The sequence below is a fragment of the Apteryx rowi genome, unplaced genomic scaffold, assembly GCF_003343035.1.
Source record: "Apteryx rowi isolate R43461 unplaced genomic scaffold, aptRow1 scaffold_156, whole genome shotgun sequence".
In the NCBI taxonomy this organism is placed as follows: domain Eukaryota; kingdom Metazoa; phylum Chordata; class Aves; order Apterygiformes; family Apterygidae; genus Apteryx; species Apteryx rowi.
Window position 1 is genome coordinate 1,070,075 of NW_020447819.1, and position 72,089 is coordinate 1,142,163.

At 37.9% G+C, this 72,089-nt stretch overlaps 2 protein-coding genes across 13 annotated transcripts in view; both read right to left on the reverse strand.

Moving 5' to 3' along the window:
• Positions 1–14,976: 14,976 nt before the first annotated feature.
• ICE2 (interactor of little elongation complex ELL subunit 2) lies at positions 14,977–42,948 on the reverse strand. 11 transcript variants are annotated; one of them, XM_026059320.1, is made up of 15 exons: positions 42,738–42,944; positions 41,692–41,796; positions 38,728–38,995; positions 37,451–37,570; positions 35,361–35,495; positions 34,879–34,995; positions 33,270–33,429; positions 31,631–31,815; positions 30,213–31,164; positions 27,258–27,436; positions 25,202–25,331; positions 20,827–20,911; positions 20,674–20,724; positions 19,264–19,522; positions 14,977–16,862 (listed from the first exon to the last, which is right to left on the reverse strand). In XM_026059320.1, exons 1-15 carry the CDS (start codon positions 42,764–42,766, stop codon positions 16,695–16,697), a joined length of 2,943 nt encoding a protein of 980 aa, XP_025915105.1. In that variant the 5' UTR covers positions 42,767–42,944; the 3' UTR covers positions 14,977–16,694. The 11 variants fall into 11 exon arrangements, 7 of the variants coding, with proteins under 7 accessions (XP_025915105.1, XP_025915108.1, XP_025915106.1 ...); XM_026059323.1 differs by lacking the exon at positions 42,738–42,944 and adding an exon at positions 42,370–42,451 and having other exon boundaries at positions 38,728–38,991; XM_026059325.1 differs by lacking the exon at positions 14,977–16,862 and adding an exon at positions 16,878–17,194 and having other exon boundaries at positions 42,738–42,947.
• A 6,069-nt stretch (positions 42,949–49,017) lies between these two features.
• Positions 49,018–72,089, reverse strand: part of RORA (RAR related orphan receptor A) — a 238,314-nt gene continuing 215,242 nt past the window's right edge. Inside the window, exons 6-13 of one of the 2 annotated variants that reach the window (XM_026059343.1) lie at positions 66,871–67,012; positions 64,978–65,184; positions 61,778–61,899; positions 59,565–59,697; positions 58,787–58,894; positions 57,124–57,234; positions 55,563–55,675; positions 49,018–54,174 (exon numbers count right to left, since the gene is read on the reverse strand). In XM_026059343.1, coding sequence (XP_025915128.1) covers positions 54,010–54,174; positions 55,563–55,675; positions 57,124–57,234; positions 58,787–58,894; positions 59,565–59,697; positions 61,778–61,899; positions 64,978–65,184; positions 66,871–67,012 — 1,101 coding nt within the window. In that variant the 3' untranslated portion in view covers positions 49,018–54,009. Of the gene's footprint in view, positions 54,175–55,562; positions 55,676–57,123; positions 57,235–58,786; positions 58,895–59,564; positions 59,698–61,777; positions 61,900–64,788; positions 65,185–66,870; positions 67,013–72,089 lie in introns of both variants that reach the window. The other variant, XM_026059342.1, reaches the window with a different exon arrangement.

Below are 72,089 nucleotides of genomic sequence, written 5' to 3' on the forward strand. Positions count from 1 at the left end.
GTCTGTTACTAGCTACTTAATTAAACAGTTAATTTCCCCCCGCTTTTCAGGTTTCTTAGAAAAATCACTGAAGGCCTGAAAAGGTGATTACAGATCAAAAATACTTACAGTCCAAGAAGCAACAGCCATTCTGTGTTGCAACATTCATTAGGGGGTTTAAGTAGGGATAAGCATCTGAAAGAAGCCAGACAGCCAGCTTGCCTACTAATGGATGCACAGTCCCTCAGGGATGATTTCTTCCCCTCTTCTCTTTCCAAGCATTCTCAAAGCAAAGCAGTGGAAAAGCTGAATATGCTGAGCTTAAAAAAAAAAAAAAAAAAGTTTTCACATATGTAACGTATTTCTAAGATGCAGGATGTATGCTGCATTGTGCATTGTTGTATAAAATCTACTGAGCCATATGTTAATGAGTTCATTCAATCTCAGAGATGAGCACATTCACTCTTGCAACTGAAGGTCCATTTACCTTTCAATACTTTACTGTAGTCTGTTGCAATGACACTATAATCCATTTCCTTAGAAAACTGTTCTAATAATACTTCTTAAAATATGAAATAGTGTAGCTCATACACCATCTTTGATTGTAGTTAACTAGATCTTAATATGAACAGTTTGCAAAAGCTTTGATACCAAGTGAATTATTGTTATATCTACATTAACTACAGCATAAAAAGATTTTCCAGCAATTCCAACAACTCCCAGAAAGGGAATCAAGATGTTGTCTCTAATACCTGACTTAACTATCAATTATCCAGTCTCAGAATCACACATGCACCTCAGTGAAGGGGTATCTAGTCTTCAGTTTAAAACGGACAGACATGGATTCAACTGCCTCTCTGAAGTTAAAGCAGGGACTGTTGAAGTGATTAAATAAAAAGAAAAAAAAAGAGAGAGTGACAATAAAAAAAAAGAGCAACTGTTATTCATAGTCATGAAAACATGAAAAAATATATTAAGTATATTAAATATATTGAATATGATGAATTCCCTCAATTGGTCTCTGCTTATGTAGGCCAACTGACATCAAAGGCACTCATACCAGTGGGGGAATCTGAGTGGCATGAACAGCAGAAAACACATTAATGCTTCTGGCAAAACAACCAGCCACGTCCTAATACCAAGGCCTGGTGTTCCTGCCCATGGAAATACTACACATTCTTCATATTGTTGAGAAAAAAACACTCTGCAACACCCACGAGCTGAAGAAGGCAGCAGCCAGACTGTGCAAATAGGAAAGACTACTGCTATCTGCCAGAGAGGAAATTAATTCAATAGGAGAACAGCAGCCAAGTGCCTGAATCACTTTTAAAAATGAGACTTTTAAGTCACATGGATTATTTCTGAAGATGTAACCAAAGCTTCGAGGGTTTGTACAGCACCAATCACAAGGGGTTCTGGTCCATGACCACCACTCCCGAGCATTGCATCAGAGTAACTACCATTAGCAAGAGGCTGCGACCCAGCCTGCGGTTATCACAAGCCCAGGGTGTTTCTGTGCCTGCCTCATAGCTGAGTTCCTGAAAGAAACATGCTGCAACTGGCTTGCAGGCAAGGCAGTGCCCGGAAAGGTTTGCAGTTAGCTCCCACATTACTTAGTCCCCCACAACCTCTTAAAAATATCTGCATAGAAGGCCATATTTCAAATAACCTGCAACTACTTCAGTTGCAATTATCTGTGATCTCTCGCTTGCAGCATGCTGACCACAGACATCGGCGAGAGAGCACTTTTGTCAAATGGAGCTCCCCAGAGTCCTGAGGATGGGAAAACAGATGCATTTGTACTAATTTCTCATTCCTCCTTTCCGGCAGCTTACTGTGAACGTGGTTCATAGCACACTCTTCAGTGTGTGCCTGTAGGTCCATTTACTCCATCTCCTCAGACCTCAGTGACCTTACCATTGCTGAATCTCCCATTGTTTTGTTACTGCTTAATATTGTTTGATATTATTTTTTTCTTTGTTTACTTTCAATGTAATATACCTACACTCTCCCACCTCACCAACACCTTTACTTGTTCTTCTCATTATCGTCTTATTGTGTTACACTACTAGAAACTTGATGTGTTTAACTAGAGCATTTAATTTAAGTTCTCCCTCTGACCCAAGCTTTTTCTCTGTAATTACATTAATGGAAATGGGCTCACTGGCTCTCAAAAGATCTTTACTCTCTCTCACTTTGGTCCCTGATTGTTTGGCTCCTTCATCTACACAGATCTTGCTTATGCTCTTTCAGGATGCCTGCTACAAAGAATCAAAGACAGGTTAAAACTGTAGTTATGAAGGTCACAATTCTGTCAATGTTTATTGCCTGCCTACTTAAACTTTTTTCTTCAATGATCCCCCCCCCCCAAAAAAAAAAAAAAAGAGAGACAGAGAGAGATCAGGACAAAGGACTTTCTGGTTTAGGTGTGGCTGAGCCCGTATGTACAACGTTGCCTCACTGAGTGTATTATGTTGCAAAAGGATAATATAAATTCCATTTTGCTTAACATATGATCAGGCAGGCCTCTGGGTATTATTTTTGCACCTTGGTTATTTGGTCTAATTTGGAAACTCCAATGATACAAATAAAGCTACTGCAGTAGCCCCCACGTAGAATGAAAGTCATGATAGATCTGCAGAGCAGGAGAATCGATGGATCAGAAGGTGGAGCTGAGTCCAAGCTATCTTGGGGCAGACCTAAAACATTAGATCTGGAAAGGCAGAAACAAAAAATGTCCCGCAGAAGTGCAGTGGAACAGTATGTGGATCTGTTACTAGCAATTGAAATGATCACAGGTTACAAACAAAGTTAATAATATGTAGCTAACCAGGTTCCCAGGATAGTAAGCTGGCAAGGTTATGTCTACAGCTAGCGCAAAAAGTACTCCTGAAAAATACTGCTCACTAGATTGCATTAGTAAAACCCTGTAAACATTCAAAGTGTTTAACTTCTTTTTTTGGAAATGCAACATTTTTCATTAACATCTGTTACAAATTACCTGCAGTTTTGCAGAACTGTAATTCTGCTGTATATTTTTGAATACACATTGCATACCAAAGCCATCTTTTGTCTAACAAAGTACCAGAGAACCAGACCTCTTGATAAGTGCTCCACCTAACAAGCTAATCCCTGGGATCAATTCCATTCTCTGCAATTTAATTCCTACACATACATAAACATTCCTGTACACACATTATTCAACACTCAAAATTTCATTTATTTGAAACAAACCCTTTTAAAGAGCTAGACTTATCTCTGGAATGATCTTGTATATTAGAGATATTGCATATATTTTGTTATATGTGTATTTTACAAATGAAGCATTATAGTAAGTAAGTAGTGTAGGTGGTATGCAGTTTGTGCCACAGAAGTTCTCGCTGGGCACAGGGGCAGGTGGTGTGCTTAGAAAGAGGAAATCTGGATTGTAAGCCTTGCAGAGCTACGGTTTGCTGGGTGATCTCAGCCAAATCACTGCCTTCTCACCAGTTCATAACTTTTATATTTTGACTGTTAACTCTTCAGAGCAAAGCCTAAGTATTGTATCTGCTAATGAAAATGCATACATACATGCAAAAGTATACATTTTAGCAGCCACTTTAACTGAAGAAGAGGTGACAGGTTTTATGGCCTACAGTTAGCCTCCCATGCAGAATCTCAAAGTGCTTTGTACATTGCATTCGGACCTGACAGCAAAAACTTTTCATGGGTAGTAACACATCTACTTCTCTCCCATACCAAGGTTGTATCTTGCTTGTGACTTCCAAAAGTCTCCTTTTACCTTCCAACACCCTTTTATCACTGGACTTGTCTTCAGCTACTTTTCTATTTTGTATATTTGCAAATTCACTTCTGTCTGCTGCTCATTAACCCTTCTCTGAGACTTCCTCATGTGTTTGACCATAACATAGCTTGAACTCTGATTTCCTTCCAATGACTTTCCCTATCATTACACCATTGTTATCCTCAGATCTCACAACTTCAGTGGATCACCCTAAGTCTATGGGCAACAGGGAGCTAGCCTAGATCAAGACCAAGACGTCTGGGTGATAATGGATCTGATTCAAGAAAAGGGAGCAGCAAAGCAGAATACCAGCTGAAACTACAATTAAGAGAATTCAGTCAGAAAGGAACTCATTTACATACGCACACAAGCTAATGATAAAAAAGCCTACTTTTATATATGTATGTATGTATGTATGTATACACACACACAGCCTAGTTAAAGTCACCACCAATAGCCAAAGAACACATCAAGGTTGAATGACCACAGTGAAATCTCATTGTGCTGGTTGTCCACTGTTAACAGAAGACAATGTGAAATCACCTACACTCCAGTCAAGATGTTCAAAAGGAAGGAAGATCCTTCATTACTCTCACTTAGCTGACGCAAATAACAAGTGTTCTTGAAGACAGGCCAGCAACTTCAGCAGGTACCCTGTGACCAAATCCAGGCTATCGCATTTTCCTGCCAGCCAATAGCCAAGCCAGCAGATGTATGCATACTCATGTGGCAAAGAGAGAGCCAGTGAGCGATATGCATCATGAACAAATGATAACCAAGCAATTCAGACACTCTTCTGTTTTTTAGTACATATATAACAGCTCTGGCACACATTTATCAGAAATATTTATAGCATCCGGAAATACTAAAGCTCAGTTTGTTTTCTAAACTAAAATGCTAATCACTAGCATTTTGGAGTTTCAGTGCGCAGCAGGGAAGTAATAATCTAGTGTCTGACTATGAGAGGTTGCCTAGATACGTACACAAACAGAAGTGAAACACACTTGCCAAGTTCCTTGCACTGGTATTGGCAGCATGAATAAGCTCAGCATCTTTGCAGTGAATGGAACAGCCACAGGATGTACAAACAAACAGTCACTTTGTGTGTAACCATGTTTCAGTGAATTTGCTTAATTCCAAGGGGATTTCCTCATGCCCTGCTCGATAGCCGATTGCCTTTTTATCCTAAGATCATGCAATCTATGATACCACAATGGCTGTAAAGTGTAGCTCAGACATCACTTCTAATTCAACCTCACTGTCTACTCTCATCTTATTATGAGTAACTTCAATCACCATTTAGTCTGCTCAGGGGCCAGAGAGTTGCAATTCCATCTGAAACTAGATACCAACCTGCCTTTGGTGCTACGTACATTAATAGGTTAAAAAGACACATCTCCCAAAACTGCTATGATGAGCTCAGTTTTCCCAGCAGTATCAGCATAATGCTGGTAGTATATACACAGACTACCAGTATATTACAGCATGAAGAGAGATTTTGAACACATTTAGATGACACTACTTAAAATGATCATAGCTGCCAGCTCTACAATAGCATTCCCCAGACTGCCAACACACTGGAAAACACTGTAGGAAATATTACTGGTGCACACAGAGTCCCTGACATCATCGGGAACAGAACAGCAGGAATAACCACTACAGAGCTTGGTCTCTCTTGCCAAAGGGATGGAACCAGCTATAAAAAAAAGGAAGCTGCCAAAAATCCTCAGGGGAGTTTTTCCTAGGAATAGGGTTAAAAGGTTTCATTTAAAAATCAGGTCTGCTCTGTTCTATTGTCTCCCATTATTCTGTGCTTTTTCCACTTCGGTGACTCACAACACAAACAGCCCCATGTTTTGGATAAACTTCTGGCCTCTGCCAAAATGTAGGGGAGGCTGTCACACCTTAAATAAGTTGCCAAGAACGTAGGGAATAATTTTGAAAGTCTCAAGGAGTCTAATTAGGCACCATCTTAAAACAAATTCTAAACAATCCTTAAACAGTTTATTCCTATGCCAAAATTGTAGCCTGGTAACTGCGTTCTGCAAGTAATTGCTCCTTTTTAGTTAGCAACATGTAACCTTTGAAATGGACCATGGAAATTAATTAAAAAATAAAATCACTTGCCAATTAAAGTTCACTGACAAAAATCTGCATATTATTACTACAGCAGTATGGAACACATCTGTAAGTCTCAGTTAAAATTAACAATTCTTTGAAATAGCAGAAAAGTTGGGGGGGTTAAATATATCAACTCTGTTTTAGTACAGAATAGCACAGAACACTTAGGATTTTGAGCCAGTTCTTACATGATCTGAACTTCATTATCTAATTAGGGCCAGCTTTGACTGCATTAGCTGAGGAACAAATGGTGTCTTGCGACACAAAGGAATGTCACAAATTCAAATATGGTAGCTTTCTTGATTAAATCTGACTATGTATGCTGACGTCTTTTTTGTTCTTTCAAGTAGCATCTTATAACTTTGGATCAAATTTAAGGCAAATTAAGTTGATTAAAAGAAAAAAAAAAAGATGTTGATTCAGTGAGAGGGAAGGGCAGTTGTGAAGAGATTCACTTCTGCTAGGCAGGCTAAGACTTGCTTTTCCAGGCAGAAGCACAGGTTTGAATTCTAAAACCAGAGACTTCTGCCTTTAAAGGATCAGAAAAACGTATCAGTAGCCTGTAGTTTTAGTGTGAAGGAGTGCACGTAATGCTTAACATTTTCATTAATATTTGCTTTCACGTAAGCCTCCAATAAGCACTTCTAGAGGAGCTGGACAATTTCTTACTGCTGTGTCCTGCATACTAGTGGCTAGTGCTCCCAAAGGGACCAGCTCTATAACCTTAAGGAAATGAAGGGAAAGGCTGTAGTGACAGCAAAACTAAAGATGGTTTTTAAACAGGTCTTCAACACTAAGGTTTACTTTCCTGATACTACTACCATCCAGGAAGTCATTAACACATCAATAACCATCAACCCTCAGTCTGTATAGAACAACTGAGTTTAAAGCAGCAGAGAAAAGGTCGGCAAGACTTGCTAACCAATCTACAAGACATGGAGAGACAGACAGCTGTCTTCCTTCCTGTGGAGTTGGAGGCTGCACCAAAGAAAGCCTTCAGGATAGTTTTTACAAGAATAGGAAAGATAGAAGTTCAAGGTATAGTCTGATGTGTGCACACAGAGTAACATGAAACCACAAGAAATTCATTTGGTATTTAAAAGCCAAAGAATTTTGTACAATATTTTGTCTTCTCAATCTGTCTATTTGGGCTCAAGGGAACCTTCTACAATTGCAAGATAATGCATCCTTTTGATAAATATGATGAGATACCATGCAACATTCTTATCTTCACTGGAGAAGGCAGGAGACAAACTTGCTTATTCATACACCCGCATATAAATCTATTGCTTGTTATTAAAAAAAAAAAAAAAAAAAAAAAAAAAAACAATGACAGGTCTATTGACCTATTAGTTTCTTTTCCCCCATGGCCACTGATATCATCAGTGCAATATGCTCTCCAGATTTCTTGACCTAAATACACTGGCCTTTGGATTAAACAAGTCAGTCTGATCAAACTTATGGAGCATTCTGATTAGGTTATCCACAAAGATGCCAAAGAACTTCAATTATGATATGAGCACTTCCTAATTTTTGACTACAAAATCCCCTCAAAGTACCATCTATAGCTATCCAGCAATTATACTTCTGTTTTATTTTATTTCATTACTCAGATATTAACAGAGAACACCCAGATATTTACAGTAAACTACTGTGCTCCTTTTGTGAGCCAAGGGAACCGAACTGCACAACTGCAGTACTGGATGCATTACCTACGCAGTTCTGAAATGGGTTTTGACTATTCAGGTAATTTTTAATTGTTTAATTAATTTAATTACCAGGCTATACAGTCTGCTTGGTGGAGAGGGTAAGAATGTGATACTGACAACTTCTTTCTTCACTCTTTTAATGCTTGAATTTGACTGGACTTGTAAAACATTTACTAAAGTGCTCTGTCTGCTAGGCAGTATATCCCAGAAAAGACAGGCTGAAAGTGACTGGGTTCAGTAGAAATTATTTTTGCTTTCTTCCTGTTTTTTTTACTCTGAAATGCTTGTGCAAAGATTTGGTAGGTGGAGGTTTGCAAGTAGTGACACATCAATTACAGGAGGACTGGCACAGAGCTGTTCACTCAGCTATGGGATGAACAAGTCTCAAAGTCCACATTAAGATAAGAGCCATGACTTCATGAACAGACTTGAATTATTTTTCAACTTGCATCAACACTCTAAATGCAATTTTCAGTGATGAACTTCTAAACAAACATTCTCACTTTATTCTGTAGATGTTTTTAAATGGTTTCTGAAAAAAATACTGTAGAAGCATTTATCATAGAGTAAATTTGGCTACATTCCCTATTAACATGGATATTTACAAATTTGTTTTATCCACAGAAAATCCTCATGTCCTTCCCTCTATATTAAATATACCAGAAGGGAGAATTAACATGGGAGGCACTACCGGATCTCAGTGAGTTCAACTATGCTGCATCATTCCTTTAAAAACATGGCATGGATACACTGAAGACAGTAGTGGCAGTGGTAGCAGCAAACTTCAGGTGAGGCAAGATTAACAGAGACAAGACTTCTTTAGATGTATTTGGGAAAACAGACAAGTTCTCAGTTATACAGGTGTTTCTTTAAGTCAGAAAGTAAAGGTAGAAACAGCAAGCTAAATACAAATTGGAAAAAACTGCTCCCAACAACTGGATCTGTTCCGAGATGTTCTTGGATACTTGCTTGGGTAAAAGCTTGTCTATTTTTCTCATTTTTTTCAGCTGATCATCTAAAGATACCTGTATATAGAACTCTGCATAAACTCTGGGAGGAACAAAGAAGCAGGGACTATAGGATCACAAAAGATCTTCATAAGGAAATGCCCAAACTCTCAGACTGTGGCTGTGCAGAGGATGGGCAGTTATACTACTGTGACCTCCTTATCAACATTATTAGTGCATTTTGGTTGAATAACCATGTTGCCAATGCATTCCTATTCATGACCGTACTAGTGTGCACCAGCTAAAGTTAGATAACAATCAATCTTCATCCAGCCTTACTTTCTTATTTTTGATGTTGTTTTGTTGGGGAATTCACCAGCTTCTTTTCCACCTAGACATCCAAATCTTTCTATTCTCATGGTGCTCACACAGGCAGTTGCTACCAAAGGACTGACTGCATTAACACAGCAGTATCAGTATCACTAGCTGCGCAAGTCTCTGTTGTTTTTCTGAAGGTACTGGTTCCTAAAACCCAGCAATTATGTGAGAATTTAGGATTCCTTGAAAAACATGGTGGTCGGGAATGGAAGGGGAGTGTATAGCTCTCAGCTTAGAGTTAAACTGAGTAATAACCCAAGTCATCTGACTTTTAGTATTAAAAGGCTTGAAACATCCTTGAAACACTCAAAAGGCTCTCAAAAGTATGTCAAGGTTTATTAAAACTCATAATTATTTAGGTTTTTTTGAGTTAGAGTCATTATCTTTGTGTAAACAATACTGACTGTCTGGGGTGGTAGAGCTTGCTCTACTTCCTTCTTCATGAATTATATTCATTTGGCAGCAATTAAGAAATGAGAAGCACTGATGGTGTACACGCTTATTTTTGAGGCACAGGCAGGTAACATCATCCTAGCCATTCACACCACTTTACAACAGAAAATCTTATGCATATGTGGAAAACTGTTTAGATAAGTACCCCTGAATAAGTTTTAGTGAAACCAAGATGCATTCACACATCTTTTGAAAAAGTTGCTTTGAATGTATCCATGTAACTATGATGCGGACACCCTAAAGCTAAAGGAAGCTGGCTTGTTTGATCGGATTGTATTGCTTTGCTCAACAATATTAGTATGCTTTTCCTTTTGGCTCTTCTGAACAAGGATACTGCCCAATAGAAAATTAAACAAATGGTCATCCTCTGTTAGGGCAGTCGTAAGAAACGTACACTCTAAAAACATGCTGTGAATAAACAGAACTATGTGACTGCTATATTTTGTTTAAGGAACCAGGGAATGTGCTGCCAGGTTTGGTAATAGCCCCATCTTTCCTCTACAAATTACATTATTTCTCCCCTCCCCCCCTTTTTTTTTTAAACTCCCCCAATTTGGGAGTTAAAAATTGCAATGTACTTTGAATATCTTTTGACATCTTTTCATCATGAACAATAAAAAGAAAGATTAAATTTTCTTTGAATTACCTTTACTGTTATACTTCATACAAAACTACCATGATGCCTTGAGAAACAATGGAGCTTTCATGTCCTTTTTTTGCTCACTGGGTAAGCGTACTACGCCACAGAAGAGCTAAGCATCAATACTGACAAACACCCTGCAGCCTCCACTAAGACTGATACTGTTTAGTATTTATTACACTAAATTATTCTACAAACCACTTAGAAATTGGCAACTTATTGTTGCAGTTTTGTAAGGATTAAAAAGAAAAACAAACAAAAAAACCACTGCAAGGTATAGGGCAATGGTGTCTTGGCAGTCTTATGGCTAGGGACAAGTTTGCCTTGAAGACTTAGTTGTAAGTTAGAGTAGCCTTGAGATTATCTAGGATCCCCAGAAGGCTGAGATCAGCTTTTTGTCAATGACAATCCTTCATCTGCAAAGTAGGTAGGGTATAATTCAAATGTTCTCTGCCTAAATAGATTGTCACCTGGCCACCAAAACTTGTTCTGCAGCATTGCAAAGGAAATTTAAGTTGGGATATATAATATAGCAGTGCATATTTGAAAACATTTTTATCAAATATTTTTGGCATAGAGAAATGGAATTTGAACTTGCTAACAAAATTTAAGAATCTCTGCAGATAAATATAGCTTAACAGCAACTAAAAAACCCAGCAAACATGCTTTTAGCATAGAAAATTTGAAGACACATGAAGCAATGGTAGCACTTCTGGGAAGGACTGTGCCCTTCCTTTTAGGAAAGGCTGTACTTAGTTTAAGAAAGAGGGAGCTTAGTTATGCGTAGTTATAGTTAGTTATAACACAATAGTTTTAAGTATTTGAGAAAGTTATATATCCAGTCAAGCTTAGATAGGGCTAGAGATCAAAAAATGGTCTAATTTATTCTGCTATTAGAACTAAAGGCAACTTAAATGGAGACCAGCATTAAGCATTCTGAAAGACCAAGTCTGAAGTGATTTTTATCTTCTTTTGGAGATTAGCTGTGATTTAAAACACAGGGCAAAGCAAATAAGAAGCAAAAGTAGTACCTCTTCAAATGGTTCAATGTTTGCTATTAAACTTCACTGCATGGGGCTGATAGAGTCACTTGCTGTTAGTTGGTAGCTTCCACGTGCCAACACAGGAATAGATGTTTGGTCACATAGTACCAGTTCTTCTCTGTACTTCCAGCTGCTAGGCTACATTACAAGACAGTGAAAAAAACATAATAAATATTTTCCTAACTTTTTTTTTTTTAATAAACAATGTTTATTGTATCCCTAGAATGTTTTGCAGTCAAAAAGAGAAGGTGAGGAGGTCTAGCCAGTCACACATAGGAATGAAAGCTGTTTGTAAGTGATCCATTAATACTTAGCACAAATAATTTTGAAAACCACTTATTACAGCAGAAATAAAGAGAGGAAGTTAGATTTCACAACCAACACGCCACTGCAGTTACTCATGCTAAGATAAGGAACTGATAAAGTTTCATGCTTTTGGATTTATGTCAACCAATAACGTTAAATGCCAGGTAAAAATTCCCCTTAGCTGCTTCTGGGGAAAATTTTTCTGAATATAAGCAAAAAACCCCCAAAAAACAAAAAAACCCTTCAGCATGAGAACAATTAGACATTGGAATATTCAGGATTTGGCTTGACAAGGCCCTGAATAACCTCCTCTAAGGCCCTGCTTTCAACGGAAGGTCGGACCAGATGATCTCCAGAGATCTCTTCCAGCCCAGACTTCTCTGCAATTCTATACAATGATTCCATAAAAGAAGACAAGACCTGAAGCTTTTAACTAATCACAAGATCCTTCCCAAAACAATCAAAGGACAAATATTTCACCTATTACTCTATTTCAAGCAATAAGCTTGATAACAGTGTGGCCATTTTTTTGTTTCCTTATACTTCAGCAAGGATAAATTCCGCTTGTCCAAAATGAAACGTACAGAGCTTTGAGACAGTCCTTGAAAAGACTGCAAATCAAATGACATTTCTGAAACTCAGCTATTTTAAACATCTAAAGAATCCAGTGGTCACAGCATTTATGAGAAGTGCTAGGATGGAAGCACACCACTGTTCTTCACTTTATTAGATACCCTGATTGCAACAGTTGTTCTATTTCCCTTACATTAACACCGGACTAGAAAAATATGCTCTGAAAATCTAACAGATAACTGCATACAGAGATCATTTTGAAATCAGTTTGATCAATTTTACAGCAGTTAGGACTTCCAGCTCAGAGACAGGACAGCATGCACTTCCCCCTTCATATCCAGATAAATCTGCATAAAGAAAAAAAATCTAATCAGGAAAAAATATACCTAGAAGGGTTCATAGACTGGAAAAGCAACATCTAACTACATAGTCCAAGTACTTACGTATATATATATACAGATTGTTATAATACAGATTGACAAAAAGTAGTAGTTACATTTAAACACAAACGAGTCATATAAATAGCAACATAAATGCACACAATTCATCCCAAACACAAAGCTGAAGATTGAAATTACAGAACAGGATTGTGGGAACTGCAAAAACTTCTTCCTGGTTTCAATGGATTGAGGCCATAAATGTCATTAGTATTGGTTAGCTGTAGAGCAACAGTTATCTGGGAAGCAAGATACTCACTCTTCTTCAGCTGTATTTCCCAGTTTTGCACAAGCTTTATCATCTGGGCTACATGTAGGAATTTATATTTTGGTGGTATCACAACAGAATCAGACTTTTCAGTATTTCTTCCTCCAGGTAACTGTCACCGTGGAAACAATCTATACAGAACTGGTGACTCAGCAACTGGTATCCAGTAAATTTTCTGGTTTTATTGAAAAATTTCTACCAATTATTTTGTTTTGCCATTTCTCTAAACAGACTGGTCTGAACTAGTGAAATAAGAACCTAAATTTGAAAGCAGAAATATATACAGATGTTCAGTCACCACAATTGGCACTTTTCTTGGGCTAGCTTTAATAATTTTGTGCAAAATTTTCTAAAACTAGAACAGTAGTATTATTTCAGAGACCTCTATTGTGCAATCCTTCACAGGATTATGAATTTATGAACTGACAATAAGGCTATTTCAAAGTTCAAACATTGTTTGAAATAAACATGTTACTCCTCTTCCCTCCTCCTCTCTTTCCAAACTCCTCTTAGATGCAAATACAGATGGAGGATACTTTGGTTCAACAGTTGCCCCAAACTGATGAGGGGCCATCAGCATTCAATAACATGTTCTGCTTCAGAACCATTTCACTGAGTGGAATTTCGCTGATACTGTTGTTAGAGAAAATAATTATATAATTTGTTTTTCAATATAGACACCACATTGAATCACAAAGCTGCTTTTTAGGCAAAGTAACAAACATTAGATTTTACTCTATGATGCCTCATAATCCTCCATTTTTATTTCACCAATTATAGGATGTTGAAAAGCAAGTCAATCTTTTGGGGAAAGGGGATATGCAGCCACAAGATTATCAAGGGCATATTGTCTTAATGCTGCATCAGGCTCCTACCTAAAAGGAGGAGTTTTGCTCTTCATATGGCATTAGAACTTGCACTGCTCTTCCCGCAGAATCTCGTGCGACAAGACCTTACACCAGGATTTGGCAGACTATGAAGACAAATTATACTAAGAATTTTTTCCCCCGCTACTACTGCTGTTCAGACACAGGGAAAGGCTGTGAGCTAGGAGGAGGTACCAGCCCTCAGCAGAAGCAAACTGTTTCTGTATCTGAAGGGAGGGTGTCAAGAGGATGGAACCAGACTCTTTTCAGTGGTGCCCAGTGACAGGACGCGAGGCAACGGGCACAAACTGAAACTCAGACTCTTCCATCTGAACATGAGGAAAAACTTCTTCACTGTGAGGGTGACAGAGCACTGGAAGAGGTTGCCCAGAGAGGTTGTGGAGTCTCCTTCTCTGGAGATATTCAAAACGCGCCGGGACGCAATCCTGTGCAACGTGCTCTAGGTGACCCTGCTTGAGCAGGGGGGTTGGACTAGATGATCTCCAGAGGTCTCTTCCAACCTCAGCGATTCTGTGATTGTTTACTTTCCCTGTCCATGCAGATCTGGAATGCATCCATGAGCATACTAAGACACAATCCCCCCTACTGTTACAACCAACACTGACCCAAGCGACATTGTCCTGTGCCAGTATTTCGAATCACTCCTCTTGGGCAACATCCCCAAGATCCTTTTTGGCATCTTCAAAGTCAGGGAGAACAGCAATTTCCTCTTGTGCATTAGAAAGCTTCTTATGCCATACCTAGCTTGTAAATGAATTGTGTATGTGTATGAACTTCTTGAATGTAAGCGCTGTATAGCCATGACAAAATGAACAAACCACAGTTCTCAGTAGCGTGTATTCCACAAACCTAATGACAGATTCAAAAAACTGTGACATATGAACAAAACCAGAGGCTTTGGAACAGCTAATCCTCCCTAGAGCACATTATGACAGTCCCAGATAATCCAGAAGAGAACAAATCAAATAAAAACAGCAAATGGAAAACCCATCTCATGTATTGTATACAAATCCCAGATTCCCAATCCTAAATAAATAGATAATAAAATACAGTTTTAATGTCATTATTATACTGTTAAAAGATAGAAATAAGTCTTTTAGGCACCTAGATATAAGGGCAAATAGCACATACCTTTCTAACATGTGAAACTGCATCTAGAGATTGAATTCCATATTTGTCTGGCTACAGTTTTTATATATACACACTGAAAACTCTGCTTTGAATCCCCACATGCAGAAATGACTCACAGCTAAAATATTCCTATTATGGGAACTCAGTAGAAGGATTTAGAATTTTTCATCAGGAATACTTATAATTTACATCAGCTCTAAGCTAATCCAGCCCATTGTTAACATATCACCACAACTAAAAGAAGCGGAGGCTAAAAAATTAACAGAGTGAATGAATGGATCTAACAGTGGGGAAAAAAAGAAAAAAAAAAACAGGAAATGTTTTATATTTCACAGAGAATAGTTTTTAATGTACATTCATTGCTTAAGCCTAAAGAACTTGTCCTCAGAATTTTATAAAACATATAACTCAGTAAACAAATTAAATATTTCATTTATATTTCTGTAATACTAAAATGTGTCATGTCAAGACCAGAGGAGTAGAACTCTGATCAGATGTGTAGACTTTTAAACTTATTTAGTCCAAATAAAAGACGTGGAAGAAAGTCTTTGTTAAGGCGCTTGTTCTTCATGTTAGCAGTTTAAGCATACATATGAACAGCTCACCAGAATATCATCCAAACCAAAATTGGTTCAGACATTCAAAACCGGTTGTGTGGTTTACAACGGGAAACAGAAAATAATTTATTGGGTTCATTCTTGAAGCTTTCAAGAATACAAGAGCCCCTCTAAAAACAATACCCAAGGAAGTTACAGGCAGAAATCCAGAAAACACAAAACAAAACCTATGATAGAGAATATAATTTTGCAGCCTTAATTTCAAGTATTGTTTCTGCTGAAATTTACTATCTGATAAAACACTGGAAGTATGTACTGTAAAACAGCTGTAACGCACAGAACTCTTCCCTAACAAGCGATTCATGTTAAGTTACAAATGTGTCATGGATTACGATGCATTCTGTCAGTAACATTCATAAAAATTTTAATTCTTCTACACAACTGCTATTCACTAGGAAGCAATATGCCATCATGCTGCTTGGCCTTTTGCAGGACCTAAGTATTCTCTTCTCCTAACTTCATTCTGTCAGTTTGGCTCCAAATTTCAAGTGAACTGCTGAAGCACAGCTTAGGTAGATTGGGTTTTTGGAATGATGACTAAGGCCTTGACCCTATCATTTGTTCCTTCACGCAAACTTTGAGTAAGCACACTGCTATGCAGTCTGATATGAGGTTTAGGTTCTAGTCATTTAGTAATGCAGTAAATAATGTCTGCAATATTCAGTTTTGAAGATATGTCAGAATCCAATCAATTTTTGGAAACTGTTTTTCCAAAGTATAAAAATAATTTAAAACTGTTTCATACTTTGCTGTATTCCTAAGTTTCCTAGTGAAAATTTATGGCACATACTTTTCAAATATGCACAGCTTTTGTTCCCCAAACCTCATTTGCTACATCATCCTAAAAATAAACAGCTTTTTGTAAGTGATATGACTTCCTTAAAAAAAAAAAAAAAAAGGCAGAACACTGTGTTAAAATGATAAACTAATTAACTCCAAGTTATTCACTTTACGTACATTACCTATGACACAAAATTTCATTTAAAAATCTATCAGAATGCAAATCTGTAGTAACCCTGGAAGAAGAATTAAAAAAGCTGAAAAGGTGTTTTTCTTATTGTACTGATAGCAGATATTGCTGTCAACCACTGCTTTATTTTTCAAGATGAAGTTTTTCTATGAGACCTGCAGAAGGTACTACTGTCCCCTAACCTCAGCTGCAGACACCTGCCTTTTTTTCCCTCTACAGCTAAATTAGAGATTTGCACTTGAAATGCATCTACCAAGGTAAGAAAGAGTTAAAGGTTTGTAGAATGTTTCAGTCTTCCTAAACATGGTTTTGTAGCTCTCTTCTCTGCCAGGTTGTTCTGGCTCCTTTGATGCTGCAAGAAAGTCCCAGATATTTTGTTTTGTCTTGTCCTTCTCCAGTCCATATTTACCTCAGCAAGGCTTAACTATTCCTACTTCACTTGAGTTTTCTTTTATGTCATTTTCGACTTTTTCATCTTCATTCTTTGTTTGCAGTAGTTCTTCGGTTTCTTTGCAGCCACACCTCCATTTCCAGCAGGCTTGGCTGGATTGCCTTTTGTTTCCATGGCTACTGGCCGTCCCTCGCTGGGTGTGTCCAGCTGTGCTTTTGCCCCAGCCATCTAGACACATATTAGTAGAGAATAAAAAAGAACTAGAATTAAAAATCTTAAATCTGTATTAAGCATAAATATACACAACTACCTTCAGAAAACTGCCTTCTAGTTCTTGTCGATCAAGCCAGACTCGGAGGCTAGGTCTGGACCGCCTGACAGGCACATGTGGTCCTCCCGTCCCGTCACCCGGGGATCTGACCGCTCCCGCTCCTTTCTCGCCCACAGGCCTGGATTTCCTTCCGGCAGAAACCAAACTGCACAAGGGAAGTAGGAACTGATGTGCACCTCAATTGTGCCCTCGTATGAAGTCAGGATGCAGCCAAAACATACAACCAGGCCTAAAAAGCATTTCATAGTCCACTAAATGAGGCAGTTAGCATGCAGCTTTTACATAAATCAATAAATCTACACTGAAGAAAAAATAATGCTTGAAAATTTTCTTAAACATGTCATACTACCTGTTCAAAACATTAGAGCTAGGAGTGTGACCTTAAGGAAGTTTTCAAAGCATGATATGCATCATTTATTCACCAGCTTCAATTACAAAGCACGTTGGGATCCTAAAAATTTTTCTACAGGACTTCTATCAAAAGTTTCTTTAGATGCAGACAATTAATTTTGCTTCTCATACTAAATTCTACACTGTTAAAAAAAAAAAAAAAAAAAAAGACACCCAACAACAAAAAACAGATCTTAGTGACCTAGGATATATGCATGTTTACTTAACCTAATAAGGTCTGGAATGAAGCTCATGTTCAAACATTTAAAACGATGCACTTCTTTAGATTAAACTGCTCTTGTGAAGAAATGCAGAATACACATGCTCTGTGAGGTTGCTCATTTTCAGTAAAAAGGCACAAGATGGCCACACACAATTGTATGTTTACGCCTGAGACACAAAAATTGTATTTTCCTAAATTAAAGTACTCCCATACCTCCAGATACAAACTAACATACTGCTCTTGTTTTAGAAACAGTACTATATACAAATTGTTATGATTGTCTTATTGTGTAAGGAACAGCATAGCAATGAGAATTCAATTTTCTGTATGTCAGGGAAGCCATCTGAACTGCAGTGAAAGCTTCCTCGAGAGTGAAAGAGTTCAGCGCAGAGCCAGGTGATTAATGGCAATTAACATACTTTAGAGGGCCAAAAGGAAAGCCTATTTTTGGTGCAGAGAATCACTGTTATTCCTAAATGAGCTTTACATAAAATTACAAACAAGGCCAGACTCGAGATACTCCACTATCTGCTGAAATCAGATATCAGTTTGTTTGTTTTTTTTTTTTAAAAGAGTACTTTCTTCTGACTTTCTGTCTTGTTCTATGATTATCCCACACCTAATAATGCAAAAGCTCTGACATTTTTTTTTCTTGGGGCTGATTTGCTCACCACCTCTCCCCCGCATGGGTTCTCTGATAAAAGTACTATGATTCAATGCTCACTGCAGCCCTTCTCAGAGCAGCACCCTCTCCCTCTACCTACTTATTTTCACAAAACCATTTAGATTTTAATATCTTTGAGGCCTCCAAGACATGTCAGTTTTGGCTGAAATAGCCCAATAAGTTCAAGATTTTGAGATCTGGGGGTAAGAGGGAAAAGGGGCAGAACTGGGACTGAAAAACAGGAAACCAGGCTAAAAGGTCCTTCCTGAAATTGTTTGAGAAAAAGGTAAATGAACAAAAAAATACTACCATAGAGACAAAATTAGGAGAAAATCCTTGTAAATGCAAGTATTATCTCTGTGCAGCTGTACTGCAAACCCATATATTACACAGCTTTTAATAAACCCATTCACCACCTTCTTTTGCTGTCCAAAAGTATTATTAGTCCACATAAATTTAAGATGCAAAACTCCATTTTGAAAGAATTTTGCCACCAAATGGGAAAAAAGTGTATTTCTAAAAAAACACGTCATGTACACTAGAGAACTGGAGTAAGAGCTCAATATAGTTACTCATGGAATAGACAGTGAAAATAAGATTCAGCTTACCTAGTTTCTACCTGTCTACCACTGAGTTAATCATCTAGACTCCTTCTGTAGTCATTAGAGAGAAAACAAAAAGTCTACAGCATGAGTCATATAATCTGCTTAAGAGGCCCATCCTGGTGTGGAGATGGATCTCTATAAAACACACCTTTTCTCTCTGTTAATAATAAACAGAGTCCAGCACAACAAGCTTAAATGTTGTCTTCCTACTGTAAACATTTAGGTCTAGGTGAGAGAAATCCTTTTTCCTGAAACTCTTTTTAAGTAGGCCTTCCTATTCCTGCAGCAGACCCAGTACTCTAAAGAGTCTTTCTTACCCACAAAGGCGACAGACAAATACAGTAGCTATACCCAATGGCCTGAACTAGATTATTTCGAAACAATTAACCTGATCTTCCACCACGCATGCTACTGACCTTCTGTTTCCGCACGGCCTCTTGGGGTGCGGGTGGAAAGGTGCATGGGACTCTCCCATGGCTCATGTGATAGGGTAAAGGGAGGCCGGGATCTAGAGGCACCCAGGGGACTGACAGACTGGCAGGTACAGCAGGCAGATCGCAGTGAGCCTTATGCAAGTTATAGGATGCTCTGGTCGCCTTGTCAAGAGAACTCTTATAGATTGCAACTGATGAATCTCCTGCAGCATGAGTCAATAAATAGGAGCCCTCCTGCAAACTGAAGTGATATAGATCAAAATTTAAGTCTTAAAATACTCCTTAAGTTGTTTTGTTTCATCTGACCATTTGATTAGGATAGTTATTAATTTCTTAATGGCAAGGAAACCATCTTTATATATTTACACATCAGTCCCCATTTCATAAAAAGACTACAGTCAAAAATGCATGAATTAAAGTGTATTGATAAATACATACTAATTTATGTATTTATAGTGTATATATTTACAATGTACTAATTTATCACCAACGTATGGCTTGTCATCATCAGTTATTTGTGCTCCAGTTCAACAAAACATTTAAGCAAGTCCTGAAAACTACCCATAAGCAGCAAAATATAGAATTCTTTACCTAATCAATGCCTGAGGACACCTAATGCACATATGCATATCAACACAAAGAACAGAAGTGCTTTAATCCATACAAGATTAAGCAGGTTTTCAGAAACATAAATTTCAACCAACTCCCCATATAAAAAAATCTTAGTCACAAATCATAAAGCTACAGAGATTAAAAAGCACAAGAAAATTTATGTAATGCAAAATAACATGCTTCACATACAGTGCAAGAAACTTGCTTCACAAAAAATTACACACACACGAGGTGACATGACAAGGCTACTTGCAGTCTGAAAGCCGCTAAATAAAGAGAAGGAAGCAGCAAGAGAAAGGCTGCAACTTTTTTTATACATATATATACACACAGACACAGACACACACACACATATATAAAAACCCTGCTGTAATAAGCTAAGCAGAAGGGAACAAACAAAAGTCAGTATCATTGCTACATACTAAGCAAAAGACTATCAAAAACCAAAAGGACAAGTTTTAAATGTTAGCCTACGTATGTAATAGTACAACTCACTCCTTGAACTGTTTAATCAGTTCCAAGGTATCAAGTCTCATCTCTTGAGGAAGATGTTCATAAAAATCAAGTTCTTTTTCTTTTGCATCTTTTATTCAAAACCTGTAATCCTAAGTGCATTTTTACATGCTACTGCATTACGCTATGCTAGACCTGAAAGAATCTGTAAAACTTTTAGGGTACCTGAAGCAACAACAATCAGAGTAGACAACCGTTCTACAGAAGAAATAGGACCACCTGGGTAACGCTGCAAATAGATACAATGAACAATAATGGAGTACTTACTCAGACACTTTCTTTAAGATGTGATGAAGTATATTTAATGAATTTGCAGGCCTGTAAGTAGGAAAAAAACCCACAAATATTACAAAAGCAGTAACTTGCAAGGCTTGTTACGGTCTCAAATTCATTGTTAAAAAGCTATTGAAAAATACTCACTTAATCAGTCCAAGTTTTTCTCTTAAAATTTCTGGAGATATCTTTTCTAGCATAATAAGCTTTGATGTAAAAGCATCAATACGTCCTGAAAAAAATATTCAATTAATACATTAAAAAATAAAAGAGAACAAATAAATACTAAGAGCATCATTTAATATTTGTAGACATAATGCAATTGAAAGAAATAAAAATTTTGCTCATTTACAGATTAGTACAGTGAAAAGTATTTGCGAATGGTGCAAAATAACTGACATGTAGTTACTTTATTTATCAGGATGACTAGTTTCTTTTAGGCACTGTATATTTGTTACTCTTCTTAATATCAGTATTTTGTGCAAGACTAACTGGCTACGTTCAACATTTTGCATTGCTGTCTATATGAAAAAAACTTGAAGTCATTATAAACCCCCCCCCCCCAAACTGCTTGTACTCTCCATTCCCTGTCAACCTCTTCTCAAATAACAATCTTCTCCATTTCTAAATTCATGGACAGCATAGCAGCAAAACTCTATGAACTACTCGAATCTATTTTGCATTATTGTATCTTATACTCATTGACTGATAAAAAACACTTCTCATTCAGTAAGTTATGCATACAGTAAGTACTTCTTTCCAACCAGTTTTTAAATCTTCTTTATTTAAAAGCCAATATTATTCTATTCAGGTGAAAGTAAACTAGTTTTTTGTAATAGGTTTCACTTAGGCACTTAATGCAAATAAAGAAATAATGGTTGGGGTAAAATGTTCCCATTTTAAATCAGCAAAGCATATCACAACTTTATTTACTACTTAAGCATGATTGCCTTCTTCTGGAAACACGTCACAGAGTTTATTTCCTTTGCAGATGCAGGATTTCTTACTTGAGCAGCAAGGGGTCTCAAAGCAGCAACTGAGCAACATGCTTTACCAGCAACAGAAGGAGAGCGCTCTTAAGTTTGTTTCATGATAACATCTCTGCTTTTGTGCACGCTCTCAGTTCATTCTTTGAGAACATGAAAATCACAAATTTGCCGTAATAGCACACTTTGCAATTTATGAAGGAGGCCACAGTCACACATCCGTTTTCCTTCTCATCTGGTGAGCTGGCAGCACTGCTGAGTCACTGGGCCGAGCTCCGAGATTCTTCCCTCGGCCACACACATCTGTGCAGCGCCGAACCACAACGCGGGACAGTTACGGGGCACGGACCAAGGTCCAAAGAACTTTCCACCCACTCTTACTTGGCAATGCAAGAGATTGTTATCATCAGGATTTGAGGTTCTTTCAAGATCAAAGACCTCCCAAGCAATTTAACAGTGACACTTACTGCGCTCTCAAAACTTCAATTTAAAAGGCTTCCCTTAAAACCCATACAGTCTCAGAACAGTCTGAATGATGATGTAAGTTGTCAAGGTACTGCATTATTAGTGGTAAGATCACAGTTTTGACATGGTTGTTTCATACCTTCACACTCATACTATGGGGTAAATTTAAGAAAGTCTGTTGCTCTACTGTTACTGACTTAAACATTTAATTTATTACACGACATAATATTTCACTCAAAATAATTTAAATTATAGCATGCTCTAAGAGGATGACTAGCACAAATCTGCCTTTCTGCTTACACCAAAAGCATGATGGCAGTAGCCTTTTTACTTTCAGGTATTAGAGTAATGAATTGAAAAGCACAAATTAAAGAATGAGATATTCACCCTATTTTGTCTGTAATACATACAAACATTCTCACCATCAGGGAATTGTCAGTTGCACTTCAGGAAAAGGCTCTCTGTTGTAAAGACCTCTCTAACTAAATGGACACTAACACTATATTTTTCAAAGCTACCCAGAAACAAACTGGAAGGCAGAATTTCACAGCTACCTTTTAATATTTCTCAAGGATAGCACAAAGAATCCTAAAGTATGATATGGCAACAGTTTCCCCAAAAAGATTGTGATAAATGACCAATTTTGTGGAAGAACATTTATATACTCGCATCTGTTTTTTTTTTTTTTTTTTTAAATCTTTTTCTACTAGAAACCAGTGGTACCAAAAATCACCAATTTGTCTACTTAAATAAACCACATACTCTGCCAGTATCGAAGGCTGGTTACGTGCTGCGAGTCCTCCTCCCTATCTGTAACAGACACTTTATAACAGTGATAGGAGGAGGCCCACCCTCGTGCTGGGAGTGCCGATTTACCGTGCAGGACAGCGAGAACGTACAGTAATCCCCTGCTTCCCAGGAGCACACAAAGGAAAACCCTTATGCACCTCAGGGCTTGCTGCAGGAAAAAGTGCATCCAAGAGCTGACAACCGTCACAGGAACAACCAGAATTTCTCAGTCTCGCTGACATTTTTCCCCCGAGCACAGCACACGAACAAAGAGAGCCCAGTGGAGGGCAGCTCAGGGAAGCCTGCCCGCCTGGGGCTCTGCACCGTTTCATGGCCAGGACGTGTCCGCACGCTCCGGGAGACGGGGGAACCTCTCTACCGGAAGGGGTGAGGGTGGTGACTGTTAATGCCAGAGCAACTCCTGCCGCCCACAACCTGCTTTCTCCTATACTCTCGAGCCTCTATAAAAGGGGCGTTGGCTGGATGAGCTGTCCTCAAGCTTCTGCACTCAAGCCATATGTTAAGTATCCTGCTGCTGATGGAAGATTAGACAGAAGTGCATTCTTTTAGATTGTTACTTTATAAGCAGATTAGCCCTCTCTCTACAGTTTCACTATTTCCCCACACTGCTTGTGACTCTGCAAATGCTAATAATGAGCAAGGTTTTCTAGAAGAGTTAAGCTGCAGTGAAATTCAGCCTTTCTTCTACCCGTTCTAAAATTCTATTCCTTCCATATAAATATACTGCTTAAATAAAGTATATTAATATACAATTGCAAAATCGTGTGCATAATTATTTTAACTGTGCAAAGATTTTTTAGAGGGGAAAAAACAGCAAACTTTACTTTTAAGTTACATTTATACTTTCATGCTTTAAATTTGGACAGTAGACAAAAAGGTAGATGCAATCAACAAAACCAGTGTTCCAAACGTATCAGATTTCACATAAACCTTATATTTTTAAGGTAGGAAAACTCTGTAAGTAAAAATTAGAATAGAAATAACTCAGCATTTCTAAAACAGTATTTTCATGTGAGCTGCTAAGAAATAAGAGAAAATACTTAGAAGAGTAAAAATGGTAATTCAGTGCATAACTGGAAAGGTTAGGCAACCACAGGCCGCAACTGCTGCCATAACAACCATAAAAACAAGACAAATCTTTCTACAACAGGAAAGTGAGACAGTTCCAACCGTAGAACATTCATCTACTGTACAAACAGGATTGCCCTCACTCTGTACCAAGCGCCAAATACATTTTAAATGCATTTTGACTAACCACTTTAACTGCTGCAAATTTTGGCTTTTAAAATCTTGCTAACTACCAGATTATTGATATCAAACAGGTCTTTAAAAAAGTCTCTTAGAATAATCTGGCCACATTCTTTATATGTATGATTTCAATTTCTTTGCTATGTAAACAGAACAAGTGTACTCATGGACTTAAGCTTCTGTAGTTCTGGACTTTTTAAAAAGTCATTGTACAAACATCAGTACAGAAATTTTAATGGAAATTTGTTAGTGAAATTCTCCATATACTGCTAGCATGCTTGGGCTTGTGTCTTGCTTCTGGACAAAATAGCATTTACAATAAGATACCTTTCTGTTAACATTTCCATGCTTTTTATCCCTGCTTTATTGACTTTTTATTTTCTGTGCTCTGATTTACAGCTGTCTTCTCTTTCACCCAATATTTGTACTTTCCTGCTTCATTCCTACTGAATGCAAAACCACTTCCCATTCATAGATTCCATTTCATTCTCTCGTTTCCATCTGCTGCATGATACAGGACAAAGGCTACCAAGGCCATGTCTTTGACAGGGATGTTCCAAGTCATATCATATATTAGAAAATAATATTTCATGGATCAGTTAGATATGGAAACTGGAGAACCTGGAAAATGCATGGTTATTGAAGATCATCCTGTGCTCAGAGCTCTTGAGGAATATTACAGCTATCAAAATCAAAGATACTTCAAGTTCTAAAGATTGCTTCTGGGCATCAGTGATGCTATTTCATGCTAAAGCATCTAGTAGCAGTTATTTTCAAGAACTGCATTTATTTGCTTTTCAAAGACAAATATATCTGTAAGCTTGAATTTAGTTCTTCGAAGTTAGCAATCTTAGACACAGTACAAACTTAAGAGAAAAGTGAAAAACAAGTTTAGAAAACTAAAAGAAATAAGGATGACATATGGAATACACCTGTAATAAGTATCTCTCTTCTGTTATTCTCCGAGTATTCATATATACGTATTTTTTAAACAAAAATTGACACATGCTTACCAATATAAAATGAGCATTCAGAATGCAACATGCTCTCTGTCCACAGTTGACATACTTCACTTTCTGTAAGAGCTTCAACACCATAATAGGCTTGATATTCTAGTTTTGGCAATAGGAATAGTGGAATAGGCTATAAAAGTGAAAAAACAAGTGAAATGACCACTCAATGTCCAAGAATAAATACCACACTGGAATTACATTTTGTAATTCATAATCATCATGATCTTCCACTACAGCTAAAGCAGCACAGACTTTTCACAGATCATGTACAATGGTCACTTTATATGAAATCTATAAGATGAATTTAAGACTACACAGACTCTATATAAGGGAGGACAAAAGAGAAAAAAATGTATGTGTGTATACAGATGTGTGTGTATTTTTTTATACATATATATATATATGTGTGTGTGTGTGCGTGCGCCTCAGCAAACTTTTACATATAATAAAATTTTAAAGCTAAAGTAATTTCTCCATAAGAATACATTATTTTGAAGTTCACATTTCTATGCTCTACTGCCCTCTTCAGGAATTTTGGAAGAAACAGGTAGTATATTTTGAGTTACTTATTACTTTAGTGGCATCCTGCCATGTATGCTCAACGTCAGAATTTCAAATCAGAACTTAATATTTGGAATCTCATTTGAAATCAGAAATTAACATTTGTAACAGACAAAAACTTAAGACTCTTCTCACTGAAAGTCTGGAGTTCAACTTTCATCAGGTATTTTTAAAAATAAACAAACAACAGCGTTCCATTTCTGCCTGTCCATAAAAGCATAGGCCAGTGGGAACGACAAAACGCAAACAGGATTTCTCTTGCACCTCTACAGGTCTTCATTCTCTCTCATTTTCTTTTTAATCTACATGTCAGTCTTTCCTAGAAAAGCTATTCTCCTGCTAGTAAAAAAGAACAGTTATTGTTTTACTTTTGCATAGCACTTTAAAAGTTAGAAGTGGTATGCAAATATTAAAATCTTACAACACCACTGGAGGTATTATCTTAACAAATATAGCTTTTAATACCACCTCCCCCATCAGTGCTGAGAAAGACATCAAATAAATCAGAAATATTGAAAAGCAACATAGAAGTGTGATTTACGAAACAAACTAAGTAGCTATTCACAGGCATTTATAAGCAATGGATCAGTATTAAAGTGAGGATATTTCTTCAAAATAAAGTTCTGAGCAGGAAATCTTAGCAAACAATCAAAGAGTTATAAAGATACATTTCTATTTTAATAAAGAAGAAATACTTCACAAAGTGTATGCATGCCTACCACAATTCTGATTTTTTGGGGGAAGGAGATACCAAACCAGATTTGTCAAATCATTCAGAAGACTCCTGACAAAATAAATGAATTCTTCAGGATTCCAGAATAAGCTTTCCTTCTCCAGACATAATGAGGAATAGCTCAATTTCATTTAAAGCTTTTTATTCCTTAAGACAAATAATTTCTGAGGATGTATTCCATACAGTCTCCTAAAGCGGGACGAAGGGGACCTATTACCCTCTTTGAAATGTATCCTCTGCAGTTCATTCTATCCTATATCCCTCTGCTTATCTAAGTATAATATCAAGGTTCAGTTCTGCTTTGAAGTACTTACAGGCATGAAGAATCTCAAAGCCTTAGGCCGCAAACCTAATTACTGCATTAAGTTTTAGGAATAGTTCAAATTGGCATTAGTATAATTACCCATGCTTATTATTGTAATGTGGTCGTTGTAAGAAATGCGGAATCACACCTGCTTATCCGTTCTAATCAAGTGGGGCTAAAGAAATCACAAGTTATTCTTGCCTCCCTTCCTGCAGCAAATATTTACTTAAGAAGGTGTACACTGAAATGTTACAATTCAAATGCATTAATTATCTGAGGGACAATACAAATGGTATGAAGGACTGGAAATGCATTATGCCCCCTCTTTAATTCCAGAGATACTCAGTACACCTTAAATGATGACAGTTTGTTAAAGGAACAAGTTCCAGTTGAGCACACCAGTTAAAAATAAATAAAAGAATAAATAGATAGATAAAGGCTGACAGCAAGATCTGTACCTTTTGGGCTGTTTTCTTTTTATGAGATCGTGGCCTTGTCTTTACTTTTTGCACATTGCAACGCACAAGTAACAACAGATCATCCAAACTGAATAGCTTATATACGAGGTTGCCATCCTGAGGTGCTGTATACTCTGAAGGGTCTTCAACAAGCATTTCAAGTTCATTCGGCAGCTTTCCTATAGAAAATACATAAAACAGAAAATTAAAAATTTGTAGTGCTCACCATAAAACTAACTAGCTTTTTTTTCCTGTTGAAGTAGAGAGAACTTCTTAAAAAAGCAATTTGTTTGATAAGGGTTTAGCGGGGGGAAAAGCCCTATCCTATTAGGCACAAGGTCACTTGTTATGTATTTCAAACTAAATTAAAATGGAAAATGTCCACTCTAAGATTATATTATTAAATATTCCCACATATTTTATCTTAATCATTATATTTCTGCATATGCAAATGGAGCTGTGGGACTCCATGCCTGTACAGAGTTCAAAGGCTGGAGTTTAAGTCACAGTGAGGTTATGCTCAGCACAAAGGAAACAAAAATTCTATTTACAATGAATGTCTCCTGAGAGCTACAATCCCATTAATAGATGCCTAAATGGCTCAGCTCTGCATTCCAAGCTGAATTTGCTTCAATACTAGCACATTCAAAGGAAACACTTCACTCTAGATCTCGAAATGCAACTTTCAGGTGGGTAAACAAACATCCCTGCATCCTACAGATGTACTTTAATGAAGCATTTTAAAAATATATAATGAATACACACCAACCTATTTAACTTTTTGTATTAATAATTTATCCTATTCTGCTTTTTTGTCCTGTAGGTATGCGGAAATGTGTGCCAAAACTACAACTACAAATAGATATTGCTGTAGTGCTATGAATAAAATTAAGTACATTTTAACATGAACCTTAGAGCTTATGAACATCTCTGAATAAATATATATACCCTGTATGAGAGATTATCATCCAAATGACTGAAAATAATTTTCTATTAGTAAAATTTTTAACTTAATTCTGGCTTTCTGCCAAAAAAATGCTTTTTTTTATTAACTTGCTATGCAACTTTCACTCTGTTGAACAATTTATGCTTACTATTCTTTCACACAGTTACACTTTAGCTTCTCAGCAATATTGGTTTCACCACCTCTATCAAAAAAACACAATTATCAATTGTCAAATGCTTGAATTCCACACTCTGGCTTTCTAAAAGGAGGAGAATATCACAACTCAATCCCTCAAATTGAGGGGGGGAGGAGACAAGTATATTTTAATGACTGTTAAAATTCAATTAAAATCAACTTAAAGGTAGGTAAAGATAAGACAATTTCAGCTGAAACAGAGCAAGCTGTATTAAATGAAATTTTTACAATTATCTTTTACATTTCCATCTCTGCTAACAGCACATTTCCCTACACTTTACTCTCCTTTGCCCCAGCCACCACAACACAAACACTAATTTAAAGGATCATCCTGTCCCTTCCTCTTTCTGATGACCTAACCACACACAACAACCAGATCAGACAGGTTCACTGGCTCTATGCTCCTAAAAACCACGAGCAGAAAAGGAAATGGAAAGACAAGCCTGTGTCCTTACCGGGAGGCAGGAATGCCTCAGAGCCCCCTGCAGCCCCGCTGCTGCTCCTCTGCAGCGCGCAGGGGCTCCTCACCCCCCGCCCCCCCCCAGCTGCAGCTAGTTCTCACACCACAGCAGGGATGCAGCCAAGGCTTACACTACGCCTCTACATTGAAATGATGTGTTGTTTAAAAGCCTATAGAGTGGCCACCTTTTTCTTAAATCAGAAAAACCCAAACTTCAATCTCCAATTATCTCCATTACAGACAGATTAATTCCTATGTGATCGAATGGACAGCTGGTCAGAACATCCCAGTGAGACATGTTTGCCACCAGAAAACAGAGATTCACTTGAATTAAAAGCTTGCGAAAAGAGAATCTGTGCTGACGCAACCTGCCTGGTTTCCTGCGGGCTTACCCGAGACGACACAGGCTTTGTACGTTCAGCTGCGCAGAGCCCAGAAGCAACTCGGGCATGCGGGCAGGTCTCAAACTTCATGACCCCTAGGATATTCAAGGCTTAGTTCTGGGTGGAGATCTGGGTATAGCACGGGTTCAATTTCCAGCTAAACGCTGGAAAACTTGGAGAGGTGACTTGTAGGGTGTCCTCCTCAGCCTGCTGCAACCGCTTGCTGGGGCTAAGGAACAGTAACTGAATTGGGAGTCTCAGAACTTAGACACACAAATTTAAAGATTTCTTAAAATTTTTAATTGTGTAATTTGATTAATTTTTCCTCCTACAGAAAATGTAAATAGTTTCTTGTCATTCAAAAAATGGGACTATTTTTGCAGACTTCCTCACAGACCAGACTACTAAAAAGTTGGAATTTCTGAGGAAAAGCAACTCATTTGAGTATCAAATGACTTCTTTTCCTCTATTTTGCTTTAAACAGAATGCTAACAGACTGATTCTCATTTGTCTTAGGCACTAGCTACTCAGTAGCACTGTAAAAGTACCCATTTCTTTTTTGTTGAAATAGTCATAACACATTCACTTTAATGGACTGAAAATTATAGTACATAACACCTAGAGCTCCCAGACTCTCCTTTTTTCCCCCCACCAACAGGTACTTGTCCTTGCTCAAAATCCTTGCATATAACAACATTACATTTCTCTGTAGTAAAATAAGATAACATTTCATGTACAACTCTGCAGATGAACAGCTACAAAAATGTTCTTTTTCTTACACATACAAAACAGTATTTTTCACATAGAAAAGGTATTATTAAAAAAAAAAAAACCCTAAGTCACATCTCTAAACAAACATAGAAGAGGTACTATTAGGATGTTTTCCAGGGGAGAGAATTAAAATGGGTTTCTCTTAAGTTTTACAGAAAATTTAAAATTTTACTCCTTACACAACAAACAATGTTACTTACTCTTTGGAGGTCCCTGGAAAAGCCATGTCCAGGTATTTCTAGACGAGCTGTTGGGATTTGAGGCAGGGCCTGGTGCAGTTTCCGTGCTGGAGATCACCGATGATTTTGGAGATTGAGGCACATGGGTTAGTGCAGAGTTAGAATTATCACAGCTCACTAGTGGCTGCACAAGAGCTTTTTGGGACGGTGACTTGAGGAGCTCAGTTTGCATTTTCAAAATCTGTCCAACAGGATCAAATTCTTTGGACAACCTTTTTGTAGGCTTTCTGGAAGCATTTTTCTCCTGATCCACGTTATCTGAGGAATCAGCTATGCTTTCTGATGGAATACGGATGGAGGAAGGCAATTTGGAAGTCTCTGCTGAGGTACTGGAAATAGTATTTGGTACAGCTGATTTGCAATAATCAATATTTTTACATTCTGTATCAATTATCAAACGATCTTCATCGGTGTCACTACTGCACAAAGAAGCACAACTCTTATCTTTTTGTGCAGCATCAGACTCTTTCTTGAAAGTAACAGCATTAGATAAAGTATTTAATTTCGTTTCATTTTCTGATACTTCCTTTGTCATGATGTGCTGTGCTTTGTTCAATTCTACCTCCTCTGAATGAAAGCTTTTATGAGATGAATTTTCTTCAAGGTTGGAGCACAGAATGCTAAATGATGGAAGCTGCACTTTGCTGGCTGAAAATCCTTGCTCAGAAACTGTGTTTCTTCCTTCTTCGCCTCCATTGTCTATGGTAGATGTCAAATTTTTGTCCATTTTTAGCTCACGTGACAAAACTGGACCAGTGTTACCAACTTTAGGAAAAGTATTTTCTGTTTTAGAAGTCTTTGAGAGTTTGACTGCTGCTCCAAAAGTTTCTAGTTCTGTAACATCATCATCAAAATCCATCCCTGAGTCATCTGGAACAGGAACCTTCCTGCACTGGTAGGTGTCAGAAGGTATCTTAACACAGGGAGGGGAGAGGACAATAGAACATATTAACCGCAAATAAAATACTTAAATTTGAAACATGCAAGAAATGTTCTATTATCCACATTTGGACTGTTGAGGGACAGAGGAAGTAATTGGAAAATGAATGAACAAACAAACCACACCACATTTAAAGTGGAGTATCTTAAACCTCAGGAGTTAAAAGGTCTTTCAACATAGAAATGAAATTTGTAAAGCCTTTTCCATCTAAATAAAGCAGTTGAAAATATATTTTAATGATGTAAACATTAAAGCTGAGATAAAGATGTTGTAGAAGCATTTCAAGAAACTAGATAGACTTTTTAAGAAATAGGGTCTGTAACTCAAAAGTAGAAAAGCTATCAGGGAGAAACCTAAATATTTGTTTATTATCACAGAATATATAAAGCTCAAGGACTGTAAACTTAAGGAAAAATAAAAAAGAGGTGAAGCTACATACATCCCACTGAAAATTATTCTCCTCAGCTGGTTTGTCCATCAATACATCAGAAATCGATACGTAAGACTTTTTAGTTGCTAGGAAGTCCATTGGAATTTCATGGAAGATTTGGTTCCTCTCTCTTACTGTCATTTCCTTTTTCAGGAGAGGTGAGTCAACATAAACTACTTTAGCTGGTTTGCCATCTTTTAAAGAATGGAAAGAGAGTTAATAATACAGGAAAGAAAAAAAATCATTGTATAATTTAAATAATAAATTACTCTTTCAAATTCCAATTACATTCAAATCCTCATTAACTACAGAAAATGTCTAGATACAGTGTGAATTATTATGATTCTGCAGCAGCAAAACAGAACCGATTAACAGACAATCACATTTTAAATGCAGTTCCAAATAGAGAATTTATAAAATAATTTAGGATTCAACATTCCTTGTATTCAGTCAAAAAAAAAAAAAAAAAAAGATATTTTCTTTTTCCTTTGCATGCATTGAACCTCAGATCCATGAGTTTATTTTGGGGGGTTTTGTTTGATTTATTTATTTTTAAGTCTCATTGCCTGCTATCCAGTAGTTTGCTATCTGCAAATCTTACAATTAAAAAAAAAATAATAAAGGGGAAATAGGAGAAGAAATCTATACTACGATTCCTGACAGGGTGCTTGACAAAAGTAGAATATTCAGATGAGCTAATCAATTTATTCAAAATATTTTTTGCTGCAATTGGGAAGAGCATCCTCCACCAACTTTCAATATGAATTTGTTACTCTATGACATAAATTGGTCCTTCAGTTCCAGAAAAAATTTTGCTACTTCATTACTTTATTAATTCTTTTTTCATAAAACTTCAGAATTTTTCTCTTTAGCTTATTGAAATCAGTTCATCTGACAGCTTTAACAGCTTCACATGATTTTTTTATTTTCAAGGAGTAGAGCTTACAGTTTTAAAAAGCAAAAGGGCATTTAACTGACTCGTCTTTCTGCCCCCCCCAACAGAAAATAGCTGTGTGTCTAAACACAATGTTAATGGCAATACCTCTAGAGGTTGTTACTATTCTCAGTAATAAGGTGAAATAGTGTGTAGAAAAATAGGAAATGACTTTGCTATCAGCTTTCCTCACTGAGGATAGAGCACAAACCTCAGCAATGGATTTTTAACGTGTATTTGTTAGGATAACTGCAATTAAACATTTTTCTTTAAATAACAAAAGTTCTCTGACTCTTTACTAGATTAATGCTAAAAAACATAACTTCAGTTTTTCGCCCTTCAAGATGTGCGAACTAAATCAGTCAAATTTTATTACTTCATTTGATTTTTAAGATTAAAGAACATGGAAGTACTTAAGAGAAATTGTTTTCCAATAGCTGCATTCTAAAAGGCTGCTTCTTTGAAAAGCATGAGAATCTGAAGTTATATTGCAACTAGGATTTTCATTTACCTTTAGCTTCTTCTTCTTCCTGAATAAAACCAAAAGTAAACTATTTTATTGTTGTACAAGCTAAACCAGGCTATCTCCTACCTTCTCTCAGCAGTTTTTACTGTTTGACTTAGGCTCTTCAGTCAACTGAAAGGGATTATGAGAATACACAAAAGACTTCACGGACAAAAATACAATTTCTATAACACAAAAGCATACTGTACCTGCAACAGGGATCATTTTAATACAAACTGGAATTTCCCACTGTTCTTTGTAGTTTAGTCCATGATTATTCAGTAAAGCAAATAATGACTGATTACTTAGAACAACTTGAGGACAGTATTTCAAAGCAAGTTTTTCTGCATTTGAATCTGAACTAATATCCTAAACCAGAAAAAAAAAAAAAGATTTTTAAAAGATTTTTTAAGAAAAAGGCTCTTATAGCCTGACATATATAAATCTAAATTCATAGAAGAAAACATGAATTAAAAAGCTCCAAACCTACAAATGCCCAAATATCATCATTCTGTCAGGGTTCAGAATCAAAAGAAAAAGCAAAAAGTCTCCCTTAAGGATTTTGTCTGCATCTACCTTGCAGCATATTTTATCTTTCAATTCATTCCTACTAATTTGAATTACCGGGCTGAACAGGAATATGGATGATAGAGGAATATGGGACTGCATTACAGCAGAAGTGGGGGAAGGAGATTCACTCACACATATTACAGATCTTACAGGTTAAGTAGTAAACTAAAAAGAGGCCTAACATTGAAGTGTGGTTAAAACTGAACAGCTCTTTAAATATAGATTACCTAGCAGGAATCTTAAAACAAATACAAAAACATGAAAAATACAAATTCAGAGTTGAAATTATAAGAGTATTTAAAATAATGTGTACATGGTTTCCATGAGCAGAGGAAGTTGGACAAGGACTGAGAAGAAAACAGAAGCCCAGGAGCACTTGGGACCATGACAGAAAAGAAAAAAACAAAACAAAACAAAAAACTAGCTATGTTTTTTATTTTGCCACCTCAGACAACATCAGTAATATTCTTTGCTTATAGCTTTAACACCTCTTGTGATGCATCATTCTCCTCTTGGACCTCTGCTACTTTCTTAAGCAACAACCTCCTTTCTAGTCACAGTCTCTCTGTTGAAAGGTTGGTCTCTAATATATGAACAAACTCCTTAACCTAACAGACAACAAACAAGCTCTACAGAATGAGAAAACTAATTGATATGATTTTCTCTGTGGAAGAACACAGACAGCAACACTGGATATTTAACAATAAAATGGAGTAGAACCTAAAAATTATTCAAGTCAGAAATGCAGTCTATGCCATTTAGCAAGAAAATTCCCAGGGTAAGTTAACATAAGGAGTTTAAAATATTTCTTACTATCATTAGGACTTCTTTCTTAAACAGAAACTTTTACATGGACATGCATGTATATGTGTGTATACATATATATACACACACACAGGCCAGCTTTGGCCTTTGCTTTAAAGCAAAATTTAAAAGGAACAATATTATGATAAACAATTCTAGATAGATTTCACAGACAGTCTGTTCTAATTAAAGGACCTCTCTAATGTTTCATTGAGAGAACAGAGGAAGTCCAATCTAGAGACACTGGCTCAAAAATTTAATGATATTCCAATTTTTGAAGAAGGCAGTGTGATTGTTATGCATGACATTAAATAAAAATAATACAAAAAATAAAACAAGAAAACCTTAGCATTGCCACATAAAAAGAAAGAAAGAAAAAAACCACCTCACACACTCTTCTCTACAATATATGACATAATAATGACAACAAAAAAGGTTACTCACACTGTGCATAATAGAAGCCTTTTTTTCCGGAGTTATAATAGATGCAACAGTTTTATAATCTACAGGTAGCTGAACAGGCATGGTAGGAAATTGTGTTTCACCACGTCTTGCTGTACCCTTGAACAAAATAAAGCAGTACCAGAAAACACCTTCAGCTGGAATCACACTGACCCCAAAATTCCACTTTTCATAATGAAAAATATGAAGAACTAGGCAGGCACATTATAAAGTTGATGTTATAGTTAAAAAAAGTTAATGTAATCTTTTTTTGCTGGAAACACGTAACATAACAGATTTACAGCCTTACTGCCAAATACTTTAACTAATTCTACTCAAACAATTTTCATTATAAATTGTAACCCCTAACCCAAGCACTGAATAATGCACATTATATATATATAAAAAAGTTCTGCATAATGCAATCCATATGTAATCCTTATTTGAAAATAATCCCCAAACAAAAGGTATATGTAAGGTATTACCATTACAAGAAGATTTTTTTCCAGCCTAAAGGTCAACTGTGTGTTAAATTTTCCTCCCATGATACTTATGATTTCCTGAAGCGTGTAAAATTCAGGATACTTTTGCACATGTCCAATACAAGCACTTAATAATTTCTAATGAAAAAGAAAGGAAAAAAAAAACAGTTTATGCATTGCTATCTTCCATAATAATTTCATTAAAAAAAAATCTGCAAGTTACATTTGCATATACTTTCTGTAAAAAATACTGACCTGTTTCCCAGATTACTGCTAACATACGAGTTCAAATTCTCAGATTTTGGGTAGCATTTAAATTAAAGACTTAAGAGATAACAATGCAATAAGACTCCATAATAATCTTACAATCACCAGTATCAGAATTGAAGCGTATTCTAAATTCTCCTCAACCCCTTACATGCAAGGTTCACAAAGTATACACAGAGGCTTAGACCAATCATAAAAAGATTGTTCAGTACAGTTTGAATCCAATTGTGCTGAACTGGTTATTGTTACCTTTCCAGTTCGTTTACTTAGCCAGGCTTTTAGATAGTAACAAATAGTAGTCTATTTCATTTATACTAGTCCAGGTAAAAGCTGTAAAAGGTAAAAACATATTAAGAGTCTATATTTGCTGAAGTTTGCTCTCATGTCAACTCTAGATCCTGAGCTAGATTTTACTGATATCTGAATTGTGCATTCAAGTATTTCATTTTTATTTAGTAGCTATAATGAGCTGTTTCTGCAAGTACTGTTTAAAAATGAAATGGAAGCACATATTTAGATGTAATTCAAGAGCTTAACTATGAACAAGACAAAGATTGGAGACATTTTCCTAACCAGAAGATAAGATCACTGCCTTAGAAAAACAGATGCACAGTGTAAGATATAAAACAATGAAGACAATCCCAATTTTTTTTAAACAAAAAAGCAGGATTCTTTTCATCCCATGTGTGATAACACAACAACATTTGTGTCAAACTGTGTTATTAGGAGAGCAAATTTATCTTGTGCTTTAAAAAGCATATAATAAAATGTTATGGTGAAATAAAAGCAATCTTTCTGATTTTAACTAAAGCCCCTACTCTGTAATATTTGCAATTATTTTTCCACTTTATTCTGTAAAACAGAAAATAATGTGGCACTTACTAGAAAAGACTGAAATTTTAGCAAAAAGTATTTAACTAGGTCACTTCAGTTAAGGTAAGACACTATTAGAAAATATTTACATAAATTATATACTAAACAAATATTTTAATTATTTTTTTTGTTCTCTGATCAAAAGAAGCTTGGAATTCAAACAAATCTAAAACTGTTTTAGTAAGCCCTCTTCTACTTAAATGAAGACAGAATACAACAGAAACACAGCTCTAGCCATTCGTATTCTTGGTGTTATGAATAAGACATGGCAGATCACTTTTTTTTACTGACTGTTCAAGATGTACCATTGTAAGTGAGAAGATGCAGGAATTAGGAAAAGGTTGTCTTCGCCTTGCTTCATGTAAGCAACAGAAAGTCAACCCAATGATGCAAAAGTTTAATGAACTTGTATTCTGGAATTCTTTTCCCAAAATATGTTAATCCAAACTGGAAGAATGAGGTCTAAAGTTTCATTCACTGTTGATTTTAGAATCATCAAACTGGATATTTAAGAAAGCATGAACTTGCAGATTATTCTGATTAAGGCCTGAATAGCCTCTGACAAAAAGTAACTTCATAACATACTAGTTTAGAGGAAAGCTTAGCATTCTTCCCAATACATGGCCCAGAAGCTTGCCAATGTCAATTCATGCTTAAAATGTAATTTCTTCCTTGCCAAATGTAAACAATGCTGTCATATCCTTTACTGGTGGCTAACTAAACCTTTGTACAGTATTGCATTCAATGACCTCACTTATATCTTATTAGCTACATCTGAACTGTGGGGCCAGCCACACTGGAGAGCATACGCGGTTAGGAGACTTCTCACATTTCATCTCAAGACAGAATCAGCAAAAGTTCTGGGAACATCAGCTCCCACGAGCAGTGTATGTGTTATCTTTCAATACGATTGTTTCAAAAGGGAAGGAATTAAACACGGTGTTGCCATTTACCTCAGTATAAAGTTGCGCATCTTCAGAGATGGTATCATAGTCTTGGGCGCAGCTTTTTGCAGCATTTTGGGCAAATTTCATAAATTCTGCAATTTCAGTGTTTACTAATTCTTTCATTTGCTGGGGAAAAGAAATAGTTTTTAAGATATGTTTTTAAGATAAATTTTTAAGACATAGTTTTACTTGGTATCCCCTATACTGGGTAGGCAAACAGCAAAACTTCCAGAGTAATAGTACAGGAAATGGTATGAGGAAGGGCACAGATCCCATTTGCTGCTCAATTTGGCAAATCTTTGAAAGTGTTCAGAGTTTCACCAAATTCAACACAGAATTTTACGAGATTAGGTTTACTTCCTTAAAAATAAATACATAAAATAAAAAGTTTCTTTTGATTATGCATTGGTGGTTTAAACAAAGGAAACGTTACAAGACATTGCCGGAGCAAGTTTACATGACAGAGCAACAAAGCCACTGAGCCCTGATTTCATAAGCAACGACACTGTTAGTAACAACAACGCAACAGGTACTGATTTGCCTGGGATAGATATTCCCACTGTTACAGCAGGAAAGAAAGGAATTAACATTAGCGAGGAAGCATGGGATACCTAACGCAGTGGCTCAAAAACATTTGCTAATTAATTACCATATACAGCAGTCAACTAAAATGATACAGCCAACCAACACGAAACATAGTCTTTCACTATTTAAACAATTTTGCTGAGACTAAGCAGCAAGAGTGAGCTTGTGCCTTTCTACTCCAACGAGCTCGGATGTGGCAAGCGTAGAAGGTCAACATGCAGGTCTCCTCACGCGCTAATGAGGAAAGTTCCCATTAGGGTGATGTCAAAGATCACATTAAAATTTATTCACCTTCTAACATAATAAGACTGCTACGTGCCATTATGAAAGGCTACAATCATAGTATTAGTTTAGGGTAAATTTTTAAACTTTCTTCTCATTAATTTGTTTTAAATCAGCCATTAAAGAGCTACAGCTGCTACAGTTACTGTAAGCTGTTTAGAATACTACTGCTGGAAAAAAAAAGAAAAACCACTTTTAAATAGCAATACACACTTTCCACCTATATGAAAAATGCTATCCTGAATACTTTAAACATTATTATCATTCGTAAGAATATAGGTCAAAAGGCAAACAGGACAAACTGAATTTTAAAACAATTTTTGCTACGTTTCCATTACTCTTTGCAACAATAACAAAAAATGTGTAATTCTTTTCTGTGATGTTTGTGTGTATATACATGTACACATAACACTTACCATATATGTGAATAGTTCTCTTTGACTTGCTGCATTAACTTGAAAATGGTTTGGTTTCTTAGAGTACTTAGTCATCAGATATAAATATGTTTTTTGCTCCTTCTCACTCAAACAAGAGGTAAATGGATAGGGGAGTCTAGGTTCTGGAAAAGGTTGATCATCAGCTGTAGTTTTAGCCTTCACCTCAACCGGATCTGCAGCCTGCACGTTACAAGTCTGTTTGTCTTCTAAAGCATTTGCCAACACCTCTACGTTTTTCTTTGTCTGTCTGAAAGAAAAGTAATAAATGAAAAGAACTTACACTTTTGATGTGTGATGATGAATATTTATCAGAATAACGGCACTCATGCAAGCTCTTAAACTTCAAATCCAGCAAAATGCACTGTAAGGGAGATAGTAATTTTCCAACCCCTACCCTATGTCATAGGAATTTTCATATTCTGAAACTTTACCTAGACAATGACACTAACCCTTAGTGCCAACAGCAGGTTTGCCACTGATTTCAAGGGGTGGGGGGAGACATAGGATTACTGAACTTGATTAGAAAACTTTTGTTTAAAGAAAAAAAAGCCTATATAGTAGTCTGCATACTGAATATTGAGGTGACAAGCCAACGAAACTCAAATTCTTTGCTCCGGAACACCCTCCTTATTAACCACTGATTGTTTGTATTCAGAAGCAATTTGTACTTAGAAAGGGCTAACTTACAAAACAAAGTTATGATAGTAAACAATAACCCCTTAACTAGCAAGCCTTTATTTCACTGTAAAAGAAGTAAATTAAAATTATTCAATTCTTACAATTTAAGTTTTAGGTTTTGGTGAAGATTTTTCCTAAGAATAGTGTACACAGCTCAGAGTTCCATTTTCAATTCTAAACAATGCCAAAATCAGTTCCCCTAAATAACACTGGGCTAAGGCAAGGTGAGGTAGCAGCCCTAAAAACAAAGGAGTCACATTATAATGCTGATTCTTAAAACAACTCCAGGATATGAAGACCAGCTTATCTCTTCTCTATATAAAATAACCGTTCTTAAAAGAGAAAATATTTAAGGTTAACAAAATGACCATTAACTGCTGATTTTGGAAAAAATATATTTTTAAGATATGATTTCAGCAGTAGAAAACGTCTCAAGTGTTATTCAAACCCAACAGTATCACGTCCACAGTTCTTAATAATACTTCACAGCTGTCTCTCTGAATATGAGAATATGTCCATCCTTGTGGCACAAACTGGCAAATTTAATTAAGCTGCAGCAGCGACAAGATGCTGACTCAGATGTGCCAATGTAGGAATGTCAAGGAATTCTAGCAGCTTAAATTGGCTGTATTCAGCACAGAATGAAATGGCAGCACATCGAGATCATTCCAGTATGCAGTGCTGTCACAACCTTCATCAGGGTGCAAACCAAAATAATCTGACAGAGCTTTTCTGTCCATATTTACAGCATTATCCTTTATTTGAGCTGACGGCTTAAATTTTTCTCCTTCATTTTATCAGCAACCTGTCTTCACAGCTTCTATGGTGAGAGAACATTCACTTTAGTAAATATTTATCAGAAATCCCAATATACAAGTTGACAAACTTCCTGCAGCTTTTACTTTCATATTTGCCCCAACAGTTTCCATTTCTCTTCCTCTGATTACGGCCAGTCAACCCAATTCCAGCATTTTCTAACTTATTCTAGTCGCAACCCCACTTCAAACTATAAATCCGCTTTTATCATACGCAACTGAACATAACCCCACTCCTAACTGCAGTCATGCAGTCTAGAAATCCTCTGTTGTACATATCTAGAGGAAGAATCCTGCAGGAATATCCAGTCTGCCCGCAGCAAGCTATGAGGATCGTGTCCCTCTGCCAGTTCAGGGAAAGTTACTCTGACAGAGATGAACCAGGAAAACTACTTTAATCCTTTTCTCTAGCTAAAGGTGTGAGATAGGCAGAGCCATGTGATGTAGACCGCTATTTCCCTAAAAATCCCATTCTCGGTGTTAGCTCAGAAAACCAGGGCAATTCCCCTTTGGAACAGATTACTTCTGCACACACAGAACTTCCCCACACACAGCACAGTTGCTATCTCGGTCTCCATCCCCATTCTTCAATCCCATGAATGCTGGTCCACCAGAAGCAGCTTGTTAGCTGTACCTCCCTATGCTAGCTTAACGACTTCTTAAAAAAAAAAAAAAAAAAAAGCCTAAAACCAATATTCCAGTTTTGCAATCCAGTAGCATGTGAACTACACTTTTTCACTATGCCAAAAAAATGTTGATTCTATCTAATAGACATTAAGAAAGTAAGATATCAAGAGTGTGCCATCAATACTATCTGTACCAAAATCATTTTTGTCTACAGCATTCCATTTTCCATTCTTCAGGCAATAATCTACATAGTTTACTCATTAGTCAGGGAACTAATCATGTCTCCACTGTAGCTAACACACGGTTGGGTCTATGTAAATAGTGTCAGCGTCTTCCCAAAGGTATGAGTAAAGAGGATTTCAGTGTAGACAGTACTGGCAGCCTTCTACAAAGCCAGGTAAGTCAGAGACAGACAGCAGGACACAGATTTCTAAAAAGAATTAGAACTAGTTCATGGGTTACAGAATCTTTAATGTGGCTAGCTAAGAGTGTTTGTCAAACTTGTTCCCTCTTTGGCACGCAAAAAGAAAGCCAAAAAAAAAAAAAAGAAAGAAAAGAAAATCCACCCCAAATCCTAACCCCACCAAAAAACACAGAAGACCAGAGGCCCCAACCCACTCTCCTGCCTCCGGAGGTCTCCTGTGCGGCCAGGCACAGACCGGCCCGCAGACTACGTCCGGAACCAGCCGGATAACGGTATCTCCCGGGATAACGGGAGATTTTCTTTTCATAAACTGAAAGGAAACCAAACCCAGAACAAGTAAGAGTATGCATCAAAAGGGTGATGAGAAACAGCATGGAATTATAATGTAACAGCATATACCTGTTTGACAGAGTCCATAGCTCAGAGAGGCTTGGGGCCAATGAGTATTTTTCATAAGTTTCTCGTGAGAAAAATACCTCAGTACCATTTTTTGGTAAAATATCCCTGATAAGGAAAATGAAACAAAATAAGAACATTGCAATGCACAATGAATTAAAGGCCAAATTTTGACCCTGAGAAACACAAAACAGAATCATATATAAAAAACTGGAGACTATCTACAGTGTTTACACATTCCCTCCTACACATGCTACATAAATATTGTCTAATCCCTTGTTGGTCTTCAGTACTAAAATAAAACCCCTTACTGGTTTTTCACTGGAAAGATTTCATTAATAGATGGGTATAAAATCTAGATGTGGCTAGAGAAAACACTGCTGTAGTTACACGCTTTCAGAAGATGCAGCTAAATCAAAACCAAACATCGGGTTGAACTTGCTGAAATTTTGGAAAAAAAAAACCCACAACAATCCTCTTTTTAATTTTTCAGAAAAGAGGCTCTATCTTCCATATAACCCTAAGGACTTCTTGCCCTCTAAACTGCTCTAAAAAAAATAAATAATCAGGCATCTGTGCGGTAGCGCTCCCTACGCTCGGGATTATACAACGCAAACTATCTTCCAAGGCATGAGGAAAGATTTATTCCCGTCTTTCTCACAAATTAACTAAGTGACGTACAACTCGCCCTCCAGGCTTAAGAATGAGCTACCCCCCTGCGGGACCTCGCCTGCCCACTCGCTTCAGCAGCCCGCGCCCGCAGCCCGCCTCCCGGCGCGTCTCGCTCGCGGCCCCTCAGCGCCGGGCGCCGCCCCTCTCCCCGCCAACGGCCCAAGATGGCGGCCCCTCCCCCCCGCCCGCAGCCGCGGGGCGGGCCGGGCGCGGGGACCCGGGGCCGCCCCGCAGGGGCACCGCCCCGCTCCCTGGCGCATGCGCGCCCCGGCCGCGCGCCGGAGCGGAGCGGGAGGCAGGGGCACCTCCGCGGCCCGCCGCGCTCCCCGGACGCGCCCCGCCGGTTAGGGGGAGAAGGGGGGAGGAGGCGCACTCACCAGCTCAGCACCGGCGCTTTGGCCGCCATCTTGGCCGCCGTTCTGCCCCTCAGGGAAACGCAGCCGCCGGCTCCCTGCGGCTTCCCCGCCGGCGCTGCCAGGCCGGGCTGCCCTCACGGCAGTGGCCATTCAGCGCAGCGTACCTGATCAGGTGCTCTGGGGCGGCCAATCAGAGCGCGGCCTCGGGTTGCCGCTGAAGCTGCCGCGGCGGCCATCTTGGGGCGGGGGCGAGGGCGGCCCGGGGCCGCCGGGGGAGGGAGCCGCTGTCCGAGCGGCAGCTTCCGCCCCTGCCGGCGGGGCGGGGCGGGGCAGCGCTGGGCCGCGGCGGGCGCACGCGTGGGGCGCTCGGGGGTGCTGGGCGACCCCGCGGAGGACGCGGCTGGGTTTGGTTGCGCCCCGCGCTGCCGCGCGCACGGAAGCGGCTCGTTGCCGGGCGGTGCCGCTGCGCCTCGTGCCGCGGGGTCGCGGGCCGGGCGGGGCCGGGCAGCTCCCGAGAGCGGGGCGCTGGACGGCCGCCGCCGCCTCCTGAGCAGGCGACAGCTCAGCCGGGGTTTTCCGCCTCTTGGAGGGTTTCCTGACCGCGGAGCTGCCGTGCAGCAAGTGCCGTTACTCGGCACTACAGGTCTAACAACGCCATGACTTCCACAGCCTTTTTTCCCCCTTTTTTTTTCTCTTTTTTGGCAACCTTATCCAGCAGGTGAAAGCCGCTTCCAGAGGCAGTGCTTAATAGCCAAACGCTTATTTCTGGACCGCGGTGAGGCAAAGAAATAGCGGGCTGCTCTGCAGCGCTAACTTGGGGAGCCGCTGCGTGCGGCAGCGCCCCGCTTCCTCCCTGCGGCCGGGCCACGCGCAGCTCCGCCTCGGCACCGAGCCCGTCGCGGCCGCCTCGCGCCCCGCCGGCCGGGAGCGGAGCTCGAAGGGCCCCGGGGGGGGGGGGGCGGCCTGTTGCTGCCCCGGCGCCGGTGCTGGCCAGCGCTGACGCACCTGCCTGCAAGCAGGGCCCAGTTCCCTGACGGCACCTTTCTTAAGGAATAAACCGAAGGCATGCGGCAATTCAGAAAAATAAACGATGCTACTGACGAAGATTAAGACAGATTTTTTTCCATTAGAAGCTGAAGTTTTATTACAGGATAACAGTACATAAAGCACATCTAAAATCGATGTGTTCAATGCACTTAATAAAGGTAATGTAATATTAAAGGTACAGTTTCTAAGTACAATATAACAACATTCATATTAGAATGAAAATTGGAGTATTTAAAAGACAACATTAAATCTCTTATTTTTACAGTTGTATTTACAAAATGAATCAAAATACTTTTTTCGGGACTGAATAAAATAACAAACTTGAATATAAGCAGGCTATTGTAAGAGTGAGTTGGAAAGAAGATCCATGAAAGTGGAAAGTTAAGTGATTGGGTAAAGATCATTAGCAAAGGTTTAGTACAATACCACTTTAGTATTCCTCTTGATGGCTTACATTTTATTGTGGCTAGAAAAGGAATTTATACATACTGTACACATAACAGACAGCATATATTTACATGTACAGTATAATTTCATTTAAAGTTGCGCATATTTACAGAAATCTGAGTATATCACTCAACGAGGTTTTTGAAGTTTATGTGCTTAATCCTCAAACCGACATATATTTGTAATCAGCATTTATTCTGGTCTCTTTACGTTGAACATTTAGTCAACAGGGAGAATATGTTAACTAAATGGTTTTGCATAAATATATCAAACTATTAAACTTAAAACAATAGGTAGAACATGTTCCTAGCATCATGTATAAGTTAATACATACAAATTTAACAGTGACTTTTTTTTTTTTTGAAAATATCAAAAAGTGGCTTAAATCAACAGGGGAAAAGAAAATTGTCATGGCTTATATTTAAATAAGATTGTAGCTTCAAGAGGTTTTTATAATTATCCTGATAGTGTTTGCAATTAAACATTCTACTTATGAAAATATACCCATGGTGCAGTAAAGTTTGTATTTATTTTTAGGACAACAGTATCTTTGCTGTTTAAAAAAAATTATTTATATATATATATTCCTTGGATTGAGGGTATAAAAGCAGTGCATGGAAGCCAAGAACCATGGCTTTAAAATTCACTACCTTCTATTATCAAAAAGTGCAGTAAACAGAAACATTGTATTTAATAAATTGCTCAAAAATCTTTGCTAAAGATCTTATAAATTCAGTAATATTACAGAAAAATTCTAATAAATATTTAAAAGGCTAATTACCTCCTTAGTTAGATATTTGATATCCATCAGTTTTTAAGAATTAAAATGAAAACAATATCTAGAACCAAAGGAAGAGGGCATAGGAATACTTTTAAGGGTACATGACTATGTAAATTAAGGTATACATGAAAAATAAAACCCCAAGACCTGACAAAATGTTGCAAATTCCACTTCTTAATTAACTTCAGTTGCTAATGGCTGTCCTTAGATATGTATGCATGGCTTATAAAGCATATCCAAGGATTGAATTTAGCCATCGATTTAGTGTGGAAGATTTACAGAAAATTCCTATTTACAGTAGCTGAAGTTAAGTGTGTAGGTGTGGCCTAGTAACATCCGCAGTTCGAGTGTGTACAGATCCCATTTAAAGTGAACAGGGAGGAAGGCACCCAGCAGAATAACATCTATAAATATCAGATGCAACAACAGGATAGAGCTTTCGCAACCAGCCAGATAACGACCTCCCTTTCAGATAGACAGCATATTGTAAATACTTTATACCGGTAGATTAGACGCTTTTCTTTTTTTCTGATACAATACAGACTGATAGTTTTAGTAACCCAAAGGATAACAATCTGGACAGAACATTTTTAATAATGTTAAAAATTAATAAATTTAATAATGTAGAAAAAAATTCTACATTTGATATCAAGTATCTGTACTGGTGAAGTAATTTTCTCCTTATTAAATATACTATAGAATAATTTATATAATGACACTATGCATTTAAAGAGAAAACCATGTCCCAAATCTTGTACTCTGATACAGGTACTTGTTGGGCATATGTAGGTGTATATATATATATACACAAATATATATATATTTATATATAGTTATACTCAGTGAAATTAACAAGACCCAAAGGTGGTATTGTCTAGGAATAAAAGGGGTTTGTTTGCTTTTGTTCACAAAAGTAACTTATCTAGCACCACACATCAGAAAAACACAAAAATAGCACACTCTAGTTCTAAACAGCTATGTCTAAAATAGATTATATAGTAAAACAGATATTATACAGCATAATGTGGTATTTGATAAACAGATAAATATTTGCACTGTGTAGGCTGTTTATAGGATAACTTTATCTATACAGGATGAAAGCAAAAAGCTAACTGTATAGAGGTGAGCAGAACAACATTAAATATTATGACTCCAAAGCAGAGACAAAGTTAGAGTTGAAAGAATAGAGCAGGATAAAATGTTTACAGGCCATTACAAGTCCTTAAATTAGTAGTAAAATAAGGAATCAGTTGCTCAAGTTTAAGAAAGCAGTAAACAAGAGATTGCATTTACATGCAGATGTCTAAAACTTGTATTTCTTTTAAATCTATGCACAAAAAGTCATTTGTTTTTATTGCTTGACATTCAGTTATGGCTAGAGTATTTTTAACCTTTTTTGTACTTTGGAAACAAGAATATTGTTAAAGGTGCCATAAAAATGGACAACATTGAAAACAGTTTGCAAATAAACCACCTAACACTGCAGTTCTTTATACATTTTAAAAAGCCTTGTCTGGGGTTTGTTGTATGTTAAATATATTTAAACTGGGAAAATACATTGTAGCTTGAAGCCTCCCATTGGCCCAAACATCCAATACAAAAACACATCTCCAGAAAAGGAGCAGGCAGACAATACAGTTACATATAAAGAAGCAGCCAGTTAATGTCCTAATATTTCAAATATTCACCACTGTTCCGTAACTTATTTCTAAATCAAAGTAGAAATGAGGAACATTTTGGATCTAGAAAGGTGTACAGTACGTATGCCTTTTTGTGAAATAAAATTCACTGTATTGCTTATGAATTCTCTGCATTAGCTACGACAGCGTTACAGATTGCAAGTTCCTGTAAAGTTTACGCCTCCACACGAAGACTTTACGGGGGTAATTCAGGGTAGCGTTTCTCAAACTGAAAGTCACAACCCTTTGGAGAGGTACGAAGGCGGGGGCCAGCGTGCCGGCGGCGGGCGCCGCTGTGCAGCTCTGCTGCCGGCGCGGCCTGACGCCTGGCAGCAGCTCAGTTCCTTCGGTTCGGAAACGTGGCCAGCGCTTAGAGCTGGTTCTCGCTCCCTGCGCCAGCGAAACTAAGTTAATGCCAATACAGAGCCCTGCGAGGAAATACAGCCCAGAGGGACCGTGCTTTCACAAAGCTTGAGAAACGCTGACTTACAGGAAAACAAGTACACAAAGGACATATGAACACTGAGAACATGCAGGTGTTAAGAAAAAAGTGTGTTGTCACCCGTCGAGTTAAACAGCTTGATTGTGAAATTAGGCTCCAAGAAGTAATGAGATTATGAGGGAAGACATACAAGTGAATATTATGGCAAAAGAACTGAATTTAGGAATATCGATCTGAAGCCTTTATCATGTTTTATTTCTTATTTGGATAGCCTACTTATTGCTATTAAGTGTTATTGCTATATTCTACCAATGATAAAGGCAAAACAAGATAAATGACAATGTCACATACGGAGAAGGTAGAATACAGCTTTTATTTTGATGTTAAAATTCTATTTAGTACCTGAATAAAGTTCCAAAATTGGACTATATATTAAATGTTACCTACTTTTCCCCTCAAGTCCGGTGATTTAGCATTATTTAGTCAGCTGCTATTATCACAGTACTAGGATTAAAGCACATACTGCAATTATTTTAATAAATACTCATTTAAATTTTAAAACATTTTCTTTTCTGTTGTATTTGGTTTCCTTATGCATTTGCCCTCATTTCCACCAAATGATTTACTGGCAGGAATAATTTAAGCAAACAGACAATACAAAGCTAATATTCAAACATGTTCATGGAATGCAACTTTTAAAATAATAAATATTAGTATCAATAATAAAAATTTAATTCTAATAGGTACATTTCTCCAGCTAAGGAAAATAAATACAGATATTTCCTCTGTGCAATCTAAATCAGCTAGCACAGGTAGAATTTCAGATACTGAATACTCAAGAGCAAATTGCTTATTATTTTTGGATATTGGCTATTCAAAGCTGTTTCTGAAGTTTATATTAATAAATTTATCTACTTTGGGGACTTTGAATTTGTAGAGAAAAAAAAAATCACACACTGTTTGCACAGCTTATAGCGTACAGAGCGGGGAAGGTCTATGCCAGTCCTAAGAGTCCCCCAAAACCCCTGTAATGTCTGGATCACCCAACTACATGGTTAAAACATATCTTATGGATTGCACATATTAACAGAATGTTTAATTGATCTGCATATATGGAAAGGATGTAATGTAACTTAGTTTCTATTGAGACTTGGCCATAGGGATTTTCTTCTAATGAAGATGCCAGAATGCAAAGTGATCAAGAGGCCATACTTGCTAAGCAATTGTCCACCGTGGAAGTCCACCCCAAGCTTCACTGGACTGTCTAGCTTGTAATACGTTAAGAAAGATTTCCCTATTTATTAGCTACATAAAGTGAACAACTGGAAGCCATACATCCAGTGGAAAAAAACCCAGTAACCTAAGATACTGGAGAACTGATGCTTTCTCAAGAAAAAAAAAAAAGACATTTGACGGAGAAATTCATGATCTGCCTGATCTAACTGAAGTCTCAGATTCTTGCTTGTTTTGTTTGGAGTTGCTTATTTACTTTTCTACTTGCATGTTAAAAAAAAGGGGAAGCCACAAACAAGACCAACTGCGGTAGGCTTCCAGAATCCTACAATTTGGCACTTAGAGACTTAGTAGACATTGCTGGGTTTTGTTACTGTTGTGGTCACTTATAATTGCTGCAATTGTTGTACTAGATATGAAAAGAATGTCTTCAGCTTCAGTGTTTTTTTCCAGTCAGGTTTTTTGCTTCACTGTGAAGCATCTGCAACAATGACAGCCAAGGTCTGAACTCTTGTTCTCCTATTCGTACAGATTTATGCTCCTTAGTACGCAACTTTATTGTCAAGACCTAATTATCACCTTTTCATTCATATTGTACAACCTATCATAAACTGATTTGTTTTCTTTAACAATAACTTAAAGACTGAAAACTCATCTTTTATTGCAAAACACTGAAATTCAGCTTGAAAATATAGTCCTATGATTATAAAAATATCCAGAAGGTATTGAAATTAAATTTCAATCATGTTCTATTAATGGATCAGCATTAGTTTATTTTCTAAAGTGTAACTGCAAAACCTTTGAGCTGTTTGGAGTACTTTGTTTTGAACAAAATAAAGACCAATGAGTAGATATACTGAAAAACTGAGTAACAGAATGAGGCACACACAGAGCATTTAGATTAAAAAAAAAAAAGAATCTATCCAGTTCACTTGTGCCTGGGGGGAGGGGAAAGGGGAAGAAATACTAGTATTTTTTTAAAAAGTAATTTGTCCCACCAGTAGTACTGGCCACCCTGTTGAAGAGTTTTAGAAGATCCCTGAGCACATTAGTTTCTGACTCTTATCCCCAACTCCAAAACGATAGGGCTTCTGTTGTTGATAGCAAGATGGATTGTCATTCACAGTTAAGTCAATCATAAGGTGCTTATCTACTTACCCTTTTTTCACCAATCAGCACAAAGAACTGTCAGAAAATAACTTTTATTTTTCTTTTTAAATAATAAAAGGGCACAAAATGATTAAGCAATCAATGTTTTGTGACAGTGGTTTAGGATTATTATCTGGCTGCCCCTCAACAACAGACAAGTGATTCAATCGACATTCCTTAGCAAAAAAAAAAAAAAAAAAAAGAAGAAAAATCCTGTACAAATATGTATTTTTCCCTGAGGGATCAAGGTTACACCCGCAAGTGCTCTATGTACATATTGCACTGTAGAGGAATGAAGAACATGTGCAAAAAAAGCAACAATGATCGAAGCTTACTAATCAATCCTTTTAATCATGACTGCTATGTCATCTTGCATTTTGGAATGTCGTAACACAGCTATTCCTTTAATCTAAAATGTAAAAAACAAAGAAAGAAAAAGAAAAACACACATCTACTATGGCACATTCAATGAAATAAAAAGTTTTCCAAAGACAAATAGACAAATTCCATCAAGAAAATAATACAAAGTTCGTTCGTTTGTTTTTTTTGTTTTTTAGAAAAATTACATTACTTTCTTTCATTGTTTCACATTACAAAATCTTTTTTTTTTAATGTTTACACAAATCACATTTTATTGCAGGAATATTTCAAGTGCCATCAAATATTTATAGAAGGGTTAAAAAAATAGAAGTCTCTCTAAAGTGGTCCAGACAAGGCTTTGTATAGAATAAATCTTTTTTCCACCTTCTATTTTTGACTTAAGTATTTTGAATACATTTTCTTTATTCCATTGACACTTAACAGCCTAGAAGCAGCCACTCACACATACCCACGCATCTATTCATGTGCGCACACAAATGTACTCTCTCTCACACACGCACGCATATACACACAGATATCTTGGTATCCGTACTAAGATAGATAAGCTTTAATAAAGAACAACCAAACTTAAAAACAGCCTCCCATTTCACCTAATCCCATAGTTTTTAAAAAGCTGAACAATGTTGGAGATGCTGAAGTACTTTAGGGTGGTTTACATGACAGTGTACGATAGTATCTCTTTCCTAGAAAGCCAGAAAATATCTCTGTGGATAGATGCAACATCCTATGAAAATTTCTTTGCAGGTTTTAAGGAACAGCTCATTCGAAAGCAATATATTATTACTTTATCTTCAGCTACATTATTCCTTTATCTTCTATTCTCACATTTTTGTTTGTAGTGAACTGGGCAGACAATGAAAATGTTTGTGTGAATATCCACTGATACCAAATGTTTCCAGCTGACTAGTGTACTGGCGGCCTGCCCTGGGCCGCACCGCCGGGTCCGGGTCCCGGGTCCCGGGTCTGGGGAGCGTGTGCGCTGGCCTGCCCGCTGCTCGCCCGGCACCCTTCCAGGCCAGCCGCTCGGGCAACGACTCCACGTCCCCTGTCAGAACAACCTCCTCGGCAACGTAGGTCTTTTCAGTACACCTGCCACGCTGTGCTCCCTTTTCTCCTCTCAACAAAGAGCAAAAGAAAAAATAATTAATATTCTGCTGCCAGCGGTGGCTGCCTGTGGCCAGGAAAGGCCGCTGTGGCGGGGTACGCACGCCAGCCCGAGCTGAGGAGGCGCGAGGACGCCGGAGCTCCCGCTGAAGGCAGTGACAGCAGGTGGGTGCCCCACAGCCTGGAAGATCACGCCACAAGCTGCTTTTAGACACAAAGGGCTTTCAGCTAAGACCCTGTTTGGAACCTCTTTATAGTTATGTATTTTATCAGTAAAGGCTCCAAAATTTTGTGTTTTCAATAACTTCAGGTGAAAACACTGTGAACTAGATGCCAAACAAAACCATTGGCACCTAGAGGCCTGGTAAAGTACTAATATTCATCAGGAAAAAAAAAAGAAAGGGACATGACTGAAAATTAATCCCAAAATATTTTGCCTGATAATCTACTTACTGTCAGAAGCAGGAGTTGTGTCTCAACGCTAAAAAAGTACAAGTCTTACCTCATTATTCATTAGTTGACACTGAGATTAAGTTTAGTTGATCTTTAAAGGACTAGCACCTAAGGCTGGTCACATTCAGAAAAGATTTGTTAGTTAAAAAGGTTGTTTTAAAAATAAGAATACGCTATTAGACTAAAAGTACCATATCATGCCAGTCGCTCCAATATGGTAAACAAGGGCTCTAGGAGAGCGCAGCGGTGCGAGCGGGGGCAGCGAGGTGCGGGCTGCGGCCGGCTCCGCTCGGCTCCGCTCAGCTCGGCTCGGCTCGGCTCGGCTCCGGCGCCCGCAGGCCGGGGCAGCAGGGGCTGGGGCTCCGGGCTGGCCCTGAAGCCCGCTGCGGCCCCCGTCCTGCGCGCCGGCGGCCTGCCTCGACCCGCCCTGCACAGCGCCGGCGGCCTGCTCTCGTGGGGACCTCTCCCCTGGCTTTAACAGGTGTCACAAGCTAAACGGCTCCATTTGACCCCAAATGAAGCATGTTCAAATCACAAAAACCACTTTATTTTGGCATAAGAATCCACTGTCCTAATTCTCCTTTTAAAGTAGACTTCAGTGTGCTTCTATTCACTTCATTACTTTTCCATGACTACAGAATATGATAGAGATTCTTTATCTCTAGAAATTAAAGCAGGGGAGCACATTCTGCCTTTCCCTTTTCTTTTCTAAGTTTTTTGCTTTTTCTTAGGTACCTCATCAGAAACTGTGTTTGTATTGGCCTACAAGGCAGCTGGTTGTTATACATCCTCATCTCATCCAAAGCAATTACGCACCTCTGGCTCAAATAGTCACAGTTTATTTTCTGATGTTGTTTACTGTGGATCTGTTCCCTTCAGAAATGGGCTTAATTTCTAAATCTTGCCAAATTTACTCAGACACAGTGCTTTTCCTCAAGGGAATGGTAATTTGTATTAATAAAGATTGCAAGATCCAGCTTATTGGTTGTTTATGCAATGCATGGAACACAATTTGAGAATTACAGAATGCAGATTTATGGTACTAACGATTTCCAGGCTTCATAATACAAAACAGTGCTTTTTAGCAACAGTGTGCCTTTACTTTGTTAGTCTATCTTCATCTGATAGACTTTAAAGTGCATTTTCTACTACTATTTTTTTCTCTTACTATTTCTATTACTATTCTATTACTTTTCTATTAAGCTACCTTAAATTGAGCTGCTGGATTTTGGAAAATGGGTCAGTATTTGATCTCACTGAAGTCAAAGATGAACCGCCTGTGGATTTTGATAGGACAGAGTTTGGGGGTGGCAGGCATTGTTTACCATATGGAGCATAAAAGTATGTAATATTATGTATAAAAATTAATTTTCCACATACATATCATACACACATACTTTTACTGTAGATACAGACTTGAGTCAGTAACTTCAAACCTGGATTTAAGGTGGGGAGAAATATACTTTATTAATAGCTTGATTTTCAAGGATGCTGTATGTCTCTAGCTGTAAGTGATCTGTGATTGCTTAGCTAAACCTTGACCCTGGAAGCTCAGCGCCTTTGAAAATGAGGCTTTTTATTTGTGTGCCTAAATGTAGATTTAGGCTTGCAATTTTAAATATCCAGGTTTGAAAGATTTGAAAATAAAAGTACCATTTAAAGTAACAGCTGAGAAGTGAATTTTAATTTAGAAAATTTTCATTATTTTCAAACTGTTTAAAAAAATCTGTGTAACCATTTCAGGATATGACCAGCCCCTCTTTAAAAGTAACATGGAAAACAGCAGCATAAATACCTCCCAATGTACCAGTACCTGCCAAACCTTTTTCAGTTAAACTTGAATTTCTGGTGCACATGCAACACAACAATGAACACGCTAGCATTTAATTTAAAGAAAAAGGTGCAAAATGAAAGTGCCTTATCAATTCAACAAGAAAAGCTATACCAGTAACTACATTTTATATTAATTAAAACAATATATAAACAATATCTCTTTTGCTATATATAGTCTTCATGCCCATTTACCCTGTAATATATTATAATGCTATTGTTGCTATTGCTATGGACCCTTTTCATGCCATTCTGTCTACTGGCAAACAGTGGTAGGTGAAAAAAAATCGTCCTTCATGAAACAATGAGCAAGTTGTGCAAACTGATGCTGAAATCTCTGCAATGCACACCAATCGCTGATTACTAGCAGGACTCTCTGTTCTGATCAACAAATTGATTGTTCTGTCAAAAGTCTGGGCAGTGAACTATGAGAGAAAACAACCTTCTGACATTAGTACCCTCAGTCTGTGTAAACAGAGGTCAAGGATTGAGAAGTTGAGACAGAAAAAGGGTCCATATTTGTAGGCATAATGGAAATCATATGCATGAGAAAAACAAGTTCAACTTTGTTTCATTGTTTCCCATCCTTCGCCTGACCCCCACCGCCAAGAGATGTGCAGTGTGTTGGCTCCCTAGGTCTGTGCAGGGCCATATAAAGTGTCTTGGTTTTCTTTTTTTTTTTTCTTTTCCTTTCTTTTGTTTTAATGTTTGTACTTCAGACATTCTAGAAGTGCTCAGATGATACGTTTACCCATCAATTTGCATCGCTGGCTCAAATTCTGAAGTGAACAACTCCTTGTAAAGTGGAGGAAAATGAAGTCGTACAATGTCTGGGTATATTGCTTTAAATGCCATAAGCTTTTCTGTATGTCGTCCACACAGTGCTCTTAAAGTAGACACTTTGCATATTAACTGCAAAAAAACGAACAGAAGTCATATGGTCATATATGAAACCAGGCCTCCCAATCTTGCTTTTAGGATTAAAGCTCTCTCAAACACTTCTAGTAAAAAGCTCTCTCAGACACTTCTAGTTCACTTCAGTTGTTTACCTCAACAATGGTATTTCAGATGCTTAGGTTTGTTAGATTAAAAAAAAAAGCCATTTAAAAGGTATTAAGTAATGTATTATTGCTATTTGTGAAAGAATCTCTTCTTTAAGATCCTAGGAATATGAATCATTAGATTTCTTCATTTGCCTACCAGGTAAGCAATACCACAAGCACCAAATTGATACAATACTATTTCATGACTGCATCCTCTTTCATACAATTTAGCAATTTTCTTGGAAGAAAGCATTCCTGATTACTTTTAAATCCACTGTGAATATTACGGAGGGAATTGGAAATGCAATAGATCATGCTGTTTTCATTTATGCCAAATAAAGGAGAAAAGTTAAATTTTCATAAAGGAACAGATCTGAAAAATGTGTACGTCTAAGATACCACTACTACTAAGAACTTTCTGACTACATATTTGTATCTAAGTACATGGAAGAAACGGCCTTCTTCCAACAAAGGCATCCAAAGTATGTGCTGAGAAAAGAATTATATGAGCTAGGATTTGAAATGAGGACACTCTGAAAAGCCTTTTATACTAGGCTGTACCATCCTGCTTCTATTGTAATTAATTTCTGTGGTGTGAAACTAAGCATGAACTTTCCAGCTGTGTAGAGGTATAAAAGGAACTACGTCTGTAAGGAAGCGCCTCTCCTTCCCCAGTCATTCAGTGCAGATTTTCTTATCACACCGTCTTTGCATTTTTGAAAACTTAAGTGAAGATGCTTTAGATTAGCATAATAGTATTCAGTATCTTCTTTTTCTTCCCTGGCCACCAATATTTGGAAGAACTGCTGAGAAAAAGGCTGTGGGGGAAACTTCTCACAGAACAGTAAAAACCATGGTTAGCTAAGACATTGCATGTCATCTCAATTTAACTGTCAGGCAGGGAGATATTTCATAAGGATTAAGGCATGCATGTTGTAGAACTGAAATAGTATTCTGTGTGGCAGAAATGTTGCATAGCAGGAAAAATCGGACAAAACCTTGATGGCTTTTCATGAAGTTCAACATTAAAATTCTTCTTTTCAGACCACTGTCATTCTTGTCTTTACATCATCTTTTCACTCCTCCTCATTTTTAGCAAATGATTTCATCTAAGCAGCTAGATTTTGAACAAAGAATTCTGAGATTACATAGTATAAATTAACTGCATAAAAGCTGTCACACAATAATTATGACATTGCTGATATGAAAGAGTGTGCTTTAGCATTCACGTGACATGGCACGCTTGGTGAGTCTCACCTTTGTTAGAATTCCGTCTTCTCGGTGGTTCTTCTGCAGGACGTGCTGAAGTGCTAGCTGGATCTTCTGTTGGAGTTTCTCAATTTTTACCTTCTCTTGAAGCCATGAACGATCTAAATATAAATGGAGTGAACACCTCTAGTACTACATACATCCAGCACAGTGCACCAGGAAATATTCTTAAGAGTCTGTTACAGATTCATCTTTCCTATTTGCAACCTTCCTTCCACTTCAACAGTCTTATACAGGAAATGAATTTCAAAAGCAATATGTTTTAGAATACATCTATTACTTACATTTAAAATCAGTTTTATAAAGCTCTCAGTTAGAAGAGTCCAGCAAATATGAATATTATTAATAATTTGCTGATAGGATTCTGTAAAATTCAGGATATTTACAAAATTCAGAGTATTTACAAAATGAAGGTAGCAACTTTTTGTCGGGAAATGAAAGATTATATAATGAACAACTAGCTGGAGTGTATCATCTTGCTAAGATCTACAGTGACATACAGAAAAATCAGAAGTGAATATTCATCTGTTAAGAAGAAAAGTGGTCCTAAACCTCCTGGCAGCAAAGCAGTATTACCAGCTACATCCTCTTCAGGGCAGAACGGAGGAATTCTGTGGTTCACATATTAAGATATGGCACTGACAAACTTCTGATCTGGCAAATGGCATGGGGATGTATTTATGATACAGTCAACTCTGGTGCATGGACAAATGCAGAAGCCAGTCTGGACCTGAGCAGCCCACACGCAGATGGAGCCAGTGTACCCACTGTTGCTAACAGACCTTTCCACCACCACTCCTGTGTCCACTACGCTCCAACCTAAAGCGCGTGTTTATGTCCTTGAGCAGTATGCCAGATGCAAACTGGCTTTCTGCACTGATGCCTTGCTTCCCCCAACTTAATAAGCCTTACCAGAACTTGGTACTGTGCACATCTGTTTGATATTATTAAGTTATTTTACCAGTGGATATACTGGACCCAGACTGGTTCTTGGGAGCCACTTATGTGCCTGCACAGTACTTTCCAGTGCATTCAGTTTCAGGACAGTGATGTGAAGTTATCTAAGCTAGCCTGGTACACAACTGCCTTGGCACCTTTGTAGCACGCTGAAATGGCTACCCTGCTTAACAGACCTGAGCTGCCACTGGAAGCGCTCATCAGATGGGTGGCATTGTGCTAGAGATGCTCTGCTACAGCTGCAAGCCCACACAGTTGAAAGTTGACTATAAATTCAGTGGCTGCCTTCTGCCTCTCTTCCTTAGATTGACCTAGCCGTCTCATTCGCATGTATTTCAGCTTTTACAAAGAAGCAGTGTCCTCAGCAAGGAGAAAAATTGGAAAACATGGGCTTAGATTCAGGTTTACAATTTCAGCAGATTTATTTCTAAATTCATAGTTGTAATATATATATTAAAATAAAATAAAAATATTGGTTAGGAAGGAGGCACTCAACATTTTACACTGATAGTCTTAGCATTATCATTGAAAAAGACTTCAAAATAAAAATAACCTCTACCAAATAAACCTAGAGCAATACTTTATCTCTTACCTGCAGACATTAAAACAAATGCAGAAAACAAAGCTATCTCATCTTCTGTCAGGTGCATAGAACATAAACTTTTTCCAAATTCAAACACAAAACTGATGAAGTCTTCACAACCTGCCAAAAAGAAGGTACATGCCAAATTGTTTACAACTACTTCAAAGCTACTGAAAAATTTATTTATTCTGATGGAGGTGAAAGATGGATGTAGAATACTTTGTAGGTGAATGCTTTTCTCCTTAAAGGATCACTGAGTAATGGCAGTGAGATCTCACTCATAGTAGAGGCTATTACCTCATTCCCACAAGTCCACAATTTCCACACTCTGACAGCCAAATTTTTGGATTTTTTTACACACTATTTTTCCCAGATTCTGTTCTTTTTTGGGTAAATATGGATAAAAAACAAGCCATTTGCAAACTCAGAACTCTTCTGTAGAAATAAAGTATGGTTAGATTTTCCCCAAATTTCTGAACATTTTATGTAGATTAGATCTTTACATGACTTGGCTAGAAAACTCAATGTTGGTTTAGCTTTGTTGTTGTTCTTGTCACTGGAGACTGGGTGTTTGAAACGTGTACTGGTGAAGTGCTGGTTTTTAAGAGTACTGAGCACACAGAAGAGGGAGGGGGGAGAGAGGCACACAAGGTACATGCAGGAGCAAAGGGAGACGCCAAGGTCTGAAAGCTTTTCATGTGGATAAAGAACTCTGTCTTCTTTCGTATGCACATCCAGGCTCTTGGTCACCCAGGTGTAAATGAGGCTACTACTGCTGCTACACATGCTTCTCCTAATTCGCAAAAGCCCTGCTTTGGAGGGGACTGCAACATGTGTTGGAATAGGGCTCTCCTCTGCAGATCTCAGCCCCCAACACAACTTAAATTTCTGGGTCTAGTTGGAAAAAGATGAAAATATGTTTCATTAGAAGCCGGGTCGAAGCCCACATCTGATATTGCACTCTGAATTATTTGCATTCAGAGTGCATTCATTTATACTTTGTGGTGTTTTAAAAAGGCAGAGTATACTTCAGTAATTGTACAGCATTCTTCACTGCCATATTGTCACTGCCATTTTTCATTGCCCTCCAAAACAGGTTATATACCAAATCCTAAACACAACTGAATGCATCCTTTTAAAATAAGCAAAAATACACAGAAAATCTCAATATGATAAAGTGTGGGTTAATAAAAAATTGATCTATTTATAGTAATTTAACTGCAAATAACTACATTTTAAAGATTATTAAACAATTTAAAACAAAATTAACATCTTCAAAGCAGTAACATCAGTATACCCAAAATTAGCTTAAAACCTGCCTTCTCATCCAACAGGATATATATAGCATTATTTTGGATATGAAATCTGGGCTTCTATTCTTGACAAGTATATCCAAACTGCTCTACCCTGACCAAAGGCAAGTGCTGAAGTGCTGACTTTCAAAACCAGGAGTCCTTTAGTGTAAGGAGTTAAGCTATTTAAGCTTCTGGGATCAGCTTGGCCTCAAACATAGCCAGCATGGTTGTTTACAAAGTAAGCAATTTGAGCTTTTGAACTTTTTTTTAATTTGCATATAATAGTCTTTTTTTTTTTCAAAGCGGCTGTCCTCTAGCTTTTCCACCTTATTATTTTTATTCTGTTGTTTTAAAATACAACACTTGAAATTTCTTACCTAAGGACTTGAAAACCTCAGGGCTAGCATACTTGCCATCAAAGTAGACTGTGTTGTTTTGGGAGTCAAAGGCACGGCACATTCTGATGAACACAACCTCTAAAGACCCTAAAACAGAAACAATGCAAGTTTGACTGTTTAAGTAGGGACTTCAGTTGCAAAGAGCCAGTGAGGATTTAGAAATGTCCTATGCTCTCAATTCAGTACAGATTGAGTGGAGTAGTAGGATTTGTGTGTTTGATTTGCGAGTAGAATTAATATAATTCCCAAAGACTCCTTTAGGGCCATTTCCTAAAGTAACTTTAGTTAATGCTAGTAAATAATAATTATCTGTTAGAGTAACTTCTCTGAAGTCAAAACAGTTCATCTGAATGAAACTCATGAGCATTTATACTCATGAGCTTTGAAGACTTTGTCCAGTATTTGTAAACCGCATTAATTCTACAACATGTTGCATAGAACAATCTAGATTTTTATCTTAAAATGTTATTTGCTGTTACAAAGCCAAATTTTAAATTTGAGTCCAACTCTGCCCTCTTTACACACTCATTGCTCTCATTGTTCATAATGAAAATCTCATACAGACTTGAACTTTTCTACCCAGAGTAGCTAATATAAGCATATTACTTCACAAAGAAGCACAAAATTTGTTATTTTTTCTCGTATTATTTTAAAAGATCATTGTCCAACATATATATATGTACACAATCACTGTATACAGGTTGCACTTTCCTTAGTGAAAATGAACTGAAACAAATCTTAAAATTCACCAGCGTACCTGCTTTTAAAAGCACAATTTGATCGTTTTGACACAGTTCCATAAAGCCATCAATGCGTTTGGCAAATTCCACTACATACTGTATAGCTTCTGTTATTTTGACTGCACATAACTGCCACATTACCTCCCTTTGCTGTTTGAGAGAAAAGAAAAGTTATTAATCAAGGTTAGGAAAGCCCATTTTCATAAAGTAAAACTAAGCTGAAAAACAAGCAGAGCAAATTTTCTCCTGCAACCTGCCTACAGCCTGCTAATAAGACAAGGGGAATTAACCTCAAAAACAAAGCCTCACATGGATGACTGAAAATGCAAACACGTAAGACTTCTTCAGTGGCGTCAGAGAGATCCAGGTTGGAATATTTTGTCTCATGAGCCAAAAATGTCCAAGCATAATGATTCTCATGATTTCAGTGGGAGTTTTACTTGCTGCCTCAAAAGAAAATACCAAGTCACACTAGCAGACCTAAGTTCTCAATGCATAATCACATTCTTCCTGTCAACCTCTGTTTCCTACTGAATGTAAATTATTTAACAAGCATCTCTTTATAAGGATACATATAAAGATATATATATATGAAGATCAGCTTGTAACTACCATAAATAAGGCATGCAATTAGTCATTTTTCATATGTTTATTAATCATTCACAATGAAACTATCTAAAGAGTAAAAAATGATATTCTTAAAAGCTAAGTATTTTTTGTAGAAATTAAAATTATATTTAAAAAACAGTGTGCTTTAATAGCGTTTTCCAAGGTAGTTTTGAAAAAGCAGTTGTTTTGTAAGTAGTTTGCGGATAGAAGGCATAACGGAAATACAAATAGTGATTAAATCTTATAATACCCGCTGGAGGTACGGCAGCACTGTGCTGCCCATGCTACAGCTAGACTCAAACACTGAGTAACAATTGCAGAATGAATCAAGGTTACAAGCAGGCACTGAAAGCAGGAAACCTGACACAGTTCTATGTTTATAATCTCAAAACAGAAGAAATCTTGTAAAATTGCAAAACATGAAACAGCTGTTGGGCTTTCTGGCCAGCTCATATCCAGGTTCTCTATTACTGGACTGGAATGGAAACAGAGTAAGACATTCCCATCCAAGACTGATATTCACAATAGGAATGGTAAACTACTGTCCTGAGTTGCTTCCTTCTTTACTTTGACAATATAGGGAGCATATATGGCTAGTTTTAAAAGGAATACAGTTAGGCGAGATAAATTCCATCAAAGTGCACCAACAAAAAGTAAATTATAAAACTGATTAGCACACAAACAAAATGCAAAAATAATTAAAAACCTCATGGAAGCAGCAACTCTGCAACAGACTTCAACTGCAAATCTATTTGCAAAGAGTCTTTGGTTTGAGCTCATTCAGTAAACTTCCTATCCATGCCTCACTTTCATTAATAGCAATGTCAGATTTCCTAGTTTTATTAAAAAAAAAAAAAGTGTAACAAAAAAATGCTTATCATATACTTCCAGATTTTAGTAGCTGATTATGAGAGATCAGTTTCCTATATATATAGTATTTTTCAACCCTACAGACTCCAGATACAAAAATAAAATAGTAAGAATAAACTTCTTTTACTTAAAATTTTACAGGTTTTAAGTCAGGATTTTGGGAATCTTATTCATGTCAGAAATAGTTGGATTTGAAATACAGTGTTATACACTAGGCTATTTGCTAACATCAGCTGATGTTAACCAAGAGAGGACACAACAGGACACGTGCTCATATTGAAGTTTCACAAGTCAACTGTAGAGAATCCTATAGTTACAATTTGGTGGTTTCAAGAGTTTTTTCGGTGATTGGAGGTTTGCAAATTAGTCCACAGAAATGTAAACAGCACACAGGTCTAAAAGCATCAGGCACCTCACAACGCTGGAGCATTATCCAGCCATTTAGGAGAGAAAACCTTTTCTATGGCTTTCATATTTCTGTTTATCAATCACAGAGAAGTAGATTTGAAGAGTATGACTTTATCTTTTAATATACCTGTAAAAATTACAAATGCGAAGGACATCCTAACCATCTTTCTGCCTTTGATTCTAGCCTATGACTATTTATTTTTTGAAAACACATGTAAATACACATTTCTAATTGTACATCTAAAGCAATGAAAAAAGTGAATCTTGCAGTGTGTTATTAAAATACCATGCTTAAAAAAAAAGAAAAAAAAAAAGCATGCCATAGTTTGACATGCTTTTATACCTTGTTCTGGTAGTTCTCAATTTCTTCCTGCAGAAAAGTCTGCCATGTTATCTGCTGTAGCTCCTCTCGCAAGTATTGGCAAGTTTCCATGTGTGACTTGGAAATATTCTGTGCAAGATGTTCTAAGAGAAAGACCAAAACATGGTTATTTATATATATATATACATATACATACACACATATATAAAACAAAGCTATACCTTTAGACATGATAAAACTAACACATTACAGTTGCAATTTTGCCAGGGGAGGGTTTGGCTGTTAGAAAAAATACTTTAATTTCAGATCTCCTTGGATTTTGCTTCATAAAAATGAGCCAATGCGATGCAAATAGTTAACTGAGTGGAGGAGACAAGGCAGGCGGCTGGTTCCGACGGCAGCTGGCCGGCTCCTGGGGGCCGGCGCCCCGTTAGAGGGCAGTCTGCACACACACACCTCCCTCGCCTTCTCACACTGCAGTCCTCAGAAACCTTCATCCCTGGATTTTAATACAGGCACACAAAGCAGAGTCCTTCACTTGTTTATAAGATGTTTGGGTGAACAGGGGTTTATTTCTGAATAACTAAAATTATATTTGGGACAAACTTCTTTCTCACACTGAAGTGGGTACCGAAGGTACCAAAGAAAGCATGTGAGATGGGAAAGCCTGCAAAATGAAAGCAAAACTCAGTGAAATCTAGGGGACCGTGCAACCTATTGCAAATTCAGTAAGTGGCCTTGCTGCTTTTAGTGAGATAAAGTCAGTTTTAAAACCTGGGCTGAGAATTAAGCTGTTAATCAGAGCCATAGAAAAAAATACCAATGCGTGAGGTGATGGACTCCTCAAGCTAGAGTGCAAGAATCGCAGTGGGGGAGCCTTGCTGAACACACGCCACCACGTTTCATGTGCAGTGAATACACAGCGCTGTCAGCCAGAATGTAAATCTTCAAAAGATTTGTTTGCATTTGATACAACAGACGCTTCCTCCTGAAGAACTGCAGATATTGAGAATCCAGCCAGTACTCTACCAAGCAGGACACTATCACATGAAGGCTCCTCTGAAGGAAAAAAAAGTTTCTTTTTTTTCCTACTATCATATGATTTAAAAAGTATTAAGAAAATAGACTCATTAGAGAATCCGGATAACTATTATTATCTGAAGACACAGGTTCTGGCAGACTCAGACACTGAAGACTCAGGTTCTTTTCTCAGCTTTAAAGGGTCAGGTCTCCTGGGAAACTTGCCTTGTTCAAACACAACCAAATCCAACTCTGGACAAATTGGACTGCTGGACCGATCCATCTGCTCACTATCACAGTTACTGCACTAATAGTTCGATTTGAGATACTACCTGAAAAGTCTTTAAGATACAGGATACTTAAGTAAAATCAGATTATATGTGCCACCTAAACAACCAACAATGTTGGACACAAAGTAGTTAATATTTTTGTTGTCATCACAGCTTTCATGTATTTCAGAGCAATCTGTTTACAAGCACGTATTTAAAAGCAACTTTTGCTCTCCCTAGCAGCATCTGACAGCCTCAGACCCATGCCCTTGGAGGATACAGGGGTGAAATATGACCATGGTATTCACAAACCCAGGCCTCAGCTCTGGACCATATTTAAGCACACACCTAAATACTTTCATTGAACAACCACACCTTCTAAATTGGAACCTCCGTCTGGAAGACAAACATTCTTCAAACATTGTTTGGCAACGTCAGTGCTGGGCACCCAGCACACGTTCCATAGGGTTTTAAGGCAAGCACTATGTAAATAAAGGTAAGTAATATCACAAACTTATTTTATGCCAGTGCTCCAAACTCAACACCTGGCCTAGGAAGGAAAAGGCCCTTCTTTTTTCTGTGAGTTTAATTTAGATCTATTAATAGCTCCCATGGAAACATTAACAACCATTTGATTGAGATAAAGTTTGTAGCAGAGCCTTTATCCTCATTTTTTCTTCTCATTTCTACTCATCTGTAACTGAAGTTATTTGAACTCAAGCCAGACACAATATTTTGGCTGTCACAACAAATTCTATTGCAGAGAACTGCATTCTGCAACATGAGGACATTAAAAAGGAAGCCTTCTTTTCCCTTTCCTCTCTGCAAAATTTCTCAAAAAAACATAAATTAAAACAAAACTAGCAAAATTTCATATCACATATTAGCCTCTAATTCAAAAAATTTAACTTGAAATATTTGATTTTTCAAACTATTTTTAGGTTGTTTTCATAATGGAATAATTAGCAAAAATGTTGTCTAAGCAAGCAAAATTGATGTTTTAAACTCCTGAGTGCTTAAATAAGTAGCAGAATCTTAAAGTCACTTCTCTAATGTCCTGTTCCAGTCTGCTTATCAGAGGTTCACACAGCGCACTCTAACTCAAGCCATGGATGTTGACAAAAGTCATTGTTGTGGACTTCAGCCCTAGCGTAATCATTCAGGAAACAGTGCAAACTCAGATGTGGTAACTACAGTGGGCATTATAAGGATCTTAGGGAAATTTTCAGAACTTGCTACATTTAAAAATTTTCCAAAGTATCTGGGGCAAGATCTCCTCCTCGACCAGTGGAGAGGAGAACTGCCCCCAAATTAGATTGTTTTTTTGGTTTCCATTTTCCCAGGTACAAGTAAAGAGCAGAAGAAAATCAATTTCATCACTTTGTGTTAGAAAATAGAATACAACTAATGAAAAAAATGATAAAATATTAAAAAATTATCTGCAAATGAAGAAATACTCTGTATGCTCATTAATCAGTATTCAGAGGTTCTATTACAAAGATTTAACACAAGGGCAATACTACTAGATCTGATTAACTGCAAGCTCCTGGGATTTTTAGCTCAGTTCTGTAAGGTGTTCACCATGTACCACCGTTACGGGATCATGCACTTTGCAGAAGGATGCCTGGACGTGCTCACAGCTATACTGATGCAGTGTTCTCGCTATCACCTGCCTGAACGTGTCAATTTAATCCAAAGGGTACTATTAAGACAGTTACAATGGAAGCTTTTTTCTCTCATTACCTAATTCTGCCATGGACACAGTTGGAGAGGTCTCCCCATTTGTAAAAGAACAATAAGGGAAGAAGCCCGATGCTGGTGTGTAGTCACATATTGGTTCTGGTTTGATTCCATTAATATCAAGACCCGACTGATCTGGAGAAGGCTGTATGTCTAAGTAGAAGCTGCTAACTGCAGAGTCTGCTTTGCTACCTTCAGGGGTATGCCCATCAATGTAATTACTGAGGTCGTCGTGGAGCTCTGTTAGCCCATTGGTGGTGATATTGTATGTTGGTGTTAGTGGTTCTGCCTCTCCTGGCTGCTGCTGATGGTCTCGCTGCTGCTGCTGCATTCGATGTTTCTGCACCTCCGCATACAAGCTGTCCCTCTGCTTTTTTGACATTCGACCAAACTTTACAGCTGAAATACAGACACACAATACATTTCATTTCTATAAACTGCTACTGTGTTGTGATTGTCTTGGGTCTTTAAATACTACAGCGAAGGACAAGGTATAAAAGCTAAAAAAGCAAGATGAGCAGACCTAAAAATCACATCTGTCAGTTACACGTGACTGAACTCCAGCATCTACCTTTAAAAGACAGTTTTAACATCCTATCTACACTAGATGTTATTGTTTTAGCTTAATTCATTAGCTTTCCACTTCTGTACCTAAAAGATTTTCTCTTATATATCCACTGAAGTTGACAGATACATCTCTTAGGCATTCAAATCCCACGTATAAAATTATTACTGGATGACAATTAAAAAATAATATGCCGGTCTGAGATGAACAGCCCAATTCCTACTAGTTGTATATCCATGCTACAAAGTGAACATACAGTTAGGTATAAACATGTAGGGTCTATCTCAAAAAGGATCAAAAGCAAGCTTTATTGATATTAGGACCAAAGCACAGGGGGAAAACCACAGAAACTGCTTTCAGTGCAGCTTACTGTGACAAGTAAACATTTTTGTGGGCTAAAATGTTTACCAAGTAAGTTATTGAAAAAAAAAATATATGTACATATACACCCAAAATTATTAATACTTTAAAAAATGTAACTCAGAAACTTGCATATTAAGTGTAAGCCAGAAGCAACTGGTTTGGCATATCCATTGAATTCTTAAGAATATGGTATGTGACTTCTGGGACCTTTGTCAGCTCCAAAAGCTTCGTAGTTTAGGAAGATGACTATCAACCTGTACTTTTCTATAGGAAAGCAAATGCTTCAGAGGAACTGGTTATTACATGATCAACCATTTCAGGTTTTTAGTTTCACGCCCAATAAAAAAACCCTGAGACAATGCAATTTAAGAAGTAAATGTAATCTGAAAACTGTCTCCTTAAACAGGCTTCATGAGCATAGAGTAATGCATATGTATTGCAGAACATGTAATGTTGCTGTCACTACTGCAGGGGAAAAGACTGAGTCAGATCTTAGGTAAGTGATGGCAGCTTCATTAAATCTATGGAGGTGTGCAAATATCAGCTGCAAATCCAGTTCTAATTGTGTTATATAAGCTTCCATTTTACAGCGAGGTAGATTTTCATCATTATACTAGGTGTAATTTTGAGCTTAATATTAACAGCACTGGAACACATTTTCTTCAGGATCTTGTCTTCAGAAAAAAAAAAAAACACAGGGGTTTGAGAAAACACTGCATCATTTTCTCTTTGTAGTTTTTCCATTATTCATTATACACACATTTGACTTCTATATATATCGTAAAACAATTCTGATCTCTACCAATATGGCAATTAGACTGTTACCTGCAACTACACTATATCATTTAAGTTGGAATGAACACATAGAGAAAGTATTAACATGAGACTAAAAACTGCACCTTCAAGAAGTGACTAGAAGCAAAGCTCTTCATTGAGAACTATAGTAGATGAGTGGAAAAATATCAAGAACTTTATACATGTCCTGATTTATATATGTTTATGTAAATGTATAACACAACATATAAAAGCTACTCAGTGATCTCAATTGTCGGCTTGATGCACAATAACTTTTAAATGCAATGTTGTTTCAGTTGAACACACAGTATACTAAATATTATTTTACTTTTTGCAATTAAACAAGGGGTAGCAGAGCTTACCATCTCGAGACATCCCCACAGCAAGGCATTTCTGTAATCGACAGTGTTGGCAGCGGTTTCTACTAGTTCGGTCAATCAAACAGTTCTTCTGACGAGGACAGGAGTAGGTAGCATTGCTTTGCTGACTCCTTCTGAAAAAGCCCTATGGTAGAATTGCAAAATATAAGTCAAGAAGCTGTTAATAGATGGAGTGAAGAAAGACTGAAAGGTAGCATGCCAAATAGAAAGTGAACTTCAAGTACAGTATAAGCAACTAAAGGAAATTAAGTATTTTTTTTTTCTCTTGGAAACAAATAAAGAGCAGTAACTTGTAGAAAACAATTCATAAAAAAGTGTTATGACACACAAAGGAATTATGCATTTTTCTCTGATTTTACAGATCCTGTATTATATATGGTAACACTGTATACTGATTCTTTCCAAAGGAGATAAAACTAATTAGAAACCTAGATTTCCTTGATTTCCTTGTCCTTGCTGGGTCAGCATGGTTAGGGCAGCTGCCAGAGCCAGTGTGGGCAGCAGTGGGCATCACGCCCTGCTCCAGGCGGTGCTGGCAGCCGGCAGGGAGGTGCAGCCTTGCGGGGTGCCTGTGCTTCCATGTGCACGGAGCAGGGGGCTCAGCAGCCCCTCTACCAAGAACAGCATTTGTTATGGGAGAGGGGGAAAAAGCTTGATGCCAACAACTGAGTTTTTGTTCAACTCAGTTGTGATTATTGGGGAGGAAGAAGGCGAAACATTTAATTCATTTATTTATTTTCTCTTTTCCGAGTCAACAGCAATGGGTAGTCCTATCTGCAAAGAAAACAGCTCTGGAAGGTTATGCAGCAGTTACAACTCAGTTCTCTCCATCGGAGTGGGGCATTTTACTAACCACTAGGCCAGCTGTTTGCTTTGAAGTTCATTTCATCTTTTTGCCCCAGACTGCCCAAGCCTAGGCTGCTGCGTGCCTAACGCCGACTTCACAGAGATGCTGGGAAGATGGAGTCATTCTAAAGAGGCATTTGTGAGCACTGAACACAGTATTTTAGTTTTATGTTGCCACATAATGGATTAATTAACACTGTTGCAAAGAAAATACTTCCTCAGAAAGGCTGGGCACCCTTTAATTAAAGTTGGACTTTTACCAATTTTTTATTTATTCGAAGGCCTCACTCTGGAGTGCCTTGGCACATGCACCCTCTGTCCAGACACTCGCTGAAATAAACAACAGGAATGGCTGCGTGACAAGTAAAAGACATCCTCGCAAACCTCCTGCCGCCCAAAGCACCACAAAACCACCCTGAAATACAGCCAGATGCACCGTCTTACGAGGAGGGCACCAGCCTTCAGCAGTTATTCCCCCTTCATTAAAGCTTTAATGGGGAAACATGGAGTACAACAAACAGGGAAACGGAAATGCCTTTAATCCTGTTTGCCTGCACACTGTTTCTTTTCTCTTTTATTCTGATCTTTTTCACTGTGAGGGTGACAGAGTGCTGGAACAGGTTGCCCAGAGAGGTTGTGGAGTCTCCTTCTCTGGAGATATTCAAAACCCGCCTGGACGCGATCCTGTGCAACGTGCTCTAGGTGACCCTGCTTGAGCAGGGGGGTTGGACTAGATGATCTCCAGAGGTCCCTTCCAACCTCAGCGATTCTGTGATTCTGTGATTCTGTGATCTTTGTTTCTATAGGATTAATTTGAACTGTCTTTTAGTATTTGTCAATAGGGAGATGGGATTGAAAGCATTGCATACACTGAGTTTTGATGGAGTGCATTTCACCCTGAAGAACCGACCCATGCGGGGCGCCAGCGCTGGGGTAAGTAGATAGCTTGACTTCCAGCTCTGTTGGCACCTCAGTGGAAGAGCTCACTCCAACACAAGTGTGCATGCAGGGCCGATGTGATTCTCTAGACAAGCAGATTAGAGACCAGCTCCACCTGTGACTTACTGGTGATAAAGGTTCTGCAGCTCCCCAGTGTCAGCCCCTTAAAATATACAGTTCTCCAAACTGTTGCACTGACTGACATGGCTGTACATGAACTTTATTAAATCTTCTGCCAGCACTGGGATCCCAAAAGCCAGCTTGATCAAGAGCTAAACGAGTCTGGCCCAGGACCTCAAAGGTCTATACAGTTTCCTTTAGCTGGGACCCTATTTTGTACTAGATGCCTATATTGCAAATTAAGCATATTTCTCTTTATTAAGAATATTCTTGTCAAGAGGAGGAGTATTTTTAGTATTATAATAGAGAAACTACTGGGCTTTTTGCTTCTTCCAGATTTTCCCTAGAGACACAGCTGCTCAATACATTTTAGTGTACAATATATCAGCTAAGTTACAGCTTGAAGCTAAATCTTCAATAGAGCAGAACTGCCTAAAACTGGGGCCTTTAAAAGCACTTGCACTTTACAAACCAGGAGATGTAGTGGAGTGCTTTTAAAAACAAACTACAGTATGATGTGGGCATGTTGAAAACAGCAGCAGCAGTTAAAGCAGATGAAAAAAAAGCCAAGACTCAAATTTTAGAAATGAACGTAAATTTGTCTACAGCTCAGAAATACTCATATCTGAGATTTGGGATTGAACTGGTGATGAAATCAAAACAATTTTTTTTTTTTAAATTGCAGAATTCTTCCACATTGTTGTCATTTTTTTATGAGTTTTCTAACCTTTTGGTTGTCCTTAGTCTCTCATATCATTAGAAAGACATGTGGGAAACCCCTATTACAGGAATCTTTTGTAAGTAAATATCATTTCTTACTAGGATGGTTTTTTTATTAGAAGGAGAGAAGAGAGACTATATTCCGCTGTGCTATTTTCTCCCTCTTGCCGGAGGCGCAGGGCTAGCTCTTGCTTTTCCGGCAGGAAGGCAGCAGTGGGTGCCAGCGCGGCACACACGCGGCCACCCAGCCCTCTCGCAGCCCCGCAGGGGCCACGCGCTCTCGGGCCCATGGACGGCCGACGGTGGCGGCGGGGGCCACCGACAGCCTGGAGCCTCCTCATCAAACCCACGTAGGAAGCCCCTCCTGTGCCGGAACAGCATAGCGCGGTAGGGGGCTCTGGCCGAGCGCGGGCAGCGTACGGAGCCAGCCCATTTCGATGAGGCCTCACTGAGCTCTGCCCGTCTCCATTTTATACAGATGTATTAACACAGGGCCCGAGCAAGGAGCAGATCACAAGCCCTGGCTTCATCTCTGCATTTCAAACTCCCACTATCTGGGTTTTCATATGCTGCCAAAAAATCAAGTTTGGGAAAAAAGGGCACAAGAACTTTTTATCTGCTAGTGAGTTTGAATAACAACTTGTTAAAAAAGAACTTTGAAATGCAAATAGCAGTTTTCACGAAGCCTGCGGACAGCTTCAGCAGCTGCCCCAGGGAAGGGCCCCAGCCCCGGCCCCGGCCGCCGCGCGGGCGCCTCTCCGGCGAGGCGCGCCTCCAACGCTCATCTCGTGTTTGGTCTTTTGATAAATTTTCATTTAATGAATTGATTCCTACAGTTCATTAACATAGCCACTTCCACTTCTGTATACACATATGTCTTAATTAGCTGCTCATTGGCTGTTTAATTACAAGAAAACAGCTGACAGCTGCCTCGCTGCATCCGAATGGCAGCCGCTTTGGAATGACTGTACACACGCCCGTGACAACAAAGCCTTATTCATAATCCTGTGATTTATGGCTAATACTTAAAAACTTCCACGTATCATTAAGTTTTGCAATATTCTCAGCAATGAACAATTAGTTGGGGGGGCTCATTCTTTTCCTTTTTTCTAAACCAAACTCTCAAATTTTCTTCAAAGAAACATTGGAAAAATACATTGTCACATGTAAGAAATTAAAACATTCAAATCAGACTCTTAGCCCTTTTATGACAATGAGCACATTTTAGTTTTACAGGAAGGAGAGCAATGAGGCAATATTTGTTAATAAACTTTGTTAATAAAGTATTTGATGACAAAGGTGTAGCACCACAGAAACATGCAAAACCCCCAGTTGTTTTACATATGTAATAAATACAGGAGAGAGATTTACAGTGTGTTTACCAGGTTTTTACAAGGCTTCTTCCTAGCTGTTTTTGTAACATGGCTCGTCTCTTTTGTATCATGTGTTGCTTAAAATTGGTTAGCCAGAAAATAATTTAAAAAAAACGTCAAAAGCATGAATTGGAGGTAAATGTCTACAGAGCCAACGTGACACTCCGAATTAAATAAAAAGCAATGAAAGACTGAGTAACAAACCAACTGGATGTACACACAGTCTAAATTTAAAAAGTCCTGCAAGACAGGAAATGACGATACCAAGTACTGTGTTCTGAAGTGACAACAGAGCCATTCCCCTTGTATCTACAATGAACAAGACAATCTCCATCCTTAAAAGGCACAGGAGACAGAGCGGCCAGTACCTACAAACCTCTGAAATATGAGAAATGCCCAGAAATATCCTGCACGAATGGTTTTATGAGACCAGCTGCATACATTCAAGTAAAGAGAGTGGTTGTACCAATGCATTTGTGACACAACTGGGCATGAACTGACACTGTTGACAGCAAAAGCAAATAGTTACATCTGTAAGTTTAATGACATAGTTCAATAACAGAAACTTTGATTTCAAACTAAATGCTTTGCTGTATGTCCTTATGAAGCATTCAGGTATTTTCTGACAATAATTTCTCCTTGTAGAGCCAAAGCTGGAGTTGATGTCTTTGTTAAAAAAAAATAAAAAATCTGTCTAGCAGATTTTAGAGAAGGGACTCCCCATTCGGGGAGGGAACTGAACATTTGGCTACAAGGAAAGACGATGGATGTATACACATTGATCTGCTTTCCCACCAGGATCCCTAGTATGGAGCAAGAAGCTTTTAGTGGCATCCACAACTGGTGGTTAAAGAACTGCTCTGTACAGATAGAAACATTGAATTTATTTCTAATTTTAAAAATGAGCATAAAATTTTACTTCTGAGTCCTGCTACGATGTTTGTGTCATTCTTTATCCCTGCTTCTGAGTAGAAGTCTTAATGGACTAACCTCATCTTCCCTTCCTCCCCATTGTACGTTGTATACTAGATGTCAGCAACAGTCAGACAGAGAAAAAGTATTGTTTTAAATGTATTTAATTAAAAAAAGCCATAAAACCCCTCTTAGATAAAGTATAAAAAAGTGCTCAGCTATAAACTTCATTTTTTGGGTAGGTGAAAAAAGGGGAGGGAGGTTAGTTCTTATTTTTTTTAAAGAAAAATT

Bases quoted from the DNA above. Each gene is read 5' to 3' on its own strand.
- ICE2 (XM_026059320.1), bottom strand. From the start codon at position 42,766: ATGGCGGCCAAAGCGCCGGTGCTGAGCTG. The intron at 31,816-33,269 runs GTACAGTATGCT...ATTCTTTAAAAG, and splicing joins TAAAATGATCCCTGTTGCAG to ATGGCAAACCAGCTAAAGTA. The intron at 19,523-20,673 runs GTAAGTACTCCA...ATATCACTTCAG, and splicing joins ATCTTAAAGAAAGTGTCTGA to TTTGCAGGAGGGCTCCTATT.